At 41.7% G+C, this 72,089-nt stretch overlaps 3 protein-coding genes across 3 annotated transcripts; all 3 read left to right on the top strand.

Moving 5' to 3' along the window:
* The first annotated feature begins 30,249 nt into the window (after nucleotides 1–30,249).
* LOC141588363 (uncharacterized) lies at nucleotides 30,250–31,843 on the top strand. Its single transcript, XM_074409809.1, has 2 exons — nucleotides 30,250–30,602; nucleotides 30,706–31,843. The coding sequence occupies exons 1-2, from the start codon at nucleotides 30,250–30,252 to the stop codon at nucleotides 31,841–31,843; spliced, it is 1,491 nt and encodes a 496-aa protein (XP_074265910.1).
* A 5,128-nt stretch (nucleotides 31,844–36,971) lies between these two features.
* LOC141588362 (uncharacterized) lies at nucleotides 36,972–37,697 on the top strand. Its single transcript, XM_074409808.1, has one exon. It carries the CDS (start codon nucleotides 36,972–36,974, stop codon nucleotides 37,695–37,697), a length of 726 nt encoding a protein of 241 aa, XP_074265909.1.
* A 2,314-nt stretch (nucleotides 37,698–40,011) lies between these two features.
* LOC141588361 (uncharacterized) lies at nucleotides 40,012–40,920 on the top strand. The gene is made up of 2 exons (XM_074409807.1): nucleotides 40,012–40,530; nucleotides 40,687–40,920. The coding sequence occupies exons 1-2, from the start codon at nucleotides 40,012–40,014 to the stop codon at nucleotides 40,918–40,920; spliced, it is 753 nt and encodes a 250-aa protein (XP_074265908.1).
* Nucleotides 40,921–72,089: the final 31,169 nt, after the last annotated feature.

Genomic DNA, 72,089 nt, shown 5'->3' with positions numbered 1-72,089 from the left:
AAAATATCAAGTTTACTTTTGCATATAGTTGAGTCGGATTGGAGTTATTAATGATGATTCTGCACTATTAGTCAAATATGCCATTCCTTGCCTTTTCACAGCTGTTTAGCGAGAATTATAAGTGATTTCTCAAATTTTGTTATGGAATTCATTTCGGGTAATTAGACTTGACTCATTACTTTTGGCAAACTACTTATACTTTCTGAGATATAGAGCCTATAACTGGTGACATCCATGACCGGTTAATTTAGGATTGAGAGTAGTTACTCCCTTCATTTCATGTTTTGCACGTGTATGAGTTTTGATTGCTTATTGCCTATACGCATTGGTTTGTGGTCGGTATTGTATGTTTTGAGAACTATTGCATCCTCCCCTTTTCTCGTTTTACCCCATTAACTCCACATTAAGCCATAACTGCCAGTTGCCCTCAACTACATCCCATACTTAGCCTACCATTGTGCCAAGCTAGGAAGTAGTAGAGGAATTTTTGTCGGATTAAAAGCGGTTTTGGTTCGTTTTGTACTGATGGAGTGAGTATTGATGAGAAGTGAAGGGGATGTTAGTGTTTCAGCCTGGAAATAGAAAGAAAGAAAAATTCAGAAAAATGAAAAAAAAAGAGGACTTTACCTGGGCAGAGAGCTCTGGTTGTGGCAGGGTGGTCGATCGACTGCCATCACTGGTCGATCGACCACCAGTTCAAAAGTTGAAAAAAAATGAAAATGGAAGAAAAGAAAAAGATTAAAACAGAAAGAAAAAAAAAGAGAAGAGTTTGAAAATAAAAAGGTTTTGGTTGAATAGAGAACACGCCTCATGTGCCTACTTCATGAATTGGAGGCATTTGTTTGGGATATTGTGTAGCCTAGTCATTAAAAGGCATGGTTTATATTTTGAGTTGGAGGAACGAGATACGGTTTCTAATGGTTCGTTAGGTACTAGCTTGGCTCTTACCTTCACTTTTCCATAATTGTTTTGCCCCTTCTTTCCCACTTAGCCTCACAATATCCAAATCTTGCAATAGTTCGGCATGTGATAGTCCTTGACGGTGGTTATGCGTATGTACGGTAGCTAGAATCATTATTCATGCTAGTCAAGCATACATGTTTTTGTCGGTCGCAGTCTAGGTGAGAGTCTGTAATTTTATTCCCTCTCTTCTACATATATTCTTACCATTTGCTTTGTTGAGGGAAGAGTGACCCGGGAGAGTCCGAATGTATGAGTCTTGCAAGGTCGAACGCCCGATTTAATTCCATGATATGCATAAATTTTGTTCACTTGATTTGAGCTTTGCGGTAGTTGACTATGTGCATTAAACGGTTTGGCATTGATTTGTAGCTAGCTCTGAGATATACTCCTTTCCATTAGATTTTTTATATGGGTCATAGTGCTTGCTTGGGGACAAGCAAGGTTTGGTTTGGGGAGATTTGATACGTGCATATTCTATACACTTTATCAGCGGTTTTGGCACGTATTTTCATGCATAATTGTTAGTGATGGGGCATATTCTGCACCGCTGACCAAGTCAACATATTGAGCAAGGTCAAGGGTATCCACAGCAAAGTCAACGACTTCAACAGTCTAGCCGATGGAGCCCGTCGGCCTGTCACCTGGGTCCCGGCCAGACAACTAGCCAGCCGGGACACAAATCCGCGTACTCATATCCAAGGCCCTCGGCGAGCCTGCCACAGGTCCATCGGCCGAGGGTACAACGGTCTTTTCACCTGATAGCCACTTGGCCACCTGGCCACTACGTGACAAAAGGTGAATGCCTATAAATACTCCTCAACCTCCATTGAGGAAAGGATCCACAAATTGACCTAATAACCACTATTCATCTGGTAATATCTTCCTTATCTCTCTACAATACGTTCTTAGCCAAGTAACAACAACTTATCTCTCTAAGTTTACTGACTTGAGCGTCGGAGTGAGTACGCTTGGCCAAAGCCGAGCCCTCAGTTTGTTCATCGTTTCAGGAGACCGCAGGAAGGATTCTAGCAAGGACATCATTCAACTAGCTACGTGTGGTATCAAACATCTGCTCTGGATTTACACCCGGAACAATTGGCGCCGTCTGTGGGAAAGCTAGACACTAAAAGCTAGTCACATTCATTCCCAAACAACAAAAACAAAAACACAAGAAAAACCCACCCCAAAAGCTAAGAAGATGTCAAAACAACAAATAGTCGTGACCGACGAAACTGAGCTACCCCAGGATGATACATTTCACCATTCTGGAGTAGTACAACCCTCAACCGGCGGAATAGTCCAACCGGAATTCGGAATGCCGACAACACCGGACACACCGCCGCACGTCAACCAGGTCACCATCATGGGACAGGTGGTTGACATAGCAAAACTGAAGACACTCCTGGACCTAATTGGGAGTGCACCAGCTCACACAGGCACGCCGACACGAGCGACGGAAGCCATCCAGGGCGTGACTCCAAGAAACCTGAACGAAGCACTGGGAGAAGCAGACCCTACCAAGACGCCGGAGGAGCCCAAGGTAGTCGTGGTAAACGTAAGTCCTTCCCGGACTCGGGAGAGGACACCGCCGTCGCAACACCGACGAGGCACACCCCGGGGAAACCAGCGAAGCCCGACTCAGGAGAGTCGGAGAAGAAGCCCAAGCCGGAGAAGGAGTCCTTCCCGCTACGAGGAGAGAAGCCGGACTAGGAATGCGAGGAGTCGGTCGCCGCGCGTCATTCGACACGTGGTCAAACAGCCCCTCAGTGACTACGTCCTAGACACCGCCGTGCCACCCAAGTTGAAGTTGCCGGCGCTCACTTACAAAGGAGATAGTGACCCAACCGACCACGTTGAAGCCTTTGAGTCACACATGTCGATGTGGGAGCAGCCCGATGAAGTCTGGTGCCGGGTCTTCCCAACGACTCGCTGGGATGGCTCGAGTTGGTACAAGGGGCTTCCCGACGGCTCGATATATTGTTTCGCCGATCTAAAGGACGCCTTCTTAGCCCAGTACTCTTGTAACAAAAGGAGGGCCGTGGAGACATCGGACCTCCTAACTATCAAACAGGAGGAGGGCGAGTCCCTACGAGGCTACGTGAAGAGGTTCGAGGACAGGGTACAGCAGATTCGGGAGATCAACCCCGAATCGGCGGCGTTCGTCGCACCGATGAAGGGCCTTCCAGAGGGAAATTTAAAAGACGAGCTTATCAAGCACGGGGCCTGGCATGGACGCCGCACGGAAGATGGCCGACCAGGCCATCGGGGTGGAAGATTACCACAAGACCTGGGTAGGCCCCGGCGAGGCCGAGACCTCGTCGAGAAGAGAAGCGCGGGATGATAGCCCGGATGAGAGACGCCGCGACACAAACAGGTCGCGGTCTGATGAGAAACGCCGTGACAAAAACAGGTCACGGTCCGATAGATCTGCCAAGAAGCAGGACTCCACGGGCGCCGGGGGGAATTCGGGGATGTTTTACCAAAGGCATTACCATGACAAAACCCCTCTGGTTGCATCGGCCGCCCAGGTCTTCGCCCTGAGCAGAAGCGAGGGGCCGAAGTGGAGCGGCCTCCCAAGCCAAAAGGAGACGGTGACGCGAACCAAGATCGCGAGTACCACGGTTGCGCTGGCCACCTCATCGACAACCGCCGCACACTTGAAGAATGCCATTGAAGAGCTAATCCGAAAGGGGTGCCTCGACAAGTATGTGGCCAAAGGCCGAAGACCGACGCCCGGCCGGATAAGAAATCCGTTTTTCAACGGATAGGAGTTATCCACGTAGTCATCGGAGGTAACGAGAACGGCGGGTCGGCTCATGGGCACAAAAGGCACCCGAACGAGCCGTATCGAAAGCCATCAACTTTGTGCCCAACACAAATGACCCTCGCCTCCAAAGATTCCCGATATGACTATTGGAGGGAAGGACTACGAAGGAGTCATCGCCCCTCACAAATGACCGACCCACTCGTAGTCAACTTGGACATAGCCAATCACCTGGTGAAGAGGTGTCTGATTGACACAGGCGCCTACACGAACATTATGTTTAGGGAGTGCTTTAACAGCCTCGGCCTTAGACTCAAGGATTTGAGCCCCTGCACCCATCCACTATACAGCTTCTCCGGGGCTGGCCTGGTGCCCCTCGGTTCAATCAGGCTCCCGGTGATGTTCGGCGAGGGGAATGCGGCCAAGAATGTCTTAGCCGAGTTCGTCGTCATCAACGGCTCATCCGCCTACAACGCCCTGATAGGCCGAGTTACTCTGAGCGATGCTGACGCAGTGATATCCATCCGGGCCCTGACACTAATGTATGTCTCGGACCGGGGGGAAGCGCATAAGCTCGTCTCCAAAGACGAGAAGGACGAGGTGGTCAACATCCAGATATCTGCCAGAGGATGCAACATGCAATCCCTCAAAGTGGCGAAGCAGTCGGAGAGGGGAAAAAGCTCATCCTCACAACCAAAGGGCGACCTTATGGATGCAACCGACGGCTGACGGGGGAAGAGTGCCTCCGATAAGGCATTAGGAAACTGATAAACCTTGTGTAGCGCCGGAGGTGCCTGAAACAACTGTGGGCACCCCGACGCATGTTAATATCAAATGTAAAAACCACTAAGTCTTTCATCCAAATGTTCACTCTTTTTCAGGCTAGACGCCGTAAGAAGGCCGACGCCGTCTCATACTGTCGATTCGACAAGAGCGGCAGTCGTTGAAAGAAGGCCGACGCCGTCTCATACTGTCGATTCGACAAGAGCGGCAGTCGTTGAAAGAAGGCCGACGCCGTCTCATACTGTCGATTCGACAAGAGCGGCAGTCGTTGAAAGAAGGCCGACGCCGTCTCATACTGTCGATTCGACAAGAGCGGCAGTCGTTGAAAGAAGGCCGACGCCGTCTCATACTGTCGATTCGACAAGAGCGGCGATCGTTGAAAGAAGGCCGACGCCGTCTCATACTCCGATTCGACAAGAGCGGCAGTCGTTGAAAGAAGGCCGACGCCGTCTCATACTGTCGATTCGACAAGAGCGGCAGTCGTTGAAAGAAGGCCGACGCCGTCTCATACTGTCGATTCGACAAGAGCGGCAGTCGTTGAAAGAAGGCCGACGCCGTCGAGTGCTGTGGCAGTCACCCCAAATAGTAGACGCTTCGGCAGTCACTTAAAGTGGTAGACGCCGCGTAACACACTATCCGGACGCCAGCTCACACTGTCATAGACAAGAGCGGCGGTCCCCATGAAGAAGCGAGTGCTGTGGCAGTCACCCCAAATAGTAGACGCTTCGGCAGTCACTTAAAGTGGTAGACGCCGCGTAACACACTATCCGGACGCGACTCTTCTTGTCAAATGCGACAAGAGCGGCGCTCTCCATCGAAAGCGGACACCGCGACAAGCGCGCCACGCGCTGATAAACAAAATCAGAATGCCTTAAAAACGTTAAAAACAGTTGAGTTACACACTCTAAACCGCCTCGGCCAAAGCCAAATCGGAAACAAAGGGAGACGCTCAATTAATGACGTAAAGGGGCAACTCAGACAAAAACGAGAAAAGACCTCGGCATGCCGAGGGCAAAGTGGAAACACTACCAAAAAAAAAAAAAAAAAAAGGGGGGTGAAGACCTCGGCATGCCGAAGGCAAAGGAAGAACTCTTATTAATAATAACAGTTTACAAGCAAAAGAATGGAGATAACAGGCCGTCCCCATTGGGGCAAACCAAAACACAACCTACCAAAGTTGTACAAAATACAAGTAAAGAAAAGCAAAAATTACAAGTATCATTTTGAAGCGCCAAAAGATGGCAGGAAGGAAGGCCTAGATAAGTTAGCTCTCGAACAGCTGAAACAGATCTGCTGTAAACTTGTTCTCATCAAGCACATGGTAGCGTATGAGGAGTCAAGGCAGATCTGCTTGAACTTGTTCTCATCAAGCGACCTATGCCTCGTTGCTGCTCACCATCAGCAGCGGTCGCCGCATCCTCTTCAATAGGCAACCCAGCAGCTTTCCTAGCAGCCTCAGCTTTGGCCTCGGCATCGTCAGCCGCCCTCATTCTATCAGCTTCATCCTTGGCCGCCTTAGCCTTCTCAGCAAGAGCAGCTCTCTCCGCGGCCGCCTCCTTCTCAGCCTTCGCCCTTACCACCTCCTGGGCCTTCTCCGCCATGGCTTTCTCCTTAGCCGCAAGCTTATCATCAAGCAGCTCCTCATATCTGTCCCACGGAAAGGAACCGTCAACAGGAAAAAGCTCCCCGATCACTTCCCTAGCAGCTCCTTCGGCCAGGTCCCGGAATTCAGCGCACAAATTGGGAAGCATGACGGTTTGGAGCATCTCAATGTCCGCCTCCTTCTGCTTGATGATAGCCTCCTTACTCCGGACCACCTCCGCCTGGGCCTTAAACAGGTCCCCGGATTCGTTCCTCTGCTGGAGATAGAGGTCGGCACGCCCTTGGACAAGGTCACACTTCCTCTGCGCAGCCTTCGCAGCCTTCGGCCGCCGCACCCTCGCCTTGGCTCTCTCGCAGAGGACCTCCTTTTCAGCGTCCTCCCTGAGTTTTCTCTCAGCCAAGAGCGCCTTCTCAGCATCTCCCCTAAGCGTCCGCTCATTGAGGAGATCCAGCTTTGCCGACACAGCCACCTGCTTCGTGACATCGCGCTCATGAACGACGCGAGCCACGGTCTTCTCCTGCTCCTTAAGACGAGCACCGGTGGCCACGTGCCACCTTGCCAGCTCCCTAATTAGCTTCGTGCCTTCCTCTATGAGCTGGGAGACGGAAGCCTTCTGGGGTGAAGGGACGGTGGTAACAATTTGTCCACCAACCTGCGGATGGGAGGAGGAAGCCTTCTGGGATGAAGGGTTGACGGTGGTGCCTCGATCACCAACCTGCGCAGAGGTCCCCTCCACCTGCTGGCCTACAAAAATAACCAGAAAGACATCAGTATCAACATGTATCGACATGTCAGGAAGCCTGTCATCAGGAGCACCCAATGACGGCTGAATTAAGCCGCAAGCCAGATAGGTACCATGCTTGGCCTTCTTGGCCGGGGGGGACTTCTCCTTGCCAGCAGTAGAGACTGTCCCTTTCCTCTTACGAATGAGGGAAGATTCCTCCTCGTCGGAGTCCCCATCAAGAATATCAACAACCTCCACCGCCTGCTTCTTAGGAGGAGGGGTAGGAGTTGGAGCCGGTGTCGGCGCATTCACCGTCGAAGGAACTGTTTTCCGCGTTCGACGCACGACACCGCTAATAACCCTCGCCTGGGCCTCCTCCCTGCTCAAGCTCTTCACCCGCCGCTCCATAAGATCATTCGCGACGTCCTACGGTCATGAGTCAAGCCTTGGGATGCAAATTAGCAACGGTTCCATCTTTGTGCGGTCCCCATTCTCCGAAGAAAATCCTCGATGTCCTTTCCAAAGTAGTCTCAAAAAAAACAAAGCAAGAGTTAGGGTAAGGGAAATAAATCAAAACCGAGAAACAAGAGCTTTAAGAGTGACGATGGGCCTCACACCGACCCAACTCACCCTGTGCTAGGGCCGGTATGAGGCCGACGTGGCAGAGCGGCTCATCCTGAAGGATGATCTGCGTCGGGGGAATCCATCTTTTCGGCACCCCACTCCTGTCCACCTCAAAAAGCCTCATCGCCAGCTTCTCATCCTCCGTAAGAAGGACCTTGTCAAGGTCCATCTTAAGATGCTTCCGGCTGACCCATCTATCATGCTCCGCCTTAGTCTCACACCGCAAATTAACTCGGTGCTGGAAGGAACGGGGCAGCGGATAGTCATCCGGCACCTTAACGTACACCCACCGACCTTGCCAGTCCTTGCAAGAGGGAAGTTTGTCAACAGAGACATAACCCTGCTCCATCTGCACACTATACCATCCGGCGCGACCAGAGATCGATGGCTTGAGATAATGAAGCCGGCGGAATAGATTCACCGTAGGAGCCTCTCCCTTGAAGAGACAAAGCCAGACAAAACCAATTATGGTCCGCATAGCCAACGGATGCAGTTGGGCAACGGCAACGTTCATAGCTCTTATTATGGCCATAACGTACCCATTCAGAGGAAAACGAAGCCCGAACTCCAAATGCCGCATATACACACCGATACAGCCCGGTGGAGGACAACAGACGGCCTGACCCTCCTCGGGGATGACAATTTTGTATCCCCTTCCAAAGAAAAAGTGGTCCTCGAAAAGTTTCCCGCCAGAACAACTGGCAAACTTGTGGGACCAAGCACGGTCAAGGCGGATTTTACAGACATAGCCATGATCCATGACGAATTGTCTCCCCTCACTAGGGCGAGGCCATTCCGCTTCGTCACCAAAATCGTCACCAAAATCGCCATAGGAGTCAGAGTCCTCCCATTCCTCAAGAATTTGAGGATCAACTTCAGGAGAAGGAGACCTAGGGCCCCCCGACGCGGGTTTACTAGGTCCAGCATCAGCAGAAGACATGTTCACAACAAATCTAACGAAATAAAAGGAAATTTGTTTGATTACCTTGAAGAAATGCACTCGCCGGATCGAAGACCGAAGATTGGAAGAAAACAAAGCCCCTGAAAGTTTAGAAAGATGAAGATTTTGGGAGAAAATTTTCGAAAAATTTGAAGAAATGAAAGTAATGGCCAAAATCACGGAATAAACTTCCCTATTTATAGGGAAAAGCCCACAAAGAGGGACCAATCAGGGCACACCCATGAAGCCAACCAATCAAAGAAACAGACACGTGTCAGACATGCAACCACGGAATGTCAATCGTTGCAACAGTTGAATGTCAATCAATGCTACAGTTACCCAGCGTATTCAACACGCCCTTTCACATCTCATCGCCTGTTCATCTTCCACAACAAATTCCTAGGCACCTGCTCTCCGTCGGCCACATGATCGACCAAGCCAGGGAGCACCGGCCGGGGGCCATCAGAAATAACCGGCACTCTCAGTCCTGGTCTCAGCCGGCATCACATTCTTTCCCACATCGGATACCCTTTACGCATCCATGTGGAGGGGGGATATAGTAGGCCTACGAATGATTAAGCCGACGATCAGAAGAAGCCGACGCAGAAAATTTTTTGCATAACACTTGCGCAGAATATACACTCAACATACATCGGAGCCCATGCCACGGCATAGACTACGCTGGGGGCAAATTGATGGGGCATATTCTGCACCGCTGACCAAGTCAACATATTGAGCAAGGTCAAGGGTATCCACAGCAAAGTCAACGACTTCAACAGTCTAGCCGATGGAGCCCGTCGGCCTGTCACCTGGGTCCCGGCCAGACAACTAGCCAGCCGGGACACAAATCCGCGTACTCATATCCAAGGCCCTCGGCGAGCCTGCCACAGGTCCATCGGCCGAGGGTACAACGGTCTTTTCACCTGATAGCCACTTGGCCACCTGGCCACTACGTGACAAAAGGTGAATGCCTATAAATACTCCTCAACCTCCATTGAGGAAAGGATCCACAAATTGACCTAATAACCACTATTCATCCGCAATATCTTCCTTATCTCTCTACAATACGTTCTTAGCCAAGTAACAACAACTTATCTCTCTAAGTTTACTGACTTGAGCGTCGGAGTGAGTACGCTTGGCCAAAGCCGAGCCCTCAGTTTGTTCATCGTTTCAGGAGACCGCAGGAAGGATTCTAGCAAGGACATCATTCAACTAGCTACGTGTGGTATCAAACATCTGCTCTGGATTTACACCCGGAACAGTTAGCTTAAGGCTACTATTTCTCCCGAAACGGTTTACTTTGCATTTTCTATGATTTATTGTAGGAATGAGTGGAAGTAAGCTAAATCAAGCCTAAATTGTCCTCCGGAAGCAACTTCAAGAAAGCCTAGAAGAAGGAGACTCGGATTCACTCACCTTGGGATGCGTGCGAAGGAGTGAAGAGCTGATTTGAAGGAACAAAAGAGCCACTGCACAGAATTACCAGTCGATCGACCTCTCCCACCAGTCGATCGACCACTGAAGTACATCAGACGCTGCTGTTCTGCGTTGACCAGTCGATCGACCACGCTGACCGGTCGATCGACCAGGTTTCGAGCTGATACTTATTTCTTCGTGTTAGACTTTTAAAAGCCCAACTTGTAATTAACTTTCAGTATCTTTTTAACAGTAGAACGCATCAATTATTAGGTTATGCTTTTCATTATTGAGAAACTCAGTTTTTAGATCTAGCTTTGGGGACGGAAACCCTCGATTTCGATACTTTGTTCTTGAATTCAATTAGTAAGTTTTTATGCAATTCCTTTCTTCTTTAAATTCTTGTTATTTTCAATTCTTGTTTTATCAATTAAATTCCAGAAATTCATTTCTTGTCCTTTGTCTTTTATTTACATTCAATCATGTCAATCTTGTTCTTTGTTATCAATTTAGAAATTGTTTTAGTTTTAGTCATGCGTAGCTAATTGTTTTGATTGGGAATGAGGTGAACCATGACATGAATTAGGATTGTTTGTTGGCATGAATTCTTCCGTTTGGTCTCGTTGTCTTTGATAAACCTTTTTACTAGATTGAAAGATTAGTAATTAGAACTATCATTAGATTGGAATTTCTCTTGAGTGAAAGCTTTGAGAGATTTCGGGGAATTAAAAGACCGCAAGGTTAATTTGAGCATTGATCGAAAGGCTTGCTTATACCCCCTGAGACCGTTTTATAGGATTTCTGTTACCTTATTGTCCTGACCATTGCCGTGGTGAACCGAATTTCCCGATCCCTTTTTTATCTTGTTGAGAAATTTCATTTAGCATTTAGTCAATTTAGTCAACCAATCTCAAACCCCCTAATTAATTGTTACTTTTATAGACTGAAAAAATAGCAAACAAAATAAACCTTGTCTCTCTGTGGTTCGACCCTTACTATCACTAGCTATAGTTTTAGTTTGGAATTATAAATTTAATTTTGATACAAAACGACGGTATCACGTGTTTTGATTCGTCGCCGATATCTTATCCAGTTTTCAAGATGCCTGGATCCAGCGAAACAAACCTCAACCAACTTCAAGATGGTAATGATCGAATCCTAGCCGCGCTAGCCCAAATGCAAGTCACCCAAGACCAAGTCTATGACCGCCTTGAGCTCATCGAAGGCCGTATCTATGCCGTAGAGGGAAGGTTGCCTCCTCATGAAAGTGAAGTATTAGGTAACTCTGATGATGAATCCAAGGATGAAAATCCTCTCATGGGGATGACTGTGGCTGAGAAAAGACTCCAACATCTAGAGGAGCAATTGATGTACCTTAAGGGGAATGACATTTACATGGAGAATAATCGCAAGTATGAGGCCGTCAATTCCAAATTGCCAACTAACTTCAATATGACGGATATCCCTAAATTCAAGGGGCACGAGAACCCTTTGAACCACATCCGTGCCTTCGAGGATTATATGTCTATCAAAGGCATCAAACCCGAGATGTTCTTAAGGATCTTTCCTTCATCTCTTGACACCATCCCGAAGCAATGGTTCTACTCTTTAGATCATAAGAAGGTCGCTACTTGGGAAGATGCCGCAATCGAGTTTTCTAAACAATATGCGGATAATGCCGAAATCCAAGTTAACATGCGCACTCTAGAGGTTCTTAACCAAAATGACAAAGAAGGATTCACCGACTTTCTAAGTAGGTGGAGGAAGACTACTACCCAACTAGTTGAACGCCCGGATGAGGCTACCCTTGTGGAGAAGTTTGTGGATAATCTCAAGCCCATCTATGCCAACCATTTGAGATATCAAAACATCAAAAGTTTCAAAGACTTAACCGTATTAGGGACAAGGATTGAAGATGACATCCGTAAAGGACTCTTGTCCAAAACGGTAGGTCGAGGCTACCAAGGCTCAACAAGTCGTTCATACGGCTCTACTAGCAAGACATATGAAGTTAACCTTCTCGAGCCATCTAAGAAAACTACCCCACCAAGGAAGTTCACAAATCTTGGGGACACTTACTCCAACGCTCTAAAAAGGTTAATGAAGCAAGGCAAACTCCAACCCATTGGGCCTACTCCCGAACCCGAAAGGAAATCCAAATTCTGGGACGAGAACTCGTACTGCGAATACCATAGAGGCAAGGGGCACGACACAGAAAAATGCTACAAGTTGAAAAACGTGCTTCAAGACATGATTGAAGATGGTCGATTGCCAATACCACCGGGAGGTAAACCCAACAACACTCAGAATCCTCTTGGAGTTCTAGTGATTACAAGTGACGAATCTACCTTAGATTGCTCACACCTCATTTCTCCAATCGAAAATGAAATCTATGCAATCGAGAATGATGAAGGGTTCTACTCTACTATCTCCCCTACCATTTCCGACTTCATCATATGGGCAAGGAGTGTGGATAGACAAGTTTGGGAATTAGAAAATGTGGTGACAACTTTACATGATCCCGATGCAACACCTAAAGAGTATGTGCCACTAATCTTCTCTCAAAATGCCACTATGCAAGAAATAATCACCGTGGTTGATAAATTAGTCGACCAAATCATACGACTAGAAGATGATATCCTGAGAATGAGGGAACTAACTGCAATCAATGGGGTTTGGGCCGATGATGATGAGGACGAGTATCTCACTGAAAACTCCCTAGTCAAAGAAATAGTCCAAAACGGTGAAGACCAAGATGTGGATCACCTAACTCGTTCGGGTCGTCCGTATCAAAGCACTACTCAAAATGGTCCCACCAACGTTGTCACACCAAATGACAACGAAGATGACTCCACTGACCATTTGCTCAAGCAATTACAGAAGACAAAGGCTGATCTTTCAGTCTGGCAATTAGTAGCAAGCTCATTCCCACATCGCCAAGCTTTACTGCAAGCTTTGGTCAAACTAAATGTAGCACATAACTCCACTCCTGAAGATGTAGTCAACTTGGTCTTCCAAGAATCACCGAGGCTAAGTAATCCTATTACTTTCTCAGACGAAGATTTGCCACCTTTTGGCGCTAGTCACAACCTCGCTCTATACATCACTGTCATTTGTCTAAAGAAGAACGTGCCAATGACCTTGGTAGATGATGGCTATGCGGTCAACGTCATACCCCTCAAAATGGCATACAAGCTAGGCATGAAAGAGTCGGATTGGACCCCTACCAATCAAGGTGTGCGCGCATATGATGGTACACGACGAAAGGTAGTAGGACTTGTCAACCTAACCATAGCCACATGGCCAATTGAACGAAAGGTTAACTTCCAAATAGTGGACATCGAGGCTTCCTTCAACATACTTCTGGGAAGGCCATAGAGTCACGCTTCCAAAGCAGTAACATCCACTCTTCATCAAAAGATCAAGATCCCACTAAACGGCAAAGTAGTGACGATCACTTCGTCGCCCATCAAGGCAATAATCGAAAAACAGTCGAACAATCAAGTCCTTGCAGATCCCGTATACGAACTTGGGGGCTTCCAAAGTGTAAGCGTCATAGAAAGTGAGTTGGCACCCTTATACTATGATCCCTACTCCAACTTGGTGGTCAACCACATACTCAAATCCCAGGGATACTTCCCTGGAATGCCTTTGAACCCCATTCGGAAAAATACCTTCGCACCATATAAGGAAGGCAACTCAAAGAGGATACCACCTGGACTAGGGTACAAACCCACAAAAGAAGAGGTTCTCGAAATGCTTGCTCAAGTCCAAAACCGTAAGTATGTAGGAGTCTAAATGCGACCCTATCTCCCTACTTTGAATGGGTACTTTGTCCAAGAAGGAAGTCTAGAACTCTTTCACGGATTTCCCGAACCTTGGCATTATCTCGAGAGGAAGCTAGCGGGAATCGAGATCTTTCACGATTGCTACTTCATCCCTCCAGAAACGGTTCCTACCGTCAAAACCCGTCAAGCACCTTGCTTAGACGAACAAGCTGTTAGCCTGTTGTTCGGAGAAGATCGATTTGTTAGGGCCGCGCAGGATGAGATCATTACCATGATACTTCAGGACGATCGCTTCAACCCCACCGCGTTAATCACAGAAACCAACGCAAGACAGCAGAAAGGATGGAGAAAATCAATCAAATGGACCGACAATCAAGGAAGACTCTTCAAGCTCACCACTGGAGAAGGAGAGATGTTCAAAGGAGAACCAGAAGACGATGAGTTCGAGTCGGAGTCAGAGTCAGAGTCGGAGTCTAGAGAAGTCATTAGAGAGTCTACTCCTGTCATCATCCCCACTCCCTTTGTTTCTCCTAGCTTAGCCTCGAGTAGTCACAGTAGTTCGGGAAATGCCCCAACCAATGTCCCTTTGCCGCCACTGACCATGGATCAATTGACTTCTTTGTTTCAACTCTACTCAAATTTTAATATGAATAAATCAGGTTCTGCTTACTCTTTGTGTTCTTTTGAGTGCAATTCTGTTTACGATGATACTGAGGATGACCAAGACCCAGACTTGACCGAAATACCTCCCTACGTAGCCAAAGAAATACTACAGGAAGGGGAAGGGGGACCAGTAATAGAGGACACCGAACCCATCAACGTAGGAACCGAACTAGAACCCCAAGAACTTAGGATAGGGACTACCTTGAGCTCTACCGAAAGGGCCGATTTCATAGACCTCCTGAATGAATTCAAAGACGTTTTCGCTTGGTCCTACAAGGACATGCCAGGGATCGACAAGGATATCGCCGAACATAGGATTCCGATCAAGCCAGGTTTCAAACCTGTGAAACAGAAGCTTCGACGAATGAGGACAGAATGGGCTCTAAAGATTCAGGAAGAAGTTGACAAGCAATTCAAAGCCGGGTTCATCAAAGTTTCCGAGTATTCTGACTGGGTAGCTAACATAGTACCCGTACCCAAAAAGGATGGGAGAATCCGTGTTTGTGTTGATTTTAGGGACTTGAACAAAGCAAGCCCAAAAGATGACTTCCCTCTACCTCACATTGACGTATTGGTGGACAATACTGCAGACCACGCGTTACTATCCTTCATGGATGGGTATGCGGGTTATAATCAAATCAAAATGGCCATGGAAGATAGGCATAAGACCGCCTTTGTCACCCAATGGGGAACCTATTGTTATACGGTCATGCCGTTTGGATTGATCAACGCCGGAGCTACATATCAACGCACTGCAACTACACTCTTACATGACATGATGCACAAAGAAGTTGAGGTATACGTAGACGACATGATTGTCAAATCCAAGGAAAGAGAGGGGCATATTGCGAACCTCCGCAAATTCTTCGCGAGGCTACGAAAGTACAACATGAGGCTCAATCCTCAAAAATGCACATTCGGGGTAACATCTGGCAAACTCTTGGGATACGTCGTTAGTCAAAGAGGCATAGAAATAGATCCTTCCAAAATCAAAGCTCTGATCGAAATGCCACAACCTCAAACAGAAAAAGAAGTCAGGGGATTCCTGGGAAAAGTGCAATACATAAGTCGATTCATATCGAAACTCACCATGATTTGCGAACCTATCTTCAAAAAGCTCAAGAAAACGGACCACACCATGTGGGATGATGATTGCCAAAAAGCGTTCGACCGAATCAAGGAGATATTGGCCAAACCACCAGTGCTCATGCCACCACAACGAGATCAACCTCTTGGTTTGTATCTCACAGTAACCGAAACCGCCATGGGTGCCATGCTAGCTCAAACTGTAGGAAGTGAAGAAAGGGCTATCTACTACCTTAGTAAGAAGTTCTTGGAGTACGAGTGCAAATATTCACAACTCGAAAAGACATGCCTCGCTCTTGTGTGGGCAACAAAGAAGCTACGCCATTACATGCTTAGCTACTCTGTTAAAATATACTCCAAAATGGATCCAGTCAAATACCTCTTCGAGAAACCCGTCCTCAACGGACGCCTAGCAAGATGGACCTTGATGCTCTCGGAATTCGACCTCAAGTACGTACCACTGAAAGTTATACAAAGGCGCGCCGTCGCCGAGTTCTTCGCAGAAAATCCCATCAATGACGCACAAACGATAGACACTTGGTCATTTCCAGACGAGGATATACTCCAAACTGATGTAGATTCCTGGGACCTTTACTTTGATGGAGCGCCAAACTTAAGAGGATTTGGAATAAGAGTGTTGCTCATTTCTCCTGAAGGTGAGCATACACCAATCTCTGTCAAACTCGACTTCGAGGTGACAAACAACGCGGCAGAATACGAGGCTTATCTCATTGGACTACAAGCGGCAGTGATCTTAGGCATTAAGAACCTCCGCGTACATGGGGATTCATCATTGATCATCAATCAAGTTACAGGATCTTGGAGAATTCGAAGCGAAAGCCTCGCACCTTATCAAGCTAGAATAGACCAAGTTGCCCAATTCTTTGATCACGTGACCTATCTACACCTACCACGGGAAGAAAATCAATTTGCAGACGCTCTTGCGAAACTTGCATCTTTGATTAATATACCAGATCATATGGTGGAAATGCCTTTATGCATCGAACGACGGTCAGAGCCAGCTTACGTACACCAAATCACCGATGAAGAGGAAATAGCGCAGGAACCCTGGTTCCAAGCAATCCTGAATTTTAAGCTCAATGGTACCTATCCACCGGATATGGACAAGAGGGGACAACGCGCTATACGCCTACTCGCATCCCAATACATTCTCACGCAAGGGCAATTATACAAAAGAACACCTCTTGGTGTAGTCTTACGTTGCCTTGATCATTCACAGGCGCGAAAGGTGATGGAAGAAGTCCACGATGGAGAATGCGGTCCTCACATGAGTGGGCCCATGATGGCAAAGAAAATCACACGTTTGGGATATTATTGGACCACAATGGAATCCGATTGCATCAAATACATAAGACATTGCCACAATTGCCAAATCTTCGGGAATGTACAACATGTCCCTCCTTCATTGCTCTATACAATGACATCTCCTTGGCCATTTTCTGCATGGGGAATTGACATAATCGGAAGATAACCCCAAATTTAACAGAGGTCACTGTTTCATTCTAGTAGCAATTGACTATTTCACCAAATGGGTAGAAGCGGCTTCCTACACTAGTCTTACAGCCAAAAATGTGGCAAAGTTCATACAAAACAACATCATCTGTCGATACGGTTGCCCACATGAGATCATTAGTGATAATGGATCACATTTCCAAGCTGAGACTGAGCAATTGCTAGCCAAATACAAGATTAGGCATCACCACTCTTCTCCCTATAGACCACAAACTAATGGTGCGGTAGAGGCGGCAAACAAGAATGTTGTCACGATTCTCAAGAAAATGATTGACAACTATCGAGATTGGCTAAGCAAGATACCCTTTGCTTTGTGGGGATATCGCACATCTGTTAGGACGCCCACTGGGGCTACTCCTTTCTATTTGACCTACGGCATGGAAGCTGTACAACCCGTCGAGCTAGAAATACCATCCTTGCGTATTTTACTCAAAAGTCAAATCCCGGAAGCCGATTGGAAGAGGGATAGATATGAAGAACTCATCCTCCTGGATGAACGTATGCTACGCGCCTTGCATAATGTCCAAACATATCAAGCACGTATCAAACGAGCTTTCAACAAAAGAGTTAGGCCAAGAAACATAAAGGAAGGAGACTTAGTGCTTAAATCGGTTAGAGCTCTTTTACCTGTCGACCCACGGGGAAAATTCAAACCTAATTGGGCCGGACCATTTCTAGTCAAATCCATACTTCCAGGGGGTGCGGTTAGAATCACAGACCTAGACGGGAATGAGTTTTCCAACCCGACAAACCTTGACCAACTAAAACGGTACTATGCCTAGAATAGGAACAAAAACGCGCCTCGCGTAACCCCACGTATCGCTCTTGTGGCACTAATTAAACGGCCCCTGGCCAAGCTGAAATAAGCTAATGTCATTATGCTCCTGCATCCTGACATATTTGTCATCCTCATATCATCAAATAAACTGATCTGCACCTTCAGAACAAGCAAAAAGCTCATGCTTATTTTCTAAGTTCATTACAAGCTCTTGCTTAGAACAATTATTCTTTTACATTTACTCGAACTACGCGCAAGGGTTTGATTTCATTTTTTTAAGTGAATACGTAAGCAATCCTTCACAGGATTCAACCCATTTATTTCTAAAATGTAAATAGAAGGACATCTGCATTGCATTTGAAATTCGACAAGAATAATAAATAGAAAATCACAAATGGTTTCATAACCATTTAGCTTTTTTATTTCATTCATTCTCATAATAAATAGTACGCTACATAATAAAAATAGAATAGGCTAGGATTCTAAAAACCCCACCTTTTTTATTACAACGACAATAATAATAATAATAATAATAATCAAATGATAAAGAGACTCGGGCTATTCCTCCATCTTCCCCTTGCCCTTGTCATTCTTGTCATATCTCTTGTCACGACCTCGAGCGGGACGCTCTTGCGCCACTTCAGACCTAATAACCAATGGTCTTTCTCGAGGCCTAGACTTTCCATTCTTGCCCACCACCATTTCCACGACAGGAGTAGTCTTTGGTTTCTTCGAAGGATGAACAACTTGAAATCCGGCTTCTTCTTCTCCCTCTGTCAGATGCTTCTCCTTCTCTTTCTCTACCTCGCGCACCTTGTAGTCAACGGGCTCGCGCTTTCTCAATCTTTCGCGCTCTTCCGGAGTAGTAGCCTTTCTCCATTGCAGATAAGAATCCGACACCCACAAAGCATTGGCGGAGAAATTCAAGAACCACATGTTTCTTTGGGCCCATTTAATGGCCCACTCTCTTCGGCTCTCTGTAGTAAGCGCCACAGCAGTCTGCGGGACGGTATCAAGCTTCGAGATAGTTTGTTTCAGCCCAAATTGTCTCATCAGCCTTTCCGGGAAGATGCACACCATAAACTCCAATCCAAGAACGCGCACGGACCTAGTGGGATCCAAAGAAGACACTCCAGTGACGGATTTAAGGTGCCACCACGGTACGACCCACCTGATCAAGGGACCATCGTCGCTCTTCAGCTTGTTCTTCCAATAATCACAGACACGAGTGAAGTCCACCATATACAACCTCGTCCTCATCGCAATCGAGCGGGCATGATAAGAAAGAACGTGAATTGGGGGCTCGATCAATCATAGCCGTTCCATAAGACAAACCTACCACGAGCGGGTATTAGACATCAACGAAAAAAAAAAAAAAAACGAAAAAAAAAAAAACGAAAAAAAAAACGAAAAAAAAAGGACAGAAAAATATGTCTTTTACCTGCAGGATGACGGGACTTCCCAAGTATGGCAGATCACGGTTGGATTTCCTATTATCCAAGCCCAAAAGAATCTCTCCTAAGCATAAACAAGATGGGCTCCTGCGCAGCTCCATTTGCTCAACAAGGCCAAGAAGACGGGGATCACCTCTCAAGTCTTCATCAACATGCCCTTGGAAGACATACACATGTAACAAGCAAAAGCCAAATGCCCTCCGCCTAGCAACATGAGAAACGGTGGGGTCAGCCCTGTTGATAAATCGATAAATGAAGTCCAACATTCTCACGCTTTTCGAGGTAACTAGACGGTCCACCTCAAGTCTAGTCAATCCAAGCAAGTCTCTAAACTTGCTCTTATACCCTTGCGAAGTAGAAGGAATGGCAGGTAAGTGTTCGGGATCCCACCCACCAATAGCGGCAATTTCTTCAGGAAATGGGCAAATATCACCTCCAGGGAATGCGAAAACATGGTAATTCGGGTCCCAATAGTCAAGACAAGCATCCAAGAACGGTTTGACAACCTTAATAAGCTTTAAACTCAACAAAGACCCAAAATTATAAGCACCCATGTCATGTTTTTCCATGTTCGAAAATTCATTGGTCCATTCCTTCACGCGAATCTCCAAAGTATTCATGATGAAAAGTTATTTTGAGAACTTTATGTAATTAGACGAGGAAGAGACGGAAGATTTGTGTGAATAAAAGCTCCATCGACGTTTCTATTTATACTAATTTCTGTTTCCAAAATCGCTGAACCAAGCACTTGGGAACAGCAGACTCCTGCGCCTCTCTAAAGGGACGCAGCTCATGCTGCGCCTCTTCCTCAGCGTGACTTCTGTGATTTTCCGCGTTGGATCTTTCCTAATTCCATGACGAATAATTTTCTATTCCTACGGGTTATTATTTTGGTAAATACGCGGGAATTACCATATTCCATGTTTCTTATTTTCGCGGGCACGCATTTCGAGGCGACATCGACATTTCCGCCATTTTACCACACTTGCACTTTTCATTTTAAGAAATCATTTTCATTTTAATTTAGGAAATAATTTTCATTATAATTCAATTCATTTCAAAATGTATATACTTATTTCATTTTCATTTCATTTCTAACTTATAGATTTCTATTTTTTTCTTTTTTTAGGGGTAACCCTCCCTACCGTCCGGTCATTTCATTTCCGGCAAAATTTTTGCATTTTTTGCGTGCTTTTTTAGTCTTTCATTTTGCGCTAATTCAGGCTATGTATGTACAAATGTATGTTCTACGTGGTTTCTATGTAAATTTCGGCAGCATGACGGCGTAAATCGTCATCTACCAAACCTGCACAAAGCTAACCTGCAGGTACAAGCAACGCAACCCAGCAGCAAAGGCACTCAGGCCATCTTATATACAACCAAAAAGGGAAATGTGCAACAAACTGGGGGCTCTCGCCCCAAACAAAGTCCAAAAATGTTCAAAATGACGGTCCAAATGTACAAATGTGCGAAAAACAAACAAAAGCTAAAACTACTGCTGGTCACTCTCCAGCTCCGCAACTCTTGCCGCAAGAGCGGCAATCTCGGCGTCTCGAACCTCGAGCTCCCTCAGCAAGCGAGCTGTCTCCTCCGAGATCAATCAACTCTCGCTCCAAAATTACGGTCTCCCTATAAACAACAAAATTGGCTCATGTCAATCATTTCAAGCAATCACAAGAAAAGTTGGAAAATCAAAATTCAAAAATGAAATAGGCACAAGGTTCATACCTGACGGCCTCGACCACCGACAAGTGCCTCGACGGCAGTAGCTCGCAGCCGGTTGGCCACCCTCCACAACGCCACGAACCGAGACGGCGCGACCTGCATTTTCAAAAAGAAGTTCTCAATAATGGAACAAGCTCAATCAAATGTGTTCTTACACCAAAGTTATGCAAAGTTAGGGGTTTACCCTCCGAATCGATGCTCGCCGATCGTCTAGGCCAAAGATCTCGTCACAAATACGTCAAAGTCACGCACTCGAGATCGTCATCCTCCCTGGCCGCGTCGGTGTACTCGAGGCTCTCGGTACGCCGGGGCTCGATGCCCGCCGCCTCGACCTCCTGAAAGGTCAAGTATCACTCATCAACCGATGATCTTTCATCATAAAATCTCAAAAGAAAATCAAGAATCAAAAAGAGCAGAAATACTCACCACTACCGGCCAGTACGCCAACCTCCCGTAGAGGAACGCCGAGTAGTCCTCGCCAGGAAGAAGGAGGGTGTCACCACTAGCGCCAGCCAAGTCCGCCTCCCTCTCCGCCTCAGAAGGCTCCCTAAACATCGTCCTCAGAGGGTCGATGGGAACCGTCAACACGTGCCGAGAGCACTGACGAGCCAAGCGCTCGCCCAAGTACCACACAGGACCCATCGGCGTCCTCAACAGCAGTCGGCTCGAGCTCCTAGGTCGAAGGACCTCAGCCATAAAAGGAGGCACGTCAGCGTACTCCGCCCAAGGCCTAGGCACCCACTGTGACAAGACAAACAAGGATCATTCCTGTGGTCAATTAAAAGACGATATAGAAGAAAATGAATATAAGTAAGATGCTTACGCTATCCAGGTGAAGAGCGTTCACGTCCCGTCGGTAGACACCGTGAGAAGAACGCTTGCTCTTCGTCCTGCACATCACCCAATCCCTCACCACGGGATAGGCCTTCTCCAGCGGCTCCGTCCTCTTGGGCGAGAGGCTCGGGAAGTAGGAGTACACCCACGCCTGCGAAGCAAGATAATCAATAACGATCTTTTGAGATTTGATAAAGAAAAGAATTCATTTTAGTCTAAAGGAAGGTTCATACCTCCAGCAGTAGTCCAGGTCCGACTGCGCCAGGAGAAGTCCCCTTCTCCATCAGGTCCGGCCGAACCATGGCCCTCATGAAGCGGATGAGGACCGCAAAAACCAAAAGTGACCCGGTCCCCAACGCCCTAGGGAACTCAGTCGAAAGGAAGGGAAGAAGCTTCGTCGACAGCCTCTCTCCCTTGTCTCCGAGGTAAATCAAGACCGAAACCACCAAAGCCACGACGAGCCCTCTGCTCACCAGACAGGGAGGAGGAGCCGTCTCCTCCGATCGATCGTCACCGGCGGATCTTTCCCGCAAAGTAGTCTCGAACGTAGGAGCCGGGTATCAAACCCGCAAGATCGCAGCCCTCGGCGACGATTCCACCGATCAATCTCCTCGCCTCGGCCGAATCCACCCTCATGGCGCTCTCCGCCACTCCACCTCCTCGGTCCCACACCTGCACTGTAAATCATGCCGTAATCCTCCACAGTGACTCCCACCTCACCGAAAGGCATGTGAAACGTGGAAGTCGTATCCCAGAATCGATCCAAGAAAGCGCGGACCAGGCTAAGGTTAGCCCGCAGCTTCCTCTTTGCGATATCCCTCCAGACCTGCACCAAAGGACCGAACGCTCCACGCTCGATCATGGCCCGCTCCTCCGCCGACAGCCGCTCTTAGTGCTCCATCGCTGTCGTATAGCCCGAGAACGACCTGATGTTCCCGACCTCCTATTGTGATTTGAAACAAAAGCTATCTTTAGTTTTGGATGAAAATTGAAAGAGATTTGAACAAATGAATGAAAGAGGATGAGTAATGAGTAGTGAATTCCTATTTACCAAGCTCTTCACCGTCCTGTAGGACATGTGACCCTCTGCAGCCCACAACAGGTGCCTGCTCTCCCAAGTCTCAGCCCACGCAGGAGCTCCTCTTAGCTGACGGCCTCCTCGTCCGACGTTGGCCTGTCTCGGGGCCTCCTCCTCCTCAACAGCCTCCTCCTCATGGACCTCGCCCCCAGCAGCCATCACCGCGGCGGTGAAGGCCTGCTCCAAATCCTCCTCGACAGTAGCAACGTCTATCTCCATGGGAGTCCTCCCAGAAGTAGAAGCCTCATCACCTGCAACATTAAAGCAAATTTAGGCCGCGTCACGCGACGACAAGCCTTGGTTAAAGGATTTTCGAGCCTTCGGAAGCCCTGAAATCGCTCTTTTCTCGCCATCTTTGGCCCTATTCTCGCCAACCCGATCACTCATGTGGTAATTTGGGTTAAGTCAAGCATAATGTGAAGCCTAGTTCCGGGTTCGAGCCGAAAATTCGGCAGCATTTCGTTATAATGGCGATTATGCCCTAGAAAAGTGTCCTGAAAAAGCTATCACAAACCGAAATTCTGAGATGATAGGAAGTTTACCCATCATTCAAGGATCCCAAATATCAAGTTTCGTCGCAAATGGGCAATCCTAAAGCTATTTTCGAAGCGATTTACGGTTTAGCTGTGAAACCGTCTCAAATTTCACTCAAAGGCTCAAAACTCAACGAAAATTCAAGACAAATATGTGGTTATGTTCCTAATATTACCAATTATCCATTTCTAATGTCAATTTGACGAAGCAAATGTATTTGGGGGAAAAGCCCCAAATTTTCGATCATATGGGTCATAAACCCTAATTTTTTCGGCCAAAAATTGAGTAAATATGGACGATTAATGCGAGAATGAGATACATACCTCGATTATTCATGATTAAAGCAAGCTTTTGGATCAAACCTTGGCGGAAATGGTGAAGATTTGAGAGAGAAATGTGAAATTTATGTTTCGAACAAATAATTTGCAAAGCCTCTGATTATCGCGTTTTTACGCAGAAGAAACACTTTGGGGAATAGACGCAGCAGGCGCTGCGCCTCTTCCAAGAGACGCAACTCTTGCTGTACCTCTTCCCTGTGTTCCCTCCATACGGATTTTCAAAAATTCGTTATGAATTCGTTATTTGTGGGCCCATCTTTGGTGCGCCTCTTCCCCGATGCTATTTTATCCTTTTGCTCCGTTTGACGATTTTCTTTCGTTCCGGCCTGCATCTTCTCAGCCAGCAGCAGACTATTGCGTATTATTTATTTCTTCCAAAACCTATGCTTGTCGCAACGAGCGTTTATTCCTTCACAGCATTCGATACGCCTTCATTATAAGCGAGAGTAAGCGGATACACTTTCCCTCTCATAACATGAAGAATAATTCCCAATCGTGTCTCCAGCGAGAGTAAGCAGGCGTACTGTCCCTCTCAAGACATGAGATTAACATCTACCTAAGTAGATTCCTCCTCAGCAGTTCCCGCCTGTGTCCTGCTACTCGCAATTATTTCTCGAAGACTACCCAAGCAGTTTTCTCCCAGCAGTTCCAGCCCGTGTCCTGCTACTCGTGATATTTATTGTTTCCCCGCGGAGTGCGACAAAGGTGTTGTTCTCCAGAAGTTCCCAAACCCAAAGCCTTCTTTCTTAGGTTCATAAACCCGAAATTAGGATTTTCAACCATAGGATCCCAAATCCTTTTAGGTTCATAAGCCTTTAAGTGTCCAAGCCTTAGTTACCCTTAAGTTAAACTTATCTTTGACCTCCTTCCCATTGATGCTTTCCTTTAGGGCCCCACACCCTAGCACAAATCCTTATATATCTTTTAGGTCTTACCCTTAGCTCCTACGCTTACCCTTAGCTCCTATGCACCTCCGGAAGCATCTCAAGAAAGAAGTCTCAGGTATGGTATCTTCTTATGGCTGGCGAGCCTCCTTACGTAGTCTAATGGACTTTAAACGACCCTCCCCGATAGTCGAAAGACTCTAAAATGTTTCCGACGACAGGTCCTTGGCTCAGACCCCTTGAGCCGCCTCGCGTCGCCATAGTCGTCAGGTTGTAATCTTCGATTGACCTGATGGCTATACTTTGACTTTCGCCTTGTCCAAGCCTCAGTCAAAGTGGGGGCTGTGTAGATACCTCGTTTCTGCACCTCCCGCAAACCACCCGGTGATGATTGGGCCGCATGTTTGCTACGCGGAACGATTTGTGACAATTCGTAAGATTATCGTCCAGTGATTGCTCAAACATAAATGTCTACCTCTTAGTTGTCATCTACGTGCCGATACGGTCGTTTTGACAGTAATTAGAGTACATTTAGAGTCCGGGCCTAAAACCGTCTTCATTTTCTGATAACCGTTAAATCCCGAGTCAGAATGTTCTGGAATGTTCCGGATATTTCTATTCCATATTTCACAATTTTTATCCTTTGGTAAACAAATCTCCGTAATATTCACATAAGATATTAAGGAAAACCAATTATTTCCGTCCTACCATAACTTAAACACAGAAATCTTTCTTTCGCAGGAGGAAACCACTTGGGAACAGACGCAGCAGGTGCTGCGCCTCTTCCAAGAGATGCAGTGTCTGCTGCGCCTCTTCCCAGGCCCTTTTCTGCGTATTGCTCGTATCTTTTTCATATCTTTCCGAGATTCACTTCCAAAGACTCTCCGAAACCCTATTCCTCCGCGTGATTAGTATAAATAGGAGCCTTCGCTCCTCATATTTCTCACGCGAGTGTCCGCCCTTCTCTTCTCCCTTTGCATTCTAGACTTTGTTCTTACTTTTTGGCGTCTACGTGCTTGAACATTCGACCACGTAAGCTCGGATCCTTCTGAGTACCAGCCTTTCGTTTGCATGACCGACCAATTTGACCAACTCCACAATCAATCAACTTAATTAATCTAATCGTTTTCCTCTTACGAGGGAACTTTCTTTACATTCGCGTCGAGCATCACTCATCGATATCTTAGTCCTTCTCGTTTCGTCAAACATGTAAGTCTGAGGGTGTAAATCTCTCTTTTATTTATTGTATTTTATTTATTGTATAATCAATTGTAAGGTTTATGTCGAAAATACCAATTAAAACCGATTTCTAAAACCGTCTTTTAAGAAACCTTTTTTACGGATTTCCAGTAGACAGACGTCGAGAAAGGACGCAGCAACTGCTGCGCCTCTTCGTGAGGCTGCCGCAGTTCCTGCTCCCTTTCTTCTTCCTCGTCCTCTGTAATTCGTTTGCTTTATTTCTTTTCTTTCGTTTTTTGTTAATTCTTCATCATAATAGCTAATAATTCACATGTATATAATTCATCATTCGTTAACAAGTATAATTCATTTAAATCCGACTTAAATCCCAAATAATCCAATATTTGCGGGTTTTCGTCATTAAATTCAATTCCGGGTTGTAGAGATTCAATTCATTCATATTGAGTTTCTGGAATTCGGCTTTGATATATTTGTATCTGTTTATCATTTTCACCATCATATATTCGTCATCAATTCATCATGTTTAGTCTAATTAATTTGTTTAATTTGTGTAGTTCATTAATATCGTTCACTCCTGTAATTAATCCATCTTAATTCCGTCTCACTCATATTTTATTGCTTTCATGACCCATTCATATGTTAAATAACCTATTAACCACTTTCATCCGAGTAAATAATTTAATCGATCTTTAAAATCACCAATTAGCATTAACGGCTTGCAATTACGGCTTTCACAAACGAATCGAGCCAAGGAATGACGCAACGCGTCACGGCCGCGCTCTTTCCAAAGGACGCAGCGTCTGTTGCGCCTGTTCCTGGCTGAGTTCTGTCCCTGAACTCCGTTTCTGCCTTGACTTAGTTATTTAGTTTCCGTATTAATTAACTATTATCCGTATTATCACCTACTGATTTGTTCGTTAATTCATTCTTTTTCTCAAATTATCCGTTTTAAAGGTATTTTCGACATAAATCGCCTAATCCGTTGTAATTATTGTAATTTTCATTATTGTAATTTATAATTATTGTATTTCTTTTATTGCTTGAATGTTTTCACATGTAATTGAGCATTAAATCCTACTTCGACCTAATTGCATGATAAACTACTTGTTAACCGACTTAGTCTAATCTTCACATGTTAGGATTAATCTATGGATGTTGCATTGCATGCATACAATCGACGATATATCAAGTACGAATAACTTCCATAATCATTAGTAGAGGCCGCTATCGAGGCGGGCGGGATTAGGTGTTCGATCAAAAGAGCTTCCTAATACGTACCCTCACCCCTTACTCCAGATCTCCGTGAGCACCCGTGTTCATTGGCATCCACGAGAGTCATTCTAGACATAGAATGCTAAGGGTAACGATTGCTTAGTGTTCATGTCACTACTTTATGTCTTGACATGACATGAGGTATTCGAACGGTTCCAATTTCCCATAAAAATTGGTGGTGACTCCATACAAAAATGCAAACGCTTGTTTCTCTTTTCCTCCCAAGCGCCCCCGTGGGCGGCCCGCTGTCCACATAAAGATTAACCAAGGAGAGAAAAACAGCTAAGACAGACGGTTCACCATAATCATCCGGTCAAGTAATCTAGGTCTCAGGTCAATGCAAATACGATCTAAGGAGCAGTGAATATCTCTTTTCGGTCTCAATTTGCCCTAAAGCGTAAATAGCTTAGCTTTCGCCCTAACTACAATACCCTATTGTTCGCTACTAGTCTCGCCTTTTCCAACCTTTCGGTCCAGGTCAAGGGTCACTAAGATATAAATGCCTAATTGCGTCGACTCAATTAAACAGATACAGTTAATTGCAGCATTTAACAACAAAGATTATACCAGCATTAACCCAATAAGTCGATTACTATTCCATCATAATTATGGATCCCCTATAGTCTTAGCAGAAGAAAATTAGCTACTCATTATCATCGAGTTAACAATAACAACAAATAAATAATTGAGACTAAACATAATGACAAAACTAATAAGGATTGAACAAAAGCAATTATGATAACAATAAAGGGAAGAAGGAATTAAAGCAATGATTAAGAATTAAGAGATTAAAGTAGAATAATAGTACCAATCGTATCCAACTCTGAGTAGCAAAGTATATAGGAAGAGCAAAATCCAAAGAACAGTAACCAGTGATAGAGTAAAAAGTAAACGATCCAAGAGAAGAGAGGAGTAACGTAGTCCCTCTACTCTGTCTTATACGAAAAATCCATCCTAAACCTAATCTATGGACTAATTACAAAAGCCCATAAAATAATTAGGCGGAAAATAACTAAAGCAGGACAAACTACTCGATCGAGTGGAAATAAACCACTCGATCGAGCAACTATGCACCAATCCTCTCGATCGAGTAGAAATAAACTACTCGATCGAGCACTTCTGCGTTGTCTCCTCTACTAGCTTCTTGAACTGCTCGATCGAGCAACCTTGAGCAAATAAAGCATTCGATCGAGTAGAAAACCACTCGATCGAGCTATTTAGGCACGCTAGACATTGAAACACCTTCCGAAACCAGCTCACGCGTCTCCAAAATGTTAGATTCCAAGCTTCGGCTCCTTATTCTCCATGAATGCATGCAATTGGGACAAATTAGGCTCGATTCAGCTCCTCTTTGGTTAATTCCTGCAAATTACATAAAACGAACCAAAGTAGAATATTCGGGGGTATTTGTAGCTAGATGCTACATAAATAGTACAGAAATGCGTGTAAAAATGAGGTAAAAACCTTATATAAAAGCCACGCATCAACATCCAAATGGATTGTAAAGACAATTGAACCCCGTTAAAGTGAACATGGATTAGCATTGTATTTGCCCATAGTCACTTACATGAGGTGACGTCTCGAAGTGACTAGAGTGTGATGCGATTGATGGCAAGTTCAAGTGCCATGGAGTCATGTGAGATGACTAGTCGATCACATAGGCAGACTGTTATGAACACTTTGTCGAGCTAATGACCGCTTATAGAGTTCTGGCAAATTTATATAGCCTGGTCGTGGCGAGAGCTACTATAGTATTCTAATGAGTCAATTCTTTGACTAAAGAGTGTTCGCCTAAGGTGACACAGTTTTAGATTAACTTTGATTTATGTTACTACGACCTTCGTAAATGGGGTCAAATGGGCATATTTTGGGTTATGATGGCTGTGGCTAATCGAAGGGAATAGTGCGACAGGAATTGTCCACCCCTTGTCACTTGTCAGGGTTAAAACAATATCTCAGGGCCACTCGAGGAGTAAAGAACTGGAAATGCGTGGCCACGCTCGGAAGGTATCTATGGTAGATAATTTCGGTCAATCCGTTGTTCTCCAGATCGAGGAAACCACTCTCGATATGATCACTTGCAAGTACGACCCGAAAGACACCTTGCATTGAGTGGGAGATAGTAATAGGACAAGAGAATTGGTGACGCACACTTGTCGAGGACAAGTGGGAGATTGTTGGAATAATTGTCCTCTGACAATAATGCGATCACAACCTGATGCGAGTTAGTTGATGGGCTGGACGAGTTGGTTATGAACACTCAAGGGGAAGGTCTAATGTTGGTCCGTAATTTTCAGCCTAGGAACTACAATTATCCTTCTTTTGTTAATTTACTAAGTGTGGAACATGGGAGCTGATGGGAAGGCACACAAACCAAGGAGGACGGACCAATTTCACATTTTTAGCTTTACCTTTCAGATTATGTTTTACAATAAAATGTTAGTCTAATTTATGGTTGTCTAAGTTCAATGAATTAGGAGTCTTAATGATTGTAATTAAGTGAAGAGTAAAAGCTTAACTCTTCACTTTGCTTGGCTTTGCACGGCTGCTTGGAGGGCTATATAATGCCTTCATTTGATTGAATAAAATCATCTAAGAAAATTGAGAAAAACACTTGTGTTAAAATCGTTTCTTGCTTAGAAACAAAGCTGGTTTGGTTGAAACGCGATTTCGATTAAACTTTCGAGTTGTAGATCAATAGGTCTTGGTCTCACTCATCTTGATCAAGTAATAGGTCTTGCTTGTTCAAACACTATCCCTTTTATTCACAAAAATCAGAACGGGTCGTACCTAGTACGTTCGGTTCGCCAAAAACAATCCGTCATTTTAATAGTTCTTGTTGTCTTAATCAAACAATTCCACGTCTCATACGTACCTAGTACGAACAGTCCTCGATCTTGTTCAAAACGTCCTTAATTCCGCCGCTCGTTCAGATCATTTGTGGTATCAGAGCTTCGGCTCTTGATCCTTGTTTAACTATGTCGGTGGATTTCAACGAGTCCGAATTCATTCATCAATTACGGTAAGCCTTGAAACATGCTCGTGAAATCAAGAGCGTTGGCAACCTAGAAGAGGAGAACGAATTATTGATGCATTCAAAGCGAGTGATCTTCCTGAATTCGTTGGAGGGGCTGATCCCGAGGCCTATTTGGAGTGGGAACGGAAAATCGATCGTTTGTTCGATTTCAAAGACTTGGATGATGATAAGAGGTGTAGGTTTGCAATTCTGAAATTGAGCAAAGGAGCATCGCTGTGGTATGAGGCGATGAAGGCTAAGAGGGTCCGAGAAGGCAAGGAGAAAATTGATTCTTGGGTGTCCCTAAAACGCAAACTACGGAAAAGGTATGTACCATCGACCCATAGGCTGTCTACTTATCGCAAAATAGCTGATTTTAGACAAGGCAAATTGAGTGTTAGCGAGTATTTAGATGAATTTCAGAATCTTGCTATTATGGGTGAATTGGAGGAAATAGAGGAACAAAAAATTGCTCGATTTTTGCGTGGTTTAAATTATAACATTTCTAGCACGGTTGAGTTATACCAATATTCTGATTTTGATACTCTTGTTGGTCTTTGTCTGAAAGTAGAGTCACAAGGGAAGCCTAAAACATGGGGGAGGTTCGAGTTCAGAATCGAGTGAGCCAAAATCATGGTCTAAACCCGAGTCTAAATTTGTTGGTACTCCTAATAACCAGGCCGTGTCTCATACTTCGACTGGCAGCCCTAAAAACACCGCTGGTCAGTCCTCTAAAACCCCGGGAAAAGAGACTAGTTTGGCTAAGGTTCGATGCTTTAAGTGTCAAGGATTCGGTCATTACCAAAGTGCGTGTCCTAATCAACGAGTTGTGACCTTAAGGGAAGCCTTAGAGTGTCGGGATGAGTTGTTGGCCGAGGAGGAACAAATGGATGAGTTTCTGATTGCTAATGAGAATGAGGAAGGAGAAGAAGAAGTAGAGGGTTATGAGGCACCTAATGTCAATACTAATTTGGTTTTGCGAACTTTGAAAGTTGATTCTAAACAAATTGAGTCGGGACAGCGAAACCAACTGTTTCATACTAATTGTAAGGTGAATGATAGATGGGTGAGTCTAATTATCGATGGAGGGAGTTGTACTAACGTTGCCTCTACTGAAATGGTGTCTAAATTGAGTCTTAAGACCACAAAACATCCTCGTCCTTATGAGTTGCATTGGCTAGATAACAGTAGTAGTGTCAAAGTCACTAAACAAGCCCGTGTGAATTTAACAATGGGTTCGTATGTTGATGAGATTTTGTGTGACGTCATACCCATGGATGCTTGTCATATCTTGTTGGGTCGGCTTTGGCAATTTGATCGGGATGTATTGCATCGGGGACGGTGTAATGAGTATGAATTGAGGTATAAGGGGAAACGAATTATGCTCAAGCCTCTATCACCTCAAAACAACCGTGTTGCTGCTACTAACACGGTTCCCAAGGCTGGTATGTCGTTATTAATTGGAGAACGGGATGTGGAGCGTGCTATTGATGGTGGTGAGCGAGCTTTCTTACTTGTTGCTAAAGAAAATTCGAGTTCTAATGTTGTTTTGCAGGAGCATGGCCGAATTGATAAACTCCTTGTTGAGTTAAGTGATGTATTACCCGATGATTTACCGGCTGGTTTGCCTCCTATTCGGGGCATTGAACATCAAATTGACCTTATTCCGGGCTCATCTCCACCGAATAAGGCTGCCTATCTTTGTACTCTCGAAGAAACAAAGGAACTCCAAAAGCAAAAAGATGAAATGGTATATAAAGACGCCGCATCAAAGGGGAAAGCAATGTTGAAACTCCATGAGCAAGTCCGGGCGAAAATTGAAACCGTGCAAGCTGCCTATTAACACAAGTCTAACAGAAATAGGAAGCGGAGGGTGTTCGGGATTGGAGACTTGGTTTGGGTGCAGTTTAGGAAAGAAAGATTCCCGAGCAAACGCAAGAATAAACTCATGCCTAGAGCGGAAGGTCCTTACAAAATTGTGGGTCGAGTCAACAACAATGCTTACAAGGTTGAACTTCCCGGTGATTATGGTGTTCACGCCACTTTTAATGTTGGTGATCTCTCTCCTTATTTGGATGACGATGGCCTAGCTGAATTGAGGTCAATTCCTTTTCAAGGGGGAGGGGATGATGCGAGTTAGTTGATGGGCTGGACGAGTTGGTTATGAACACTCAAGGGGAAGGTCTGATGTTGGTCCGTAATTTTCAGCCTAGGAACTACAATTATCCTTCTTTTGTTAATTTACTAAGTGTGGAACATGGGAGCTGATGGGAAGGCACGCAAACCAAGGAGGACGGACCAATTTCACGTTTTTAGCTTTACCTTTCAGATTATGTTTTACAATAAAATGTTAGTCTAATTTATGGTTGTCTAAGTTCAATGAATTAGGAGTCTTAATGATTGTAATTAAGTGAAGAGTAAAAGCTTAACTCTTCACTTTGCTTGGCTTTGCACGGCTGCTTGGAGGGCTATATAATGCCTTCATTTGATTGAATAAAATCATCTAAGAAAATTGAGAAAAACACTTGTGTTAAAATCGTTTCTTGCTTAGAAACAAAGCTGGTTTGGTTGAAACGCGATTTCGATTAAACTTTCGAGTTGTAGATCAATAGGTCTTGGTCTCACTCATCTTGATCAAGTAATAGGTCTTGCTTGTTCAAACACTATCCCTTTTATTCACAAAAATCAGAACGGGTCGTACCTAGTACGTTCGGTTCGCCAAAAACAGTCCGTCATTTTAATAGTTCTTGTTGTCTTAATCAAACAATTCCACGTCTACGCGTACGTAGTACGAACAGTCCTCAGTACTGTTCAAAACGTCCTTAATTCCGCTGCTCAGTTCGTATCATTTGTGGTATCAGAGCTTCGGCTCTTGATCCTTGTTTAACTATGTCGGTGGATTTCAACAGTCCAGAATTCATTCATCAATTACGGTAAGCCTTGAAACATGCTCGTGAAACTGAAGAGCGTTGGCAACCTAGAAGAGGAGAACGAATTATTGATGCATTCAAAGCGAGTGATCTTCCTGAATTCGTTGGAGGGGCTGATCCCGAGGCCTATTTGGAGTGGGAACGGAAAATCGATCGTTTGTTCGATTTCAAAGACTTGGATGATGATAAGAGGTGTAGGTTTGCAATTCTGAAATTGAGCAAAGGAGCATCGCTGTGGTATGAGGCGATGAAGGCTAAGAGGGTCCGAGAAGGCAAGGAGAAAATTGATTCTTGGGTGTCCCTAAAACGCAAACTACGGAAAAGGTATGTACCATCGACCCATAGGCTGTCTACTTATCGCAAAATCGCTGATTTTAGACAAGGCAAATTGAGTGTTAGCGAGTATTTAGATGAATTTCAGAATCTTGCTATTATGGGTGAATTGGAGGAAATAGAGGAACAAAAAATTGCTCGATTTTTGCGTGGTTTAAATTATAACATTTCTAGCACGGTTGAGTTATACCAATATTCTGATTTTGATACTCTTGTTGGTCTTTGTCTGAAAGTAGAGTCACAAGGGAAGCCTAAAACATGGGGGAGGTTCGAGTTCAGAATCGAGTGAGCCAAAATCATGGTCTAAACCCGAGTCTAAATTTGTTGGTACTCCTAATAACCAGGCCGTGTCTCATACTTCGACTGGCAGCCCTAAAAACACCGCTGGTCAGTCCTCTAAAACCCCGGGAAAAGAGACTAGTTTGGCTAAGGTTCGATGCTTTAAGTGTCAAGGATTCGGTCATTACCAAAGTGCGTGTCCTAATCAACGAGTTGTGACCTTAAGGGAAGCCTTAGAGTGTCGGGATGAGTTGTTGGCCGAGGAGGAACAAATGGATGAGTTTCTGATTGCTAATGAGAATGAGGAAGGAGAAGAAGAAGTAGAGGGTTATGAGGCACCTAATGTCAATACTAATTTGGTTTTGCGAACTTTGAAAGTTGATTCTAAACAAATTGAGTCGGGACAAATAAACCAACTGTTTCATACTAATTGTAAGGTGAATGATAGATGGGTGAGTCTAATTATCGATGGAGGGAGTTGTACTAACGTTGCCTCTACTGAAATGGTGTCTAAATTGAGTCTTAAGACCACAAAACATCCTCGTCCTTATGAGTTGCATTGGCTAGATAACGAAGTAGTGTCAAAGTCACTAAACAAGCCCGTGTGAATTTAACAATGGGTTCGTATGTTGATGAGATTTTGTGTGACGTCATACCCATGGATGCTTGTCATATCTTGTTGGGTCGGCTTTGGCAATTTGATCGGGATGTATTGCATCGGGGACGGTGTAATGAGTATGAATTGAGGTATAAGGGGAAACGAATTATGCTCAAGCCTCTATCACCTCAAAACAACCGTGTTCTTTGCTACTAACACGGTTCCCAAGGCTGGTATGTCGTTATTAATTGGAGAACGGGATGTGAAGCGTGCTATTGATGGTGGTGAGCGAGCTTTCTTACTTGTTGCTAAAGAAAATTCGAGTTCTAATGTTGTTTTGCAGGAGCATGGCCGAATTGATAAACTCCTTGTTGAGTTAAGTGATGTATTACCCGATGATTTACCGGCTGGTTTGCCTCCTATTCGGGGCATTGAACATCAAATTGACCTTATTCCGGGCTCATCTCCACCGAATAAGGCTGCCTATCTTTGTACTCTTGAAGAAACAAAGGAACTCCAAAAGCAAAAAGATGAAATGGTATATAAAGACGCCGCATCAAAGGGGAAAGCAATGTTGAAACTCCATGAGCAAGTCCTAAAAAATTGAAACCGTGCAAGCTGCCTATTAACACAAGTCTAACAGAAATAGGAAGCGGAGGGTGTTCGGGATTGGAGACTTGGTTTGGGTGCGATTTAGGAAAGAAAGATTCCCGAGCAAACGCAAGAATAAACTCATGCCTAGAGCGGAAGGTCCTTACAAAATTGTGGGTCGAGTCAACAACAATGCTTACAAGGTTGAACTTCCCGGTGATTATGGTGTTCACGCCACTTTTAATGTTGGTGATCTCTCTCCTTATTTGGATGACGATGGCCTAGCTGAATTGAGGTCAATTCCTTTTCAAGGGGAGGGGATGATGCGAGTTAGTTGATGGGTCGGACGAGTTGGTTATGAACACTCAAGGGGAAGGTCGATGTTGGTCCGTAATTTTCACCTAGAACTACAATTATCCTTCTTTTGTTAATTTACTAAGTGTGGAACATGGGAGCTGATGGGAAGGCACGCAAACCAAGGAGGACGGACCAATTTCACGTTTTTAGCTTTACCTTTCAGATTATGTTTTACAATAAAATGTTAGTCTAATTTATGGTTGTCTAAGTTCAATGAATTAGGAGTCTTAATGATTGTAATTAAGTGAAGAGTAAAAGCTTAACTCTTCACTTTGCTTGGCTTTGCACGGCTGCTTGGAGGGCTATATAATGCCTTCATTTGATTGAATAAAATCATCTAAGAAAATTGAGAAAAACACTTGTGTTAAAATCGTTTCTTGCTTAGAAACAAAGCTGGTTTGGTTGAAACGCGATTTCGATTAAACTTTCGAGTTGTAGATCAATAGGTCTTGGTCTCACTCATCTTGATCAAGTAATAGGTCTTGCTTGTTCAAACACTATCCCTTTTATTCACAAAAATCAGAACGGGTCGTACCTAGTACGTTCGGTTCGCCAAAAACAATCCGTCATTTTAATAGTTCTTGTTGTCTTAATCAAACAATTCCACGTCTCATACAGACGTAGTAGTACGAACAGTCCTCGATCTTGTTCAAAACGTCCTTAATTCCGCTTTGCTCGATTCGATCATTTGTGGTATCAGAGCTTCGGCTCTTGATCCTTGTTTAACTATGTCGGTGGATTTCAACAGTCCAGAATTCATTCATCAATTACGGTAATCCTTGAAACATGCTCGTGAAACTGAAGAGCGTTGGCAACCTAGAAGAGGAGAACGAATTATTGATGCATTCAAAGCGAGTGATCTTCCTGAATTCGTTGGAGGGGCTGATCCCGAGGCCTATTTGGAGTGGGAACGGAAAATCGATCGTTTGTTCGATTTCAAAGACTTGGATGATGATAAGAGGTGTAGGTTTGCAATTCTGAAATTGAGCAAAGGAGCATCGCTGTGGTATGAGGCGATGAAGGCTAAGAGGGTCCGAGAAGGCAAGGAGAAAATTGATTCTTGGGTGTCCCTAAAACGCAAACTACGGAAAAGGTATGTACCATCGACCCATAGGCTGTCTACTTATCGCAAAATCGCTGATTTTAGACAAGGCAAATTGAGTGTTAGCGAGTATTTAGATGAATTTCAGAATCTTGCTATTATGGGTGAATTGGAGGAAATAGAGGAACAAAAAATTGCTCGATTTTTGCGTGGTTTAAATTATAACATTTCTAGCACGGTTGAGTTATACCAATATTCTGATTTTGATACTCTTGTTGGTCTTTGTCTGAAAGTAGAGTCACAAGGGAAGCCTAAAACATGGGGGAGGTTCGAGTTCAGAATCGAGTGAGCCAAAATCATGGTCTAAACCCGAGTCTAAATTTGTTGGTACTCCTAATAACCAGGCCGTGTCTCATACTTCGACTGGCAGCCCTAAAAACACCGCTGGTCAGTCCTCTAAAACCCCGGGAAAAGAGACTAGTTTGGCTAAGGTTCGATGCTTTAAGTGTCAAGGATTCGGTCATTACCAAAGTGCGTGTCCTAATCAACGAGTTGTGACCTTAAGGGAAGCCTTAGAGTGTCGGGATGAGTTGTTGGCCGAGGAGGAACAAATGGATGAGTTTCTGATTGCTAATGAGAATGAGGAAGGAGAAGAAGAAGTAGAGGGTTATGAGGCACCTAATGTCAATACTAATTTGGTTTTGCGAACTTTGAAAGTTGATTCTAAACAAATTGAGTCGGGACAAAAAACCAACTGTTTCATACTAATTGTAAGGTGAATGATAGATGGGTGAGTCTAATTATCGATGGAGGGAGTTGTACTAACGTTGCCTCTACTGAAATGGTGTCTAAATTGAGTCTTAAGACCACAAAACATCCTCGTCCTTATGAGTTGCATTGGCTAGATAATGATAGTAGTGTCAAAGTCACTAAACAAGCCCGTGTGAATTTAACAATGGGTTCGTATGTTGATGAGATTTTGTGTGACGTCATACCCATGGATGCTTGTCATATCTTGTTGGGTCGGCTTTGGCAATTTGATCGGGATGTATTGCATCGGGGACGGTGTAATGAGTATGAATTGAGGTATAAGGGGAAACGAATTATGCTCAAGCCTCTATCACCTCAAAACAACCGTGTTGCTGCTACTAACACGGTTCCCAAGGCTGGTATGTCGTTATTAATTGGAGAACGGGATGTGGAGCGTGCTATTGATGGTGGTGAGCGAGCTTTCTTACTTGTTGCTAAAGAAAATTCGAGTTCTAATGTTGTTTTGCAGGAGCATGGCCGAATTGATAAACTCCTTGTTGAGTTAAGTGATGTATTACCCGATGATTTACCGGCTGGTTTGCCTCCTATTCGGGGCATTGAACATCAAATTGACCTTATTCCGGGCTCATCTCCACCGAATAAGGCTGCCTATCTTTGTACTCTCGAAGAAACAAAGGAACTCCAAAAGCAAAAAGATGAAATGGTATATAAAGACGCCGCATCAAAGGGGAAAGCAATGTTGAAACTCCATGAGCAAGTCCGGGCGAAAATTGAAACCGTGCAAGCTGCCTATTAACACAAGTCTAACAGAAATAGGAAGCGGAGGGTGTTCGGGATTGGAGACTTGGTTTGGGTGCAGTTTAGGAAAGAAAGATTCCCGAGCAAACGCAAGAATAAACTCATGCCTAGAGCGGAAGGTCCTTACAAAATTGTGGGTCGAGTCAACAACAATGCTTACAAGGTTGAACTTCCCGGTGATTATGGTGTTCACGCCACTTTTAATGTTGGTGATCTCTCTCCTTATTTGGATGACGATGGCCTAGCTGAATTGAGGTCAATTCCTTTTCAAGGGGGAGGGGATGATGCGAGTTAGTTGATGGGCTGGACGAGTTGGTTATGAACACTCAAGGGGAAGGTCTGATGTTGGTCCGTAATTTTCAGCCTAGGAACTACAATTATCCTTCTTTTGTTAATTTACTAAGTGTGGAACATGGGAGCTAATGGGAAGGCACGCAAACCAAGGAGGACGGACCAATTTCACGTTTTTAGCTTTACCTTTCAGATTATGTTTTACAATAAAATGTTAGTCTAATTTATGGTTGTCTAAGTTCAATGAATTAGGAGTCTTAATGATTGTAATTAAGTGAAGAGTAAAAGCTTAACTCTTCACTTTGCTTGGCTTTGCACGGCTGCTTGGAGGGCTATATAATGCCTTCATTTGATTGAATAAAATAATCTAAGAAAATTGAGAAAAACACTTGTGTTAAAATCGTTTCTTGCTTAGAAACAAAGCTGGTTTGGTTGAAACGCGATTTCGATTAAACTTTCGAGTTGTAGATCAATAGGTCTTGGTCTCACTCATCTTGATCAAGTAATAGGTCTTGCTTGTTCAAACACTATCCCTTTTATTCACAAAAATCAGAACGGGTCGTACCTAGTACGTTCGGTTCGCCAAAAACAGTCCGTCATTTTAATAGTTCTTGTTGTCTTAATCAAACAATTCCACGTCATACAGACCTAGTACGAACAGTCCTCGATCTTTCAAAACGTCCTTAATTCCGCCGCTCGATTCAGATATCATTTGTGGTATCAGAGCTTCGGCTCTTGATCCTTGTTTAACTATGTCGGTGGATTTCAACAGTCCAAAATTCATTCATCAATTACGGTAAGCCTTGAAACATGCTCGTGAAATCAAGAGCGTTGGCAACCTAGAAGAGGAGAACGAATTATTGATGCATTCAAAGCGAGTGATCTTCCTGAATTCGTTGGAGGGGCTGATCCCGAGGCCTATTTGGAGTGGGAACGGAAAATCGATCGTTTGTTCGATTTCAAAGACTTGGATGATGATAAGTGGTGTAGGTTTGCAATTCTGAAATTGAGCAAAGGAGCATCGCTGTGGTATGAGGCGATGAAGGCTAAGAGGGTCCGAGAAGGCAAGGAGAAAATTGATTCTTGGGTGTCCCTAAAACGCAAACTACGGAAAAGGTATGTACCATCGACCCATAGGCTGTCTACTTATCGCAAAATCGCTGATTTTAGACAAGGCAAATTGAGTGTTAGCGAGTATTTAGATGAATTTCAGAATCTTGCTATTATGGGTGAATTGGAGGAAATAGAGGAACAAAAAATTGCTCGATTTTTGCGTGGTTTAAATTATAACATTTCTAGCACGGTTGAGTTATACCAATATTCTGATTTTGATACTCTTGTTGGTCTTTGTCCAAAGTAGAGTCACAAGGGAAGCCTAAAACATGGGGGAGGTTCGAGTTCAGAATCGAGTGAGCCAAAATCATGGTCTAAACCCGAGTCTAAATTTGTTGGTACTCCTAATAACCAGGCCGTGTCTCATACTTCGACTGGCAGCCCTAAAAACACCGCTGGTCAGTCCTCTAAAACCCCGGGAAAAGAGACTAGTTTGGCTAAGGTTCGATGCTTTAAGTGTCAAGGATTCGGTCATTACCAAAGTGCGTGTCCTAATCAACGAGTTGTGACCTTAAGGGAAGCCTTAGAGTGTCGGGATGAGTTGTTGGCCGAGGAGGAACAAATGGATGAGTTTCTGATTGCTAATGAGAATGAGGAAGGAGAAGAAGAAGTAGAGGGTTATGAGGCACCTAATGTCAATACTAATTTGGTTTTGCGAACTTTGAAAGTTGATTCTAAACCAATTGAGTCGGGACAGCGAAACCAACTGTTTCATACTAATTGTAAGGTGAATGATAGATGGGTGAGTCTAATTATCGATGGAGGGAGTTGTACTAACGTTGCCTCTCTTTGAAATGGTGTCTAAATTGAGTCTTAAGACCACAAAACATCCTCGTCCTTATGAGTTGCATTGGCTAGATAACAGTAGTAGTGTCAAAGTCACTAAACAAGCCCGTGTGAATTTAACAATGGGTTCGTATGTTGATGAGATTTTGTGTGACGTCATACCCATGGATGCTTGTCATATCTTGTTGGGTCGGCTTTGGCAATTTGATCGGGATGTATTGCATCGGGGACGGTGTAATGAGTATGAATTGAGGTATAAGGAAAACGAATTATGCTCAAGCCTCTATCACCTCAAAACAACCGTGTTCTTTGCTACTAACACAGTTCCCAAGGCTGGTATGTCGTTATTAATTGGAGAACGGGATGTGGAGCGTGCTATTGATGGTGGTGAGCGAGCTTTCTTACTTGTTGCTAAAGAAAATTCGAGTTCTAATGTTGTTTTGCAGGAGCATGGCCGAATTGATAAACTCCTTGTTGAGTTAAGTGATGTATTACCCGATGATTTACCGGCTGGTTTGCCTCCTATTCGGGGCATTGAACATCAAATTGACCTTATTCCGGGCTCATCTCCACCGAATAAGGCTGCCTATCTTTGTACTCTCGAAGAAACAAAGGAACTCCAAAAGCAAAAAGATGAAATGGTATATAAAGACGCCGCATCAAAGGGGAAAGCAATGTTGAAACTCCATGAGCAAGTCCGGGCGAAAATTGAAACCGTGCAAGCTGCCTATTAACACAAGTCTAACAGAAATAGGAAGCGGAGGGTGTTCGGGATTGGAGACTTGGTTTGGGTGCAGTTTAGGAAAGAAAGATTCCCGAGCAAACGCAAGAATAAACTCATGCCTAGAGCGGAAGGTCCTTACAAAATTGTGGGTCGAGTCAACAACAATGCTTACAAGGTTGAACTTCCCGGTGATTATGGTGTTCACGCCACTTTTAATGTTGGTGATCTCTCTCCTTATTTGGATGACGATGGCCTAGCTGAATTGAGGTCAATTCCTTTTCAAGGGGGAGGGGATGATGCGAGTTAGTTGATGGGCTGGACGAGTTGGTTATGAACACTCAAGGGGAAGGTCTGATGTTGGTCCGTAATTTTCAGCCTAGGAACTACAATTATCCTTCTTTTGTTAATTTACTAAGTGTGGAACATGGGAGCTGATGGGAAGGCACGCAAACCAAGGAGGACGGACCAATTTCACGTTTTTAGCTTTACCTTTCAGATTATGTTTTACAATAAAATGTTAGTCTAATTTATGGTTGTCTAAGTTCAATGAATTAGGAGTCTTAATGATTGTAATTAAGTGAAGAGTAAAAGCTTAACTCTTCACTTTGCTTGGCTTTGCACGGCTGCTTGGAGGGCTATATAATGCCTTCATTTGATTGAATAAAATCATCTAAGAAAATTGAGAAAAACACTTGTGTTAAAATCGTTTCTTGCTTAGAAACAAAACTGGTTTGGTTGAAATGCGATTTCGATTAAACTTTCGAGTTGTAGATCAATAGGTCTTGGTCTCACTCACCTTGATCAAGTAATAGGTCTTGCTTGTTCAAACACTATCCCTTTTATTCACAAAAATCAGAACGGGTCGTACCTAGTACGTTCGGTTCGCCAAAAACAATCCGTCATTTTAATAGTTCTTGTTGTCTTAATCAAACAATTCCAGGTCTGCGCGTACCTAGTAAGAACAGTCCTCAGTACTGTCCAAAACGTCCTTAATTCCGCTGCTCAGTTCGTATCACAACCGTCGATCATAATTTTTTTTCATGTTTTATGATTATATTTGATAAATCCGATAAACCGCAACATAGTTTTTCCGATAATTTTTCGAAATTTTAACCTAAGTTTTTGAACATTATGAGTGTCATGGTATTTTTCCAGAATGTTCATGAGTTTAAATTTCAAATTTTGAATTTATTTGAATTTTTTGTGATTTATTTGGAGTTTATGGCATTTTATTGTAATTTTGAGTCCATTAATGAACAATTTAAAGAAATATAAGTTAATTATAGTCAAATGGTTAGTGGAGACTAATTTTGAGTCCTAAGTTGGTTAGGGTAATTAACTTGTGCATAAATATGATTTTATGTAATTTATTGTGATTTTAAAAGGTTGAATCACGCAAATCCGTAAAAACCGATTAATATACGATATTGGCTCCTTAAAGGCGATTTAGCATAAAATTGGGCATGTTCATACATATTATAATGCTGCATTTTATTTATGGTTGTCATAATTTTATTTTATGTAATTTTTGAATTATGTAATTTTGCTTAGTATGACCTTAGTTTTTAATTGGTATTGCCCGAAATGTATGGGAATATCAATTCGGTTGTAATTTATTGTGATCTCGTATCACCGTTTTGTAATTTAATAGATTTATTTTATTTTAATTACAAATGTATAATAGGAAATTATGTAATTTGTTATGTAATTTAATTATTTCGTTGTTCCTTGAAGACGGTGTCACACAAGAAGGCGATATATAAAGACGGTGTTACCTCGAGATGCGTGCCAAAACCGAAGTTCAAGGGACCAATGGAGTTGGTTTCCGAATATGTAATAGTTAATTAGATTTTCTATTTTAGGAAGGCCATACTAGGATTTTATTTATGCTTTGCATTTTATTTATATGTTGCATGTATCGCTAAATCGCCATAACTAAAACATGCATTATCTTTTTAATCGAGTTTATCGACCGTGTCAATTACAATTATCGTAGTTCACCACTTTAGTTCACTTAAAACGTGATAGATAATAAATTGACATGACCTCTCGCTAAAATAAACAATTGAGACTTAGCCTTACCAAAAAGTAGAAACCATGAAAACCTATTTCGCGAGGGAGTGCACTCGGCCGGTACAAACCTTGTTACGTAGGGGAAGTGGGTGATAAATGTCTATCCACCGAATTCATGTTGATGAGGGTTTCATCGGCTACCCCGTGCCCAAGTTAATGTGAATTTGGATCATGGACACATTTATTCGAAATTTGGATTGAACTCAACAAAAGTATTGATAAGGGTTTCATCGGCTACCCCGTGCCCTTGTCGGATGTGTTTTGGGCTAAAGATAAATGTTAATGTAATTTTATCGACCGAGAGTTCTAAAAGTAGAATCGATTAAAGAGTTAATCCACCGAGTTATATTGATAAGGGTTTCATCGGCTACCCCGTGCCCAAGTTAATATGAATTTGGAGCTCGGAATCATTTATCATAGTTGGTTAGAGGTCACTATGTAAATGCTTTACTTGTTATTTACAAGTATTAATAAAACGATAAATGTTAAGTTTTCCACTATTCCGTTATCATAATGTTCTATTTCTTTACCACAATTCATATACGATATCATTTCGATTTTGATTCAAATCTCGATTAAAACATCGTAACTAAAGACAAATATGAATTTTCTTCTAAAACCTCGAATTATCCAATGTAAGGATCTCTTGTGAAGAGTATAGATAAAAGTTATTCATTATCAAACATGTTTTTGATTCTTGACTAACACATCTACTTACAATGGATTGTTTTTTCATATACTTAATTGAATTAAGTACCTTGAAGCGATAAATTGTTTTGGTAATTAGATTTGTCAGAATTCGTAATTGACCAAAATAACGCAACCACTTCAATGAAAGTTTTAAGACTAAAACGATTGAATTGAAGAGTAGTCTTCATAAGATTCAACTTTGCTTCTCTAAGTAGAAATTCTTTGAAATGAGTGGGAGCATTCTCTTAAACCGTTAAGAAAAGGACGAGGTTCAAGAAGTAAAGATTATAATGGAATTGATACAAGGTAATGTTAAAAGTAAAGTTATTGAGAATAACAATACTAAACCTATCAATCCCGACCGATAAAGTTTCCATTGTCTTAATTGTTGGACGCTAGAAAGGAAACTACCCCAAATTATTGAAGAATCAAAAAGTTAGTTGTGGGACAGCTAATGGGACCTTCTTCTTTAAATGTTTATTTGATTGACATAGATTTTGCTAGTACTACTTCGTCAATATTAGAAACCGATGGTGGTTTTCATCATTGTATTTGATGCATAGGATGATTAGAATATGACGACTAGCAACAATGATGTCGAGAGATAGAGTCATTGTGTACTTAATCTAGTTTAGGGTTTATATTTATATCTTAATTATGACTATTAAGTGAATAAACTCTAAATAAGAATATAAACTTGTTAAGATACAAAAGAGGTTTCACTTTTGTGACCCTATACACCATGATTTGATGTATGGCTAGCCCATTATCAAGGTGAATATATTCTAAACCAAACTAGAATGATATATCATGTAGATGATGCAAGACTCAAGTTGGTAACCCAAGATTGAACCTTAGATTTTGGAATGATGAACGCAAAGAGTTATCAAGTACTCTTGAAACCATTAGATCTTATGGTATATGCGTATCTTGTATTCAAAGCAAGATGTCTCGTGCCTTTTGGTTGAAAAGGAGATCGAGGTTGTAAATCATTGATCCAAAGTAGGTTGATCATTTTCTTTTACCATCAATTTAAGTTGACATCAATATGTTTACTTAATAAGGTAAAAGGAGAAATCTTTGAAGAAGTTCAAAGAATTCCATGAACCACGATCTAGTCGTGATGGGATTATCAAAGTGAAGACTTTGATATAAGCCAAAGGAAATGTGATATAGTATCACAAATTAATCTCTCTTAGCACGCATTATGGGATAATGTATGGTTGGATAAAGAAATCAAACGCTATTCGATATGGTTTGGACTTCAATCAAGTTATTTTGAGTTACTTGATCCTTTTGGGGATTTTATCATTTTGTCTAAATTATTTTTCCACTAAATCTAAAACAAGTCATATGAGATATGAAATGGTAGGGTACCATGTTTGTAAGTTTTCAAAATAAACAAATGCTCATTTTTCCTTATTATAATCACGAGTACAACGGGTTTGTGGCTCGTGAAGCTGTCTTTCTAAAATACAAGTTTATTTCTAGAAGACAGAGTGGGAGAAATTAATCAAAGAGCCACAAAGAATGTTATGTCGCAAGAAACTGGTCTTTCTTGGCTACATGAGACGTTTTGTGTAAAACGTTGTTTCGCAGAAACCTAGGAGGTTAAAGTCATCACTTGTTGAAGATGATGAATTAGTGTTAATTTTAAGAAAGTAAAGAGCTAACAACTTACAAAGAAATTGTTTGATTCAAGTTGATTACTTCTGGAAAGTAATGAACATATGACTTACATGAGAGTGTTTAAGTCACAACTCAACACAAGGCTTAGAGCCATGAAAATCCGAAATAAAAGGCTTGATTAGTGACAAAGGGTTTTGCACTAATAAAGAGAGATTTTAAAGCTTGATTAGTTGCAAAGGGTTTTGCACTAGTTGAAATGCTTAAGTCTATTTGGATATTCTTAGGGATTGTGTTTCATTATGATGATATACATATAGCAAGTGAATCTAAAACCCACTTCTTCAATTAGAAGGAATGTATTCAATACATGTTATGAGTTTTATAGATTCTTACAATCCTAAGATAATGTGCAACTTAAGAGAAGGTCTTAAGTATGACATCAATGAGTTGGAATCAATGATTTGATCATGGTATAAAACTTTTCTCGATAAGTCGAGAAGTTGTGTTTATACATGGAGTTTAGTGGGAGTTATGGAAATTTTAATTAGTCTTATATGTGGATGACATATTGATCATTGGGAATGATTTAAGACTTGGAGAAATATAATACATCTTTAATATCCAGATTTATGGAGATAAATCCACATGATATTAGCGTCAAATAAGAAGTCTTATGTTAATAAGATTCATGATTAGTTCAATCAAGTTGAACATATTTGATTGATTCCCTTTGCTTCCGCTGCCGAATCAATTAAATAAGATATGATGTATAACACTTCATATACTTTAAGTATGATGAATTGTTTCAAATCGAATTTAGGTAATAATTACCAAGTAAGCCATAAAGATTACCCTTAAGTGCTTGCAGAAGCATTAAGGATGTAATGCAAAGTGTTTTTGAAGCAATTTTGTGTAAGGGTGTTACACAAGTGACAATTGACAATTGAGATTGCGCATGGTTTCCGACAAAACCATAATCAAAACACATTAGGATGGTTAAGATACCATTGTGGCTATGTTATTTAAGAAATAGATTTTCTAGAATCGTTCTAGACAATAAAGAACAATGAGAAATATTTACAACGGAAATTGAGTACACTTGCAATCATGGGATGTGCAAGAAGGATGAGTCCCGAACACTGTGAAAACAGTGGGAGCTATTCTAAGGCTAGAAGGCCTATGTCTTGATTGGATCTCGACACGTACTCAGAAAGTTTTGTAATGCAAATGTATACATTACAAAGGAAAACGAGTATGTAGTAAGGTTGAGTAAGGTACAAGAAGTTGATAAAACCTAATAACCAAAGCCTTCTCATAGGCTTAACATGATGAGTCATGTTATTTCAATTGAATTGAGATAAACAACTACATTCAAGATCAAACTGGATTATAGAATATGAAGTAGTAATCAATTATTGACTACTCATATGATAATCACATTTGTCGTTCGAGTTTTTTAAATCTAAAAAACTCCTTTTATACCTTGTTACAGCCAAACGGGTTGTAGAGACAATTGAACCCCGTTAAAGTGAACTCGTATTAACATAGTATTCGCCCATAGTCACTTGTATGAGGTGACGTCTCGAAGTGACTATAGTGTGATGCGATTGATGGCAAGTTCAGTGCCATACAGTCATGTGAGATGACTAGTCGATCACATAGGCAGTCTGTTAGGAACATTTTGTCGGGCCTTATGACCGCTTATAGAGTTCTGGCAAATTTATATAGCCTGGTCGTGGCAAGAGCTACTATAGTATTCTAATGAGTCGATTCTTTTGACTAAAGACTGTTCGTCTAAGATGACACAGTTTCAGATTAGCTTTGATTTATGTTACTACGACCTTCGTAAATGGGATCAAATGGGCATATTTTGGGTTATGATGGTTGTGGCTAGTCTAAGGGAATAAGTGCGATAGGAATTGTCCACCCCTTTGTCAGGGTTAAAACAATATCTCAGGGCCACTCGAGCAGCAATGAACTGGAAATGCGTGGCCACGCTCGGAAGGTATCCAGAGTGGATAATTCCGGTCAATCAGTTATTCTCCAGATCGAGGAAACCACTCTCGATATGATCACTTGCAAGTACGACCTGAAAGACACCTTGCATTGAGTGGGAGATAGTAATAGGACATGAGAATTGGTGACGCACACTTGTCGAGGACAAGTGGGAGATTGTTGGAATATGTGTCCTCCGACAATAATGCGATCACAACTGTCGATCATGATGATCACATGTTTAAGTCTCATTTTAAAGAATACAATTGGGAAGTATTTTTACTGTCAACTGGTCCACACATATCGGTAATGATTGGCTGACTAGAGTTTGACATTACTGTCGTGCGACGGTGGTGATCAGTTGATCCCCTTAGGTCATACCTAAAGGGTAACACTCTTAATTGATTATTTAATTGATCGTATGACGATACGTGTTAATTAAATTACTTAAAATTGACGGACGATTTTGGATGTAATATTTACGTATCTCATTATAATTCGATTAAATAAGATACGGTCTAAGTGATCGAATTATTTTATTACTTAGATGAAATTATTGTTTAAGGAAACAATTGCATTTGAATGAATAATTTATTATAAATACAAGATGTTGTGATTTATAATTGGTAAATTATTTTGGTTCAAGTAATTATGAATTACTAAGTCGATTTTGTATATGACGTATTTTTATTAATGCGTTGATTTTTAATATGTTAAAAATACATAACAATTTTACATGTCATGTAACATGTGACAAATTGACAAAGATAAAATGGAGTCCATTTTATCCCATTTGGACCTAAATATTGGGGTGGTTTAGGATTAATATTGTGTTGATTTATTAAGTGGAAAACATGATCATTATTCCTAATACTAGCCATGCACACCTTGTGCCTCTTGTGAAGAGCACCTTGCCCATGCATTGGCCTCTTCCACCCCCACCATACCCGGTTTTTCTAGTAAAAGAGACCAAGGATTTTCTCTTTTATTTTTACCATTCACACTACATCAAATGTTAAGAATTATTCATTCATTCATATATCTAAAATAAGAGTTTTAGAGAGATAAAAAATTCTTCCTCCTTTCTCCCTTCTCTTAACCGAATTTAAGAGAGCCAAAGAAATATTTTGGGTCATTTTTATTTAAATTAATATTGTTCTAGTAATAATAATATTAATTTTATTAAGTGGTTACCTTGGGTATTATTCCTTGGGAGGGATTCTATACTTGAATCCTTGTTCTTCCATTTTAGGAGTGCTCAAGAACAAGTAAGAAGGAGATCTTACTTGTGCCCATTAATCCGAAATCTTCAATGTAAGATGATGATTTCTTCCTTATTCCTTTTATTGTTTGCATGCATAAGATCAACATTTAATTTTATGACTAAATTAATTAGCAACATATATGAATATGTTAAGTAATGAGATATAGATTTCTAACAGTAAGGTGCTTTTCAGTGGATTGAGGGGCAGACCCGGGAAGTAACCCTGGCGCATCATGATACGGTTGACTGTGAGGTTGGCAAACGGGTCACAATCAAAGGGTGTTGATTCATCAGTTATGGCATTCACAGCTTGGAATCCCCACATTTTATTATCATCTTCCTCAATGGTCTGGGAGGCTATTCCCTTTCTCATGACAGCTTTGATCGGGGAAGCAGGAATTGTGATTGTTTTCCCGTTGAAGGGGACCCTGATTTCCTGGTGGAGAGTTGAGGTAACTGCCTTGACGGCGTGGATCCAGGGATGTCCCAGGAGCATATTGAAGGAGGCGTCGATGTCGACCACCTGAAAACTGGTTTGTCTTTCTAGTGGCCCAGTTGCGACAGTCAGAGTGATGAGCCCCGCGACCCTACGACGAGTGCCGTCGTAGGCGCGTACTCCTTGGTTCGTTGGGACCAAATCGGCTTCCTTAATACCCATCTTGTGAGCAGTCTTGAGGGGAATGACATTTACCGCGGATCCGTCATCTACAAGGACCATGGGCACATTCTTCTTGAGACATTATACGGTGATGTACAGGGCAAGGCTATGATTGGCTCCGAAGGGAGGGATATCTTCGTCAAAAAAGACGACTGGGTTGTTCAAATCAGGGGCGTCCCTTGTCATATGTGCCACTATTTCTTCAGGGGAAGAGGTGGAGGGCATGGTTAGTTTTCCCAAAGCCAGTAGCAAAGCCTATCGATGCTCAAAGGACGTTGCGATCAGTTGCCAGATTGAGATCTCGGCTTTTGTCTTCTGAAGCTATTTGAGGATTGAATTCTTAGAAGCCCTCGGTTGAGTGTCTAATTCCGGGATGGCTTGGTCATTCGTTGTTGGAACGACCGTTGGATTGTTCGGGTTCTGATAGGGGCGTCCAGACCGGGTAAGGTGGCCGATCTCTTTCGCCCGTTTCTCTTTTTCTGGGACAAGTTAGACATCTTCAACGTCGTCTCTCCAGATGCCGTTGATTTCAGGATCTCGAAGGCACCTTGGAGGGGTATTCCTTGGTGAGTAGTTTTTGTGAGGGTAATTTTTGTGGGGTTGATTATTGTGGGGTTGATTATTGTGAGGTTGATTATTGTGAGGTGCATGCCAGAATGGTCGCGGGAGCAATCCGTCCTGGTGTGGATAGTTTTGGGCGCTTGGGGGATTCTCCCTCGGGCGTGGTGGTGGAGGATTGAAGATAAGTCGACGGTAGGCATCGTCAAGTCGGGTGATCCTCTCGGAGAGACTGGCTATGGCTTCCTCAACCTGTTGGAACATGGTGAGCATAGTGGCGGCACTGAACACGAATACCCCGTCCGAGGGATCTTTCTCAAAGGCATTCACCTCGTCATCAACTGGCAGGATGAGGTGTGAGCAGTCTAGAGTTGGCTCATCGTCGGAGATAGCGTGGATTCCCAGAGGGTTTGTTTTGTTGTTTGGCTTAGTCGGCGGGGGTAAAGGCAAATCCCCTTTCTCAATCATGTCTTGGATGATGTGTTTGAGTTTGAAGCAGGTTTCAGTATCATGTCCCTTTCCTTGATGGTACTGACAATAAGCATTGGGGTTCCAGAAGCGGGATTTCTTAGCATCGGCCGGATCCGGGGTGCGTCCGATTGGTCGTAATTTTCCCTGATCCATGAGCCTCTTCAGAGCACTTGCATAAGTTGACCCTATATTAGTGAACACTCTCCGGGGGCGCTCAACTCTCTTAGCAGATGGTTCAACGAGGTTGACCTCATCGATTTTGTTTGTTTGGCCGTAAGGGCGAGATCCGGTCGAGGTGGATCCTTGGTAGCCTCTGCCAGTAGTCTTGGCCAAGACACCCTTCCGGAGGTCATCTTCAATGCGCGTCCCCAGAATTTGCAGATCCTGGAAGGTCTTAATATTTTGATACCTCAGTAAGTTGGCATATACTGGGCGGAGATTGTTGACGAACTTTTTCACCAAAGTTGATTCACTCGGTTTACTGACCAATTGAGTACTTACCGTCCTCCAACGGGTTAAGAACTCGGTGAACCCTTCCTTATCTTTCTGGGTTAGAACCTCAAGAGTACGGGTATTGGCTTGGATTTCAACATTGTCGGCGTATTGTTTGGCGAATTCGACTGCGACCTCATCCCAAGTAGTAAGGTTTTTCCGATCAAGGGAGTAGTACCACTGGCGAGGGATCGGTTCCAAAGAGGACGGAAAGATCCGGGTGAAAAGTTACTGTTTGACCCCTTTAATGGCCATGTAGTCTTTGAAGGCACGGATATGATTGAGAGGGTCCTCCACTCCTTTGAACTTAGGTACACCAGTTAGGGTAAATTTGTCGGGTAATTGATCCCCAACAGGTTCAAACCTTCGGTTGTTCTCAAGATGGATATTGTTACCCCGGGCTAGGAGCTGTTCTTCCAAGAGCTTTAGCCTCTTCTCAGTTTCAGTCAGAGGTGGAGCATTATGTTCTCCAGTTTCCTTGTTCTACAGGGCGTCGATACGGGTCTCGACGCGATCCAGGGTGACCTTAAGAGCGGTAAGCAGGCTGGCTAGCTGACCAGTCGTGACATCTCTGTTGTTATCATTGTCGTTGTTGTTGACAGACGAAGTTGAAGACGGGGCCATGGCTCTGAGGCAGAAAAATGGCTCACATTACAACTCAATTCGACACGGTTCAAAGACTGAACGCAGACAACGCAAAGGATGAGACAAAGATCAGACTCAACAAGACGAGGGTGACCGTGTATGGTTCCTCGGTGCTGACTCAATTTATGACGTGACGGTGTTGACCGAACTTTTAACATGAGCCCAACATAGCGGCGTGACGCCATTGGATGGGTCTCGTGGTCAGATGACTCATAAGTAAAGACCCATAAGTACGTTTGCTTCGACTCGATAGACACGAGGCGGAATCGGAATAGTGGACTGAAGTTTTCGAAAATAGGAATTTTCAAAAAGATTCATTCGTCGCTCTATGGACGGCTTCCGAAGATAGAGATCTCCGCAAGTCGGTCAGTTGAAAGGGTTGTCTTAAGTTTATTTGCAAAAGACGGTTCGATTTTGAATCAGCTCGGAAAATAATGTATTGTCTCCCAAGTCGGTTTTTTGAAATTCAAAATTGTATGTTTTGAAAATCGGGTTTGAAATGTTTGAAGAGGTCTCGGGGACGGTGCATGGTCCTCGGGATCTCGAAAGTGTCTCGAGAAAAGGGTGTGTGCTTTTCTCGGGTTTTGAAAGAGCCATTGTCGGGGCGAAACGGGTTAAAATCCGTGTCCAGACGCGGCGATTATAACGGCGTAAAAAGGTGATTTGAAATGGTTTTAAAAAACCGAGTTTGAAAATCGTCATTACGACGGCCTAAAAAGGCGTGTTGAAATGGGTATAAAAACCGGGTTTGAAAATCGTCATTACGACGGCCTAGAAAGGCGTGTTGAAATGGTTATAAAAGCCGGGGTTGAAAATCGTCATTACGACGGCCTAGAAAGGCGTGTTGAAATGGTTATAAAAACGGGTTTGAAAATCGTCATTACGACGGCCTAGAAAGGCGTGTTGAAATGGTTATAAAAACCGGGTTTGAAAATCGTCATTACGACGGCCTAGAAAGGCGTGAAACGGTCGGCGAAAGACCGAGGTTTGAAACGGCCATTATAACGGCGCAAAAGGGTGTTTTTAAAGTTTTGAAAGTGACACGGAAGGACTTATGATCAAGTATCACATAAGCACTCACAGTTCATTATATTATGCATTATGCTGACACGGGTTTTGGCTTAAGAGGGTGGGTTACACACCATGCAATCAAACCCCGATTTGCGAGAGGGATACCAATCCAAACAAAATGTGTAAGGAGGGTGCCCTAGCCTCGTGCTCGAAAGTGATGAAAGCTCTTTGACGAAACAGAAATGTGTAACGTCAATGGTATGCTTGACTCAATCGGTATTCGAAACGCGGGGATGAGAAAACTCACGCCGACGAGACGAGCCAATTGGTCGAAAAGGGTTAGGTTGTGGGCCCGGACAAGGAACCCGACCGTGACCATAATATCAATTAATGCATTCTAACCAAGACCTAGTTCGAGTCTCACCATCTAGAGATCACAAAGACGTAAGTGCCCTAGTTTTCCCTAGCGGAGTCGCCAATCTGTGGACATGGCCCACCTGCAAGCCCAGCCGATCTGTGGACATACAGCGGTCTTTTGAAAGCCACGCTCGGCGGCGTAAAAATGCTTTCGACCGGATCGTTTTAGATCGGTCGGTTTCGTCTCGGTAAGGGTCTCGAAACGATTAGAGATGTTCGGAGTCGCCACCAAGAATTTGTGGGATGCTTGGAACCCGTTCGAATTCCACTTTATACCTCGGTCAAATCGAAGCACAAAGCAGCGTTTGACATAGGTACTAAAGATAAGGAAATCCTCCCTCTTTAGCATCCTATCTCTAGAATGACTCTCGTACGCCCTGGATAAGGTCGTCCACTATCCAAAGTTTCTGAGTAAGTGTAGATACCTCATTTCTGCACCTCTCGCAAACCACCCGGTGATGATTGGGTCGCATGTTTGGTACGCGGAACGATTTGTGACAGTTCGTAAGTTTATCGTCAAGTGATCGCTCAAATATTAATGTCTACCTCTTAATTGTCATCCGCGCGCCGATACGGTCGTTTTGGCAGTAATTAGAGTACATTTGGAGTCCGGGCCTAAAACCGTCTTCATTTTCTGATAACCGTTAAATCCCGAGTCAGAATGTTCTGGAATGTTCCGGATATTTCTATTCCATATTTTAATAAATATTTCACAATCTTTAATCTTTAGTAAATAATTTCCCGTAATATTCATACAAAATATTAAGGAAAACCGAATTATCTCTTTATTCCCATAATTTAAGCACGGAAATCTTTCTTTCGCAGGAGGAAACCACTTGGGAATAGACGCAGCAGGTGCTGCGCCTCTTCCAAGAGACGCAGTGGGTCGCGCGCTCTTCCCAGTCCTTTCTCGCGTATTTCTCGTATCTTTTTCATATCTTTCCGAGATTCACTTCCAAAGTCTCTCCGAAACCCTAATTCCTTCACGTGATTAGTATAAATAGGAGCCTTCGCTCCTCATATTTCTCACGCGAGTGTCCGCCCTTCTCTTCTCCCTTTGCATTCTAGACCTTTGTTCTTACTTTTTGGCGTCTACGTGCTTGAACATTCGACCACGTAAGCTCGGATCCTTCTGAGTACCAGCCTCGTTTGCATGACCGACCAAGTTGACCAACGCCACATCAATCAACTTAATTAATTTAATCGTTTTCCTCTTACGAGGGCACTTTCTTTACATTCGCGTCGAGCATCACTAATCGATATCTTAGTCCTTCTCCTTTCGTCAAACATGTAAGTCTGAGGGTGTATAATCCTTATTTATTTATTGTATTTTATTTTATTGTATCATTAATGTATGGTTTATGTCGAAAATACCAATTAAAACCGATTTCTAAAACCCTTTGTTTAAAACCCTTTTTACGGATTTTCAGAAGACAAACCGTCGAGAAAGGACACAGCAACTGCTGCGCCTCTTCGAAGGAGCGCAGTTCCTGCTGCGCCTCTTCGTGAGGCTGTCGCGGTTCCTGCTTCCTTTCTTCTTCCTTCGTCCTCTGTAATTAGTCACTTGTATTTGTTTCGTTTGTTTTTCTTTAATTCTTTGACATACAGTCGTAATAATTTCACATGTATATTATTCATCATCATTAACATGTTTAATTCATCATAAATCCAATTTAAATCCCAAGTAATCTCATATTTGCGGGTTTTTGTCATTAAATTCAATCCGGGTTGTAGAAATTCGATTTTTTCATATTGAGTTTCTGGAATTCGATCCTTTGATATATTTCCATCTATTTATTCATATGTTCGTCATTAATTTGTCGTTAATTCATCATGTTTAGTTTATTTCATTCACCCATGTCACTAATTAATCATTCGTTCATGCAATTAATTCGTTTAATTCCGTCTCATCCATGTTTTATTGTTTTATGACCCATTAATCATATGTAAATAATCTATTAATCACTTTCATCCGAGTAAATAATTTAATCAATTACTAAATTCACCAACGAGTGTTAACAACACGCAATTCCGGCTTCACAGCCAGAATTCAGGTCAGGAACAGACGCAGCAACTGATGCGCCTCTTCCAGAGGACGCAGCTCTGCTGCGCCTGTTCCGGGTTGAATTCTGTCCCTGAACTCCATTTTTGCCTTGACTTAGTTATTTAGCTTACGTATTAATTAACTATTAACCGTATTATCACCTTCTGTTTGGTTCGTTAATTTATTCTTTTATTCTCTTTTCTCAAATTATCCGTTTTAAAGGTATTTTCGACATAAATCGCCTATCCCAATGTAATTATTGTAATTTTCATTATTGTATTTTCTTTATTGTATTTATCATATTTCTTGTCTCATTTGTATGTTTTCATATGTAATTGAATCTAAATCCCTACTTCGACATTAATTGTATGCTAAACTAATTGTTCACCGACTTAGCCTAATTTTCACATGTTAGGATTAAAACTTGGATGTTGCATTGCATGCATATAATCGACGATATATCAAGTACGAATAACTTCCCTAATCATTAGTAGAGGCCGCTATCGAGGCGGGCGGGATTAGGTGTTCGATCAAAAGAGCTTCCTAATACGTACCCTCACCCCGTACTCCAGATCTCCGTGAGCACCCGTGTTCATTGGCATCCACGAGAGTCATTCTAGACATAGAATACTAAGGGTAGCGATTGCTTAGTGTTCATGTCAGTACTTTATGTCTTGACATGACATGAGGTATTCGACGGTTCCAATTTCCCATAAAAATTGGTGGCGACTCCAACAAAAATGCAAACGCTTGTTCTCTTCTCTTCCCAAGCGCCCCCGCTGTCCACAGTAAGAGGTGAAGGTAGCGGCCTCTACTGATCGATCTTGGTTGGTTGAATGCAAAAGTTGATAAAACGGTTTAAATGCATGAATGCACGTCCAATAATTTAAACCTAACATATGAGAGCTTTCTAAGTCGGTTTATTTAATCCAAGTATCAAGTTGTAGATACCTCATTTCTGCACCTCTCGCAAACCACCCGGTGATGATTGGGCCGCATGTTTGGTACGCGGAACGATTTGTGACAATTCGTAAGTTTATCGTCAGGTGATCGCTCAAACACTTATGTCTACCTCTTAATTGTCATCTACGTGCCGATACGGTCGTTTTGGCAGTAATTAGAGTACATTTGGATTCCGGGTCAAAAAACCGTCTTCATTTTCTAAAACCGAGTCAGAATGTTCTGGAATGTTCCGGATATTTCTATTCCATATTTTGTAATCTTTTAATCTTTGGTAAAGTATTTCCCGTAATATTCACACAAAATATTAAGGAAAACAAGATTAATCCGTTATTCCATAACCAAAACACGGAAATCTTTCTTCCGCAGGAGGAAACCACTTGGGAAAGGACGCAGCAAGTGTTGCGCCTCTTCCAAGAGACGCAGTGCCTGCTGCGCCTCTTCCCAAGTCCTTTTCTGCGTATTTTTCATATCTTTTCATATCTTTTCGAGATTCACTTCCAAAGTTTCTCCGAAAACCCTAGTTCCTCCGTGTGATTAGTATAAATAGAGACTTTCGGTCTCACATATTTCTCACGCGAGTGTCCGCCCTTCTCTTCTCCCTTTCCATTCTAGACCACGTTCTTACTTTTTGGCGTCTACATGCTTGAATTTTCGACCACGTAAGCTCGGATCCTTCTGAGTACCAGCCTCGTTTTGCATGACTGACCAATTTGACCAACTCCACATCAATCAACTTTAATCAATCTTATTCGTTTTCCTCTTACGAGGGCACTTTCGTCTACATTCGAGTCGAGCATCACTAAAACGTTAACTTAGTTCATCTCGTTTCGTCAAACATGTAAGTCCGAGGGTGTAAATCCCTATTTAATTATTGTTCTTTATTTATCGTAATCACAATTGTAAGATTTATGTCGAAAGTATTCTTAAAACCGATTTGTAAAACCATGTTTTAAAACCCCTTTTACGGATTATCAGAAGACAACCTTCGAGAAAGGACGCAACAACTGTTGCGCCTCTTCGAAGGGACGCAGTACTTGCTGCGCCTCTTCGTGAGGCTGCCGCAGTTCCTGCTTCCTTTCTTCTTCCTTCGTCTTTTGTCAATTCGTTTGTTTTTTATTTTCTTTCGTTTGTTCTTTGATTCTTTGATATAATAATTTAGGCATAATAATTCTAACATGTAATATATTATTCATCATCATTAGTATCAATTCATCTTTTAAATTCCCGACTTAAATCCCTTATAACCAATATTTGCGGGTTTTCGTCATTTAAAGTCAATCCGGGTTTTAGAGGTTCGATTCATTAATATTGAGTCTCTGGAATTCGATCTTTGATATATTTTCATCTGTTATTTATCGTATCCGTCATTAATTCATCATTAACAACTTGTTTAACCTAATTAATTCGTTTATTAATCCCTTTTAATCTTGTATATAATTCGTTCTAACTAGTTTTTATCCTTGTTTTATCGTTTTTATGACCTCATTCACATGTAAATAATATGCTAATCACTTTCATCCGAGTCAATTATTCATAATCGATCATTAAAATCACCAACGGACATTAACGACTTGCAATTCCGGCTTCACAACCAGAACTGAGCTCAGGAACGGACGCAGCAACTGCTGCGCCTCTTCCAAAGGACGCAGCTCTGCTGCGCTTGTTCCGAGTTGATTTCTGTCTCTGAATTCCCGTTTCTGCTTTGACCTAGTTTATTAATTACGCATTTAATTAACTATTACTCATATTATCACATAATTTCTGTTTGTTTATTTATTTATTCTTTCTCAAATTATCCGTTTTAAATGTATTTTCGACATAAATCAATTAATCCAATGTAATTATTGTAATTTTCTTTATATTATTATTGTATTTCTTTTATCGTATTGCTTGTATGCTTTCACATGTAATCTATCTTAAATTTCTACCTCGAAATTATTGCGTGTTAAATTACGTGATAACCGACTTAGTCTAATTCTCACATGCTAGGATTAATCTAATGGATGTTGCATTGCATGCATATAATCGAAAACATATCGAGTATAGATAATTTCCCTAATCATTAGTAGAGGCCGCTATCGAGGCGGGCGGGATTAGGTGTTCGATCAAAAGAGCTTCCTAATACGTACCCTCACCCCTTACTCCAGATCTCTGTGAACATCCGTGTTCATTGGCATCCACGAGAGTCATTCTAGACATAGAATGCTAAGGGTAACGAGTTCTTGGTGTTCATGTCACTACTTTGTGTCTTTACATGGCACGAGGTATTCGAACGGTTTCCAATTTTCCACAATAAATTGGTGGCGACTCCACAAATGCAAACGTTTGTTCCCAAGCGCCCCCGTGGGCCCGCGTCTACACAAGTATAAGATGTCGAGTTGGATTATGATTGATTTGCATGCAAGACGGAAATTAAACATCCATTTACCGTATTAGGTTTAGGGTGCATAACGTGATCCATTTGTCTTAGTAAGGCATTTCGCAAATGTGATTTTGAATAAATAAATAGTCATCTGTTCCGTCTCATATCCGGGCTAACCGGAGTCGGGATCTTCCTAGACTAATGCTGGAAAGGGAACAGGCCCTGTACCAGACGGCTACATGAGGCGCGAGCCAGCCGGCGATACAAGGGGCCTCCCCTGGTTCTGAAAATGAGACAGAAAAGGCATGCTTGAGGCGCGGGTCAGCCTACGGTTATATGCCGTGTTCTGACCTTTTGAAAACGTTATAAAACGTGTTGAGAAATGGGTATTTGAACGCGATTTGGTTTGAAAGGGTCGTTTAGACCGCATTTGTTGATTTGAAGAACTAGACTCGAATAATCATCATTATTTTGATAATATTCGGTGTCGGGTTCGACTTGACAAGCTTGACATGAATAGTTTTGAAAATAATTATGAACTAATTGTTTTAAGTTCATTTGAATATAATTAGTCGATACTCGTCATCGTACCCGGGTTAAAATCCGGCATGGTATGTAGAACCAAGGATGACTTTGTGTTGGGGACTAATATGTTTATTTTGAAGATGTAAAGAAATGATGAAAGGCTTTAAAAAACCTCCCAAAAATGAAATAAAAGGCTTTAAAATACCTTTTAAATGTTATTAACCAAATATTATCACCGAAACACGGATTTAACCGTCATGGTATGAGGAACCAAGGGTGAAAAATGTTTTATGGTTAAAACAAATGAAATAAAATAAAAAGGGTTTGAAAATATTTGAAATGGTAAAAACCGATTACAAATATGAAAATGAATTAAAGGGGAAAGACGAGAACAAACACGGTTGATCTCTGACCTGAACACTCCATTTAGGCGCGGGTAAGCCTGCAACCTAAGGGGCTTCTTTCTCAGGCCAACAATCAGTTTTGGCTCGTTTATCCCATGTTTTGGTTCATGTTATGCACGTTTTAGCAGGTTATAGTCATGAAACAAATGAAAACATGATAAAAAGAGTATTTTTACACCCTCATACTTACATGTTTGGTTATGGCGAGTGACCGACGTAAGTGTAACAGCTCGTTTGGTCGGAAAAAACTCGGTTTAAAACCGTTTTGGTAAGTAAAAAGAGTGTTTTAAGATTAGTGACGGTGTAGTGGTCGGTCAAGTGATTTAATGCACGATGACGGTACCAAACAATGTGTAAGGCTTGTATTTACGATCGGTAGGTCGTAAATACGCGTCGGATTGTGACTTAAGAAGTCGAGTCGAGAATTTTAAGGGAGAAAAGAGGGGGCGGACACTCGCGTAAATCTCAAATGGGGGGCATTTGAGGGGTATTTATAGGAAAATGAGTGGTTGTGTGAGTTTTGAGCGACGTGGCCACCTGGGCTGCTCAAAGAGGCGCGAGCCACGTCGCGGGTCTTCGAGTTGTCTTGTCACTTTCACACAAGATCAATCATGATTTGTTCTATCCTAGGTTTTGTAGTCACATGTTTGGTACTTGACCATTCATGAATCCGGGAAAACTTAAGGTAGAAGGTTTGAAATGTTTTGTTTTTGGTGGTTGACTCGGTTTGACTCGTTGTTGGAGTCGGGATTTGAATTTTTGAGTCGGTTTTTGGTCCGGTGTCAGTTTTGACTCTAGTTAGTGTCATTGCGACCCCGTCGTCGTGCATTAAATACTTTTGAAATGTTTTGAAATGTTTTATTTTCGAAATCGTTTTAAGTTTTCCGACGTAAAGTTGTACACAAACTGTCGATCAAACGCCGCGATTCCAAAACATGTTATAATCCGATAATCATCGGGTGTTTGTTGGAGTCTCAACAGATACTGGGTATCTACAGGTGGTTATAAGTCGGGAAACGTGAAGTGCAATGTTGTATGATTTCATGTGTGCAATGTTAAGTTGGCAGATGATTGCAATCTAATGCAGACTTATCTTTACTATTTGTATGGAGTATTACTCCAGAATTCTGGATGCAGTGGTTCAGAGGAGAGATTTCAGATATCATCCATTGTGTAGAGCTTTGAAATTATGTCATCTATGCTTTGCAGATGATCTGCTATTGTTTTGCAGGGGGGGACATGAGCTATGTCAAGATAATTTCAAGGGCTTTTCTGTCTTTTTCTGCAGCTTCTGGGCTAGAAATTAATAAAGATAAGTCTGAATTATATTACAATGGGATTCAGTCTTTTGAAATTCAGGGTATTCTGAATATGTCTGGGTCCAATTGGGAAATTTTCCATTCAGATATTTGGGTATCCCTATTTCTTATAAGAGGATTGTTATACATGACTGTTCTAAGTTGGTTGAGAAAATGGTCAGTTGGATAAGAGGTTGGGGGACTAGAAAATTGAGTTATGCTGGCAGGTTGGTTCTTGTTAAAGTTGTCCTGACTCAATTGCACACTTACTGGGCTCAGATCTTCATCATTCCCAAAACCATTATTGGCAAAGTCAAGAATATTTGCAGAAATTATTTGTGGGAAGGGACTGATGTATACTCTAAGAGTCCTTCTGTGTCCTGGGAGAGAGTTTGTACAGACATGAAACAAGGTGGATTGGGCATTATTAACAGTGAACTTTGGAATGTGGCTATGATTGGAAAGTACACATGATGGCTAGCTTGCAAAGAGGATCATTTATGGATTTGTCAAAGTCATGTGTATATGAAGCGAAAGAAGACTGTATGATTATCAACCCTCTATCAATACCAGTTGGACATGGCGCCAAATATGTAGAGTGAAAGAGATAATGAAGTCTGGGTATGTTAATGGCCAGTGGGGGACTAGCAATGGGATATATACTCCTACGGTAGGTTATGATTGGTTAATGGCAGATTTGGCACAGGTGAGTTGGTATCATGTGGTTTGGAATAGATTGAATGTTCCAAAGCATTCTTTTATAGCTTGGTTTTATGCTATGAGGAGGCTCTCAACTAAAGACAAACTTATGCAGCATGGCATCGTAGTTGCTGAGGGGTGTGATCTGTGTGGATCAGCTTCAGAGACTCATGATCATCTTTATTTTGAATGTACTTATAGCAAAATGTGTCTGCAACTGGTGAACTGTTGGCTGGGTTGCTGTATTCCTGCACAGAATGCAGTGTTCTGGTGCACAAAACTGAAGATGAAATCTTTGATGAAAAGGCAGGTTGTATTTGCTGCTGTGGTGGCATTGATTTATCTGATTTGGATGGTGAGAAACAGATGTAGATTTGAACAGGTAGTTGATCATCCGTCCAGAGTATTGCAACAGGTGAAGCATCAGCTTAAATCGCGGATAAAGAGAAGATATGGGACTGCTATAGAATCTGCAGCAAAGGGGGTGGCTTATAAATCTTGGTCTTGTGTAGCTATATGCATTTCATGTAAGCTGTTGTATTGCGCAATGTTGTAGGTTGTAAAATGATATAAATTGGTGGATGTACTTCATGATTATTATTAATGCAAATTAAACATTTCACCAGAAAAAAAATGTTAAGTTGGCAACTCATCGCATGACGTGGTTTTAATTTTGTATGTGTTGATACGAGTTTATAGATTTCTCTTCTTGCTTGATATAACCTTTCATTGGCATATGATAACGTGAGATAGTTGAAATGATGGAATGGAAATGTTTACTTGAATGAGGTATTTGTGATATGAGCAGAGGATTGTTTCATGTGAAATGCAATTATTTGTATGAGTGTTGCATGTTTGAATATGATGCGTTTTGAAGCCGTAAATTGCATAGTTGATAGGATTCTTGCATGATATGATTGTTCATATGGTATGTGATAACATGTAGAAGTTGGATGAAAGTAATGATACGTATGACATGTTTTGAGAATGATTATTACGCGTGGGTGTGTGAAGGGCAATAGCCCCATCCTTTAGCATTTCAATACCGCGTCTATATTTGGAATTTCACTAATGTTATAGTTAGAGTGTGATTAGTAATAGTCGTTAGTAAAATAGTCGCTTGTATAAGAAAAGTATTCCTTAGTCGAAAATTACAAACCATAGAGAGGCACCCAACCGAGTGCGAGCTAGTACTCGACCGAGTATCAGTCACTCGACCGAGTGAACCCTATCACTCGACCGAGTGGACCATTTTCAAGAAACTTGAAAGTTTCTGGAAGTAGGGCCACTCGACCGAGTGGACTGGTACTCGACCGAGGGCCATTTTCTGGGCTGTGAAATTCGCAAAATTCGCATTATTACCTTATTTCTTGCATTTCTTCATCGTTTCTTATAACAAAAATACCAAAATATCTTTAATTTTTTCCAAACCCCCAATGTGTATGCTTATTGCTTGGACTTAAGCTTTCTACTCCATTTTATTTCCTTAATTCTTGCTAATTAAACAACATGAGTAATTTCTCATTGCTCTTAATTTGTCACAATTTGCTTTCGTTTAAATCCACACTATTCCCTTCAAATGTCGTCAATTAACTGCATGTCTTGTTTGAATCATGATATTAATCACCTTGTTATAACATGTATGATGTCAAGTATAAAATTTCATATTGAATTTTGTCCGAAAATTTTATAAAATTCCCGAGTCAATAATTGATTTGGTGTTTATTGCATGGTTGATTATTTAACAAGGACTAAAGTTTGGTTGTTATTGCTAATTCTTATCATATGTTTGAATCTTGTCTTGAAAATTTTGTTCCGAAAATTTTGAAACCATAACGTTCATGCGTAAGCTTTGATTTTTCGTGTTTAAAGACTTAGTTTAGTTGACTAATGAGGCCCAAAACTCTTGTCATGCTTAAGTTTTGACTTTCCTTTTTCAATAACGACATGTATTATTTCGAATCGAAATTTAACCTTAAAATGCTATCCAAAAATCTTTTGAAATTTCATCTTATAATATAAAGAATAATTTTGATCTTTACATTCAAAACATGACCCAATTGTTCTTGATATTTAATGCTTGTTGATGTTGCATTGTGTTGTATTAAGCTAGCCATTTTGCCTTAGAAATCGCCTCAAGTTTTGACATGTGTATTAGTTATACCGAAAATGTTCTAATTTCGATTTTCATACTCCATCCTTTGTCTAATTATGTCGTAAAGTTTCAAATGTTGTTTAATGATGTTAGGCATGGTCCCAAAATTTGAAAATTTTATTTTAAAAGTCTTCTTGAATTAACTGAGTAATAATACTTCAATTTCTATTATTAATGCTATGTATTGTCTTAAGTTGGGAATTACGCCTTAAAATCTTGACCAAATTTAGATTTCCTTCTTTTCTCTTAAACTAGGCTTAACGGTGTCTTAGGACAATAATCCTTATGAGTATCACTGTAATAACATGGTTTAAATCAAAATTCCCGTTTTAAAAGTGGACCAATTTCTTTTTGAGATTTCATGGGCACATCACTAAATTTTGATTTTTATAATTGAAACATGGCTTAATGGTCTCATAGTTCCCCAACCTTGTTAATGGTGGTATGTGTGGAAAATTATAGTGTTGATGCTCAAATTTTATTTCGTGCTTAATACTTGGTTTTATTGTGCCGCAAGCTTACAATTTTGTTAATAATGCTATGGATGGTCTTAGATCGAGAATCTCACCTTAAAACTTTGCCCAACATTTTTTAATGCATACCATGGTGTATAAGATTAAGTTTTAAATTTGGTATTTGAAACGTAGTTCCATTGTTTCGTAATGTTGCAATGTTTGTTAATAATGTGTTGTTTTGCTTATATATGGATCGATGCCTTGTTTACCTTTTCAGGTCGTATAATTTTGATGAGTAAAGACGTGTAGATAAATTGTTGAGTGATAGCTTTGACGAGGGTAGTTGGGCAAATGATAATAATTTGTGATGAGTGGTGTTATATTTGAGGATTATGAGTGTGAAACATGTGTGTTATTGGGATTAATGTAAATTTCGTTTGAGTTGGATTTGAACCGTGTAAGTAGGTAGATGTATGATTCATGTTTGGAAAGTAAGGGTAGTAGGAAGTGACTTTAGCTTGCGTAAGGTGTTTTGGAATTGAGTAAGATAATTGTATGAGGTAATTGTGGATAACGAGTGATGAGTGATCTAGGTTGAGTATTTATTGAGTGTTTGAACTCATGGATAGTGAATGAGGTTGGGTTGCATATTAAGGAATATTATTGTTGAACATGGCTTGGAAATTTTGGTGGAACAATGAGAAAGTAATTGAGGTACCTAAGGGTGAAATAGGATGATAACTTGGATTGTTCATAGTTGTAGGAATGTGTAAATGGAATTTAAGGATTGATGAGAATTAAAAGATGGCAACAAGAATATATGAAATAAGAATATAAGAGAGTACTAGGTGGAACTTGAGGTGATCAATGAGACTAGACGGTGAGAGATGTCTAGGAAAAGTCGTAGTAAGAAATGAATGGTGAAACTATTAGGAAGTTATTGTACACGCGTGATATGGTAATTGATAGTTATGTTATTATACCAACGTCAGTTTTTCGGGGAGCATTACTTTGTGAAATAAAAGTCGAGATTGTCCACTGAGAGTCGGTTTTCGGGAAATGTTATTTTGCGAGATAGAGTTGTAGATGTAGCATTACCAAATTGGTCTCCATGGTTGTGAATTTAGAATGCGATATGTGATGCATGTGGGCCAATTGTGCGGTTAGGGTATTTTGATCACTTGTGTTATATCGTATGACCGTTTGATTTAAGTAGGTGAGTACAAGTGTGAAAATAGTTATGTGAGACTTTGACCCTATGAGTGGTGGTTTAGATGTTGTTTGTAAAATTGCCTCCCAATCGTCAAGTAAAGCGTATGTGGTATACATCGTGAGCTTGTTATAGTATTCTGTTGAGTTTAAATGTTACTATTATCTTAAACGGTATTAGTACAATGTCCATGAGATTGCGTAGATGCGACGAGTGTTAATATGATTATGGTGTTTCACACTATTGTGCGTTTGTTGGTGACGGTAACGTGATGCCGTCGCCGGGTATATGGGGAATGCAATGTTTATGAAATAAATTTTGAAATATCGTGTTATATCATGTTTTGTTTTAAGTTGGGTTGAAATAATGGCCAAAAGGCCGTGAGTTTGCCTTAATTTGGTTATTTGATGCTGTATTAGTCACCAACGGAGTCTATTAGCATTTGTGCGATGAAATAAGGAAGTTTGGAACCGAGTTGAGAATAAAAACATTTTGCCCCAGGTGACACTCGATCGAGTGCACCGTGCACTCGACCGAGTGGTCGCCTACTCAGGCGAGTGGCCTCCTACACTCGACCGAGTGGTCTGCCTTGGCCCTTATTTTGTTGATATTTGACCGAACATTGAGCGTGTACCCTTATTTCGCGGTTTATATAAGTGTACTTGTGTTGGATGAACTTGTTGACCCTACATGGATGATATTTTGTGAATTGTTTACATTTGATTATATGGTGTGGCATTTTGCGAGTAAATGGACAACGTTAATTCGGCATGAGTGGATTGATGACAGAAATGATATGATAATCTTGTTTGATGTGTGTTAATCGACGTGAGTTCATTTCGTTGCGTAAAAGTAAGATGAAAAATACAAGTTATATATGTGTTGCATAGTGATCATTTGCATGATTGTGATTGTAGTCTTCCGTTTGAGCGGAAGTGTTGGTGATAGATGGGAAAGGATATGGAAACACATGTGATAGGTCCATTTTTTATACATTTTAACCCCTTATTTTAGCTATATTTTACATGTCATTTGCACTAATGTTAGTGATTTAATGAGCTAATTCCGTGTTCTAGTTGTGTTTGCTTGTTTTCATTTTGTTTTGTAGGAAATTAAGCTTTTAGTAGCTTTTTCCCGCCAAAGTAGCAAGCACATGAGTTCACGAGGCTAAAAAGACTAAGCATGACCTCGGAAGGGTATTTTGGTAATTTCCAAGCCCGAGTTAGAAGTATGAAGCTTGGGTTGATATGCAAAATGATCATAAAAAATAAAGCCCAAAAGAGAAGTCTAAGTTATTGTGGAGAATGCTAAGCTTAGGATCCCTTTTTATGCTTAAAGACGGAGGAATTAATAGGCATTAACACAATTCTTAGGATTCCTCAAGCAATTAATTGACAATTGAAGATAAAAACCTGAAATACCACGACCCCGATCGGAGTGTGGTGTCCCCGATCGGCGTTAGCCCCCTTTATCTTATTTCCGTAACTCCCTTAGGTCCTATATAAAGGGTGTTGTATCCACACACTTACACATACTTTTGATGTGAGTCATAATTACGCACATTTAGTCCCTTAATTAAACCTAATTTTGCATACTAATATAGCATTTCATAGCCATTTTATCCGTCAATTGCTTCCTATTTGCTTTCCTAGTGCATTTCATATGTCTTGTAGGAAAGAAGATAATGAGGCGGAATTTCCGTCTATCGTGCATATTCGGAAGCTTGTTGATGATCGTGGATGGACTAGTATGAAGAGGACGCAAGAATGATGACCAAAGGTGATAGTAATAAGGAGTATATGGAAGCATCATAAGCAAAGAAGCAAAGGGAAAAGAGCTGCTCCTCAACCTGCTCGAGTTGTAGACAACCCGCTCGAGTTGAGTTCAACCCGCTCGTGTTGGTGCCCAGAACTGCCTCCCACTGATCCTCTTGAAACGTGCAAGGCTTCTTCGACACTTAAGCATATTATTTCCTAATCTACCCTTGCTTAACCTAATGTTGTACCCACTATATATATTCCATTTGTAATAATCAAGAGATTATGTCCTCTTAGATTAGATCAAGCTTTCTTAGATTAGATTAGGAGTAGATTAGAAAAGATTAATCTTTAATCATTCCACAAATTACACTTTAATCTTTTCTTAATTATTGTTCAAGATCTCTTATTGGGTAATTGAAGATTATTGGGTTATTATTTGGAGAATTGACAACTCTTCAATCAATCAAGTTCTCTTCTATTATTCTTTCCTTTCCATTTGTTCATCTTAAGATTGGTATAATTTCTTCACTCTTCACTTAATTATTGTTTGTTGTTTCACTCTTCCATCATGTTTATATTTGTTAAGATAATTGACACCATTGTTAACATGTTTTCCATGATAATGAGTGAGTAGTTTCCTAACTAGGGATTAGTGGGGGATTAGGGGAGTTAATCATGGTGAAGATTTATGCTTAATGAGTTCATATGAATGCTTGCTTATTGTATTCTGAACTTATGCACATGTCATGTTTGATGAATTGCTTGATTGACAACCTAGCTTGATTCTCTTATCCTTTCAACAAGACTTGTAAGACATAAACCAACTCAAGGCTTGTTAGATTATGCATATAGTTGAATAGGAAGAATTAAGTCGATTGTAGGTGTTGTAAAGTCTTGACCGACTCGGCTCCGGGACCCAAACCTTCATAGGACTCTTTTATGTTATCTCACCATGAATAGGGAAAACCAAGTCGACTTGTAGGTGTTGTAAAGTCTTGACCGACTCGGCTCCGAGATCTAAGTTTCCCTAGGAATTGTAAGATTTACACTAACTTGATTCCAACAATAATAATTGCTTGCATCTATGTGACTCATTTATGCTATTTCACCATGATTCCCTAGTATTGTTTATCATTTGTTTACACCCTTATTTCTATTTACTTGTCTTGTTTCTCAATTATTTACATTTCCTTGTTGTAGCTTAGAACACAAATTCAAACCCAAACCAAATGTGACACTAGCATAAATTAAGATAGATAGACTTAGAACCCAAAGCACAACGTCCCGTGGATCGACATTGACTTAACCATTATCTAGTTGTTTGTTGAGATTATAAATGTTTTTGATTGAGCGTGTGACGACAACGTTCATCAACTTTTCCATAGGCTTTAGGCTTAGTTTTCAGAATAAAATGTAGTTTAGATTTCCCTTTAACATTTCTTTATTGTTATAAACAAATTCCTTTAAGCATTTCAATTTTTATTACAAGTTCATCTTCAAGTTATTTTCATTTGTTCTATCTTGTTCTTCATTTCCAAGTCCATTTCCAATTATTGAGGTAATCTTATTTCCAGTATTATTTTGTTATTCTTTTGTCATTTACATTACTAGTTAGTATGTTCATATTTATGTAGATACTTAGTATCTGCACCTTCCAAAAACCACCTGATGATGATCGGACTATAACGTGTTTTTGATATGCGTGCGTGGATTAGCTATACATGAGACGGTTTAATGTAGGGCTGAGCATCAGTCCAAGACCAAACCGGACCAGACCGAAAATAATTTTTTTGTGGACCGAAGACCGGACCTAAAACTTTCGGTCTTGGACCGGACCAAACCCGAAATATTCGGTCAGGTTCGGTCTTAGACCGAAATGGACTTGGAACTAATTCTTTCACTATTTCGTGTATGATAATTACATTTAAGTTTCACTAAATTAAATGTCGATGAATAATTAGACGATTGTTTTTGAGAAAAAAATACTCAATATTAATTTATAATGTCTTGTGAAGATAAAATGGTAATTTAGTTTATAATATTCTAATGATAGTCTTTAAAAACATAAAATTCGGTCCATTTGGTCCGGACCTAAAATATCCGGGTTTGGTACGGACCGGACCGAAAACCGAAAACTCAAAAAATGAGGACCGAGGACCGGACCTAAAAAATTCAGTCCCGGTTTGGTCCAGACCAAATGGTCCGGTCCGGTCCATTTTTCCGGTCCGGACCTAAACTTGCTCACCCCTAGTTTAATGCATTACTCGGATATGAAAAATGATTTCAAAAATGGTTTTCTAACTTCTTTTACATTAAAATAACACTATTTAGAGTTAAAACCGTCTTCGGGCTCAAAACCGACTCAGAAACCCGTAACTCGAGTCAATCTTAGTCAACCCGAGTCTCGAATGTCAAAATTAAAGCCATCAATGTCTTTATCATGCCATTTGCGTTAAAATGACACTAATTAGAGTCAAAACCGACACCGGGCCAAAAACCGACTCAAAATTCAAAACCCGACTCAACACGGATCAAACCTGAGTCAAGCACAAAATGTGTACCCCAAATAACACCCAAAAAGCATCTTATTAGATACCCATATTGTTACATGACATCTTATTTGATTACCACAAATCAAACCAACCATATAATAGATGGAGCAAAGACCACATCCAAATTGAAAAGGACAACACACCCCTTTGTATCACTAGGTGGCTCGCGCCTCTTTAGGCGTCCTCCTTAGTCTCCAAGCAAACTCAACCAACCTACCACCCCACATTTCTCTATAAATACCCTCCTTCACACACCATAATCTTCACGCGAGCGTCCGCCCCCTCACATCTCCCTTAAACTTCTATACTCGACTTCTTAAGTCAAAAAATCGACACGTGTTTTCGACCTACCGATCGAAAACACAAGCCTTACACATTTTGTTTGGTACCGTCGCCGTGCATTCGACCGACCCATTCGACCAACTCAGCATTAATCAATATGTTTTTCAAACAACATATTTTCAAAACAAAATCCTTTTTTAAGGCACTCTCTTAAACTTCTTTGATCGTGAGTAGTCGCATACGAGAAAACCGTCTCTAAAGTCGTCTACCTCGCAAAAATCATAACACGTAAGTTTGAGGGTGTAAATATTCAATTTATTTCAGGTCTTTATTGTTTTTATGAGTTTATAAGCATGAACAATGCATAACACGATTCACATATAGGTTAGATGAGCCAAAACCGAGTTTTGGCCTGAGACAGAAGCTCTTTGCTATGCAAAGAGGCTGGCGCCTCTTGTGGCTTCTTGGGTCAGACTCAAACGTGTTTGATTTCATATTCCTTCGACACTTTCTTTTATTTTTACTTCTTTTCTATTACGGTTTTTACCATTTTAATTCATTTTTATGGCAAATATTTTGACCATTATCGAAATCATCATGGGTTCCATAAACCATGACGGTTTATTCCGTGACTCGATGATATTATTGGTTAATTACAAATTAATGGATATTTTAACCCCCTTTTTCTTTTACTTAGCATTTTTCCTCATTTATTTACACTTGCAAACATATTATTCATAATTCACAATCATCCTTGGTTCTTTATACCTGTCGGTTTAATCCAAGTACGATGATAAATATTGACTAATTACAAATAAATGAATGATGCGTGTATTTTATATAAGGTTTTTACCTCATTTTTACACGCATTTCTATGTTATTTATGTGGCATCTCGTTACAAATGCCCCCGAATAGTCTACTTTGGTTTGTCTTGTATTAATTGCAGGTATGAACCGGAAAGGAGCGGAATTAAGCCTGAACCTGTCCCAATCACATGCATTTTGGATAAGGAGAAACCGGAGCTTGGAATTTGTCACTTAGAGATGCGTGATATGGCCTCGGAAGGTGTTCAAGAAGTCCAACCGTGCTTATATAGCTCGATCGACCCATTCTGCTACTCAAAATGCTCGATCGAATGCTTTATTCTCTCGGAAGTCCTCGATCGAGCTCTGCCTTTACTCGATCGAGATAACCGTCCTTTGAAGTCTTCGATCGAGCACCCTGTTCACTCGATCGAACTATTTGTCAAGTTTTATTCTCGATCGAGTGGTTTCATTTCACTCGATCGAGAGCTTTGGTCTTTTACGCGGATCTTGAGTTATTCTCGAGATTTCCTTTTGTAATTAGGAATAAATAAGAATGACGGCAGTCATAATATCTCTCTCTCTCTTCTCTCCTACTTCGACTTCTCTCTTTCTCTTTCTCTTAGAATTTTACACAAATACCTAATTCTTCATTGCTCTCCCTTGTAATCGGTATTCTCTTCTTTCAATTAATTAATTACTTTTGCTTTATTGCTCTTATATTATGTTTAGCTCTTATAGTTTATGTATTATTGTCGTTTGTTCAATAATCATGCATAGCTAAAACCCTTTTTGCTAGGACATAAGGGAGCCATGATTTTAAGGGAATTATGAATATGTAATTAGGATTTAGTGCGAATTAGATCTATGTTGTTAATCACTGCAATTAATTGTTCTTGTCTACTTGAGTCAACGCAATTAGATAATTAACCTCGGTATGCCTTGACCTGGATCAGAAGATTGGAATAGGTAAGAACTGCAGTGAACATTAGAACAGTCTAATGAGGGCGGAAGCTAAGTTAGAATTGTTTTAGGGCGAATAACGGACCGGAAGGACCTTTTCAATACCCTGTAGATCGAGTTGCATTGACCTAAGACTCTAGATCAGATTTCTAAAGAATCATGGTGAACCGACTGTCTTAGCTGTTTCTCTTTACTTGATATTCATCAACCTTCTTCTCTATTTCTCTTTATTCTATCTTTCTCTTAATCTCCATAGATTAGAGCAAACTACTAAAACCCCCAAGAAACAGTTATTCAGACGGACTTAGTTTAGCAGACATTTTCCCATCTCCCTGTGGAGATCGACCCTACTTCCACTAGCTTCTGTTAGTTGATTTAGGTATTTATTTTTGGTACTAAAACGACGGTATCAATGAACTTTACATAATTTGTTCAAATCAAACATTTCCTTTCAGTTTTATTTCGTTTTATTTTCATCTTTGTCTTGACCATATCGTATGTCATCCTTGGCTAATATATATTCCATGTCGATTTATTTCGAATACGGTGGCGAAACGGTTAAGCATACACCTTTTACATTTTTATTTGTAAACAATATTTTCTAAGCTTGCAAATATGAATCCGACAACGAATATTACTAACATAATAGTAATTATTCCGAGTCATGGAAACAATACTTGCAAATCATTAATCATAAACACGGTTTTAAACAACCTTTTTAACAACCAGGAGACGCCCCTTGGGTCGGCTCATAGCTCGCGCCCCAAGAGGCCGTCTGTTTTCATATTTCAAAACCTGGACGGGCCTTGTTCCCTCGCCAATAGGCTCGCGCCTTAACGGGCTGTCTGACACTGTTTTGATTCGTTAGTTTCAGCACTTGTCTAGGACGATCCCGATTACGGTTAACCCGAAACTACATGGATCAGACTGACGAGTTAACACTCTTTTAAACATTTAAACATTTTCTTATTCATCCTTTTATTCTTTCATTTTAACAATAAATGGATCGTGTTAAGCACCATAATCCGAATTTGGTAAATGGATGTTTAATTTCCGCCTTCACATGCAAATCAACTTAAATCCAACTCGACATCATT

Source organism: Silene latifolia, chromosome 6, assembly GCF_048544455.1.
Source record: "Silene latifolia isolate original U9 population chromosome 6, ASM4854445v1, whole genome shotgun sequence".
NCBI lineage: Eukaryota > Viridiplantae > Streptophyta > Magnoliopsida > Caryophyllales > Caryophyllaceae > Silene > Silene latifolia.
Note: the sequence above shows the minus strand (reverse complement) of the source record. Positions and strands in the feature narration are given on the sequence as shown.

Excerpts from the sequence above, each read along its gene's own strand:
- LOC141588363 (XM_074409809.1), top strand. The coding sequence starts at position 30,250 with ATGAAGGCTAAGAGGGTCCGAGAAGGCAAGGAGAAAATTGATTCTTGG. Across the intron at positions 30,603-30,705 it reads AAGCCTAAAACATGGGGGAG|CCCTAAAAACACCGCTGGTC; the intron begins GTTCGAGTTCAG and ends TTCGACTGGCAG.
- LOC141588362 (XM_074409808.1), top strand. The coding sequence starts at position 36,972 with ATGGTGTCTAAATTGAGTCTTAAGACCACAAAACATCCTCGTCCTTAT.
- LOC141588361 (XM_074409807.1), top strand. The coding sequence starts at position 40,012 with ATGGGTTCGTATGTTGATGAGATTTTGTGTGACGTCATACCCATGGAT. Across the intron at positions 40,531-40,686 it reads AAAAGCAAAAAGATGAAATG|TTTAGGAAAGAAAGATTCCC; the intron begins GTATATAAAGAC and ends GTTTGGGTGCAG.